The 51048-nt window shown below is 43.7% G+C and overlaps 1 protein-coding gene across 1 annotated transcript; it reads right to left on the bottom strand.

The window, feature by feature from the left end:
- Positions 1-3001: 3001 nt before the first annotated feature.
- On the bottom strand, positions 3002-32421 carry LOC311248286 (pyruvate carboxylase, mitochondrial-like; the record flags this gene model as incomplete). The annotated part of the gene is made up of 5 exons (XM_084339194.1): positions 3002-3075; positions 4719-4893; positions 22762-22941; positions 23809-24070; positions 32360-32421. Coding segments are annotated over 5 exons (753 nt in total), but the record flags the coding sequence as incomplete, so codon positions are not given.
- Positions 32422-51048: the final 18627 nt, after the last annotated feature.

Raw genomic sequence — 51048 nt, 5'->3', positions numbered from 1 at the left:
AACCTACCTCTCTCTCTCTACATACCTCTCTTTCTACCTACCTACCTACCTACCTACCTCCCTCTCTCTACCTACCTCTCTCTCTCTCTCTACATACCTCTCTTTCTACCTACCTCTCTCTCTACATACCTCTCTTTCTACCTACCTCTCTCTCTACATACCTCTATTTCTACCTACATCTCTCTCTCTACATACCTCTCTCTCTCTACATACCTCTCTTTCTACCTACCTCTCTCTCTACATACCTCTCTTTCTACCTACCTCTCTCTCTACATACCTCTATTTCTACCTACCTCCCTCTCTCTACATACCCCTCTCTCTCTCTCTACCTACCTCTCTCTCTCTACATACCTCTCTTTCTACCTACCTCGCTCTCTACATACCCCTCTCTCTCTCTCTACCTGAATGTGTATGCATGTGAATGAATGTTGGTGGTGGTCGGAGGGGCCGTAGGCGTTGATTATTCGCCACGCTTCCGTGAGTCTGCCTCAGGGCAGCTCTGGCTGCAATTGTAGCTTACCACCACCGGTATGACTGTGTATGAACGAATAATGGACTCTGTGAAGCGCTCTGAGTCAGAGCAACAGTCAGTCAGAGAAGAGCGCTATATAAATCCAATCCATTATTATTATTATTATTATTATTGCCCTCCCTCCCTCCCTCCCTCTGTCTCTTTTCCTCCCTCCCTCTTCCTCATCTCCCCTGCCCTCCCTCCCTCTTCCTCGTCTCCCCTGCCCTCCCTCCCTCCCTCCCTCTTCCTCGGAGGGGGGGTCACGGTGGCGGCGAGTGGCAGAACCCTGGCGTCTGAGTGCGTTCTGAAAAGTTCTGACGGAGAGGAGATACAGTCGAGCGCTGAGAGTTTGAAAAGAATAAAAATAAAAAATAAATACATGCTGCAGCTCGACACTGTGACGGCGGAGACAGTCGAATGACAAGTTTGTCACTTTGAAATAGAAAAATGTTAAGAAAGGTTTCCGTCACTCGGAAAGGTACGACGGTTAAAGAAGAGATATTGATGTGGTATGTCCCTTTCACAGGACGTTTGAACTTTTGCCTCGGTAGAAGTTAGGAAGATTCAATATCAGCTACCCTAACCGTCGCCTCCAGAGTTCCCGCTCTTTTTATTTATTTTCTTATTCCGCTCCCTACATTTACAACCGCCAGCGGGTGCAATCGCTCCTCGAAAAATAGGACAAGAAGACAGAATGAAATAACATTACGTGGCTTTGCTTTTTCTCTGTGTTAGAAGTAGAGGTTTTAGACCAGGGGTTCACAATACATTTTCTGCCCGGTCCACTTTCTAGGATTCAAACGACTCGGCGGGCCAACCCCGACCCCCGACCCCCTCCCTCATTCAAAATGCAGACATACTGTAGGCTACGTGAGAAGAACGGAGTTTATTTTGAACAGCTTTGTCATTTCAGTTGCATGAAATTCCTTTCAGTTGCATGAAATGCAAGTCCAATTGTGACATTCAATCACCATTTTAGTTTTTTTTGTTATATGAAGGAGCATCAAATTTGCGCAATTATAGCCTACTGCTGGAAACACTTTAACACGGGCCTAGACTTTCATGAAATAAAACATGTCCATGGCAGAGAAGTTTTCGAAAGTTGAGCTGATATGATGTCGTGGCGAGGCAGAGGCACTGGTTCATTCATATCCTGTTTCATAATAAAAGTTCTCCGCCCTATGAATTTCATAATAAAAGCGGCCGCTATTGTCATAGAATAAACGTACATAGTATATATTAAAAAGAAATCCGCGTTTGATTAAATAGAACTTTGCCGGGCCAAATTCAAATGCCTCGTGGGCCTGATGTGGCCCGCGGGCCGCCTATTGGGAACCCCTGTTTTAGACTATAGGTAAGCGTTTGCACTCCTTTATTATCTGCTCCAGGTTCTCAGAGCAGCCGACACAAGTTTAACCTTGAGACTAGCTTTTCAAAACAAAAGTGAATGCTGTTGATTATGGGTCCACAAAGAGAATATTGTTGGTGGAGCTTCTATAGTGATATGAATAATACAAGATTAGAACGCTCCATCATAGTGAAATATCACGGCTGATGAAATATGGCGGCTGATGAGATAAAATTAGCAACAGACTACCTCAGACGAAGAACCATATACTGTAAGTCTGTTTTATGTTTTCAGAGGAACAATGTAAAAAATTATGTAAAAATGGTAAGTTAGAGTGTAGTGTTAATTCATAGTTAAAGACAGTCGATGTTGAGTACTTTCTTGTGATAGTAGTTTCTTGTCACAGGTAGTTTCTTGTCACAACTACAAATACATGGGCTGTTCAAAACAGAATTATATGGTTCTTCAGTGCAATGGTTAGAATTCAGGATAAGGATGAACTTTAAATAGATTTACAAACAACTAAAAATAGACCCCTAACCACCCAGGTAATTTAGGTTTTTCTTCTTTACACCACCGAAAGCCATTTGGACCATTTAGAAGCAGCTTTTATGGACAATCTGGTAAAAATGAATGGTAAAAAAAGGTGTGATTGACAGGACGTCCTTCACAGTCTCATTGGCTGTTATCAGTGACACTGACGTTTCTTTAAAAAGGGCAGACCGGTGGGAGTCACTGCTTTTACTGATTCTCTCACATCCTGCTGTCTGTCATGAGTTACTGACAACCTTTTCAAAAGGGAGGATTGTGTTTAAGAAGAAAGGAACAACCAGAGCAAGAAATATATAAATAAAAGAGTGAACAAGATGGAAGATGAACCCTGCAACTCTCCCCAAGGTGAAAAAGGTGCTTTTTCATCTTTCAACTTTCAAAAGTTACATGAAGGAAAGCCCCGAAAATGATACATTTAAGTTGTGAAATGAAAAGCAGTTGCAAACTGAAGGTAGAAACCTACCTGACTGACGGGGAAAGACTTTGCGTTACAGGTTTGCATGTGTTCAACAGACAAGCTAACGGCGTCGGACCAGGAGAGTGAATGTGACATTTACACTACCAGGGAGTAAAATGATAAAATAGGTTACCTCAAACTCCTCTGCAATTTTGGGTCCGTCCAGGAAAAGTCTGGTGTTGAGGCAATCCACTGGGCCAAAGTTAGCTGGAAGAAAGGAAGGAAGGGAGGGAGGGAGGGAGGGAGGGAGGGAGGACAGAGATGGAAGGACAGAACAAAAGATGGGATGAAAGAAAGAAAGATAGGTAATATAGGTAATATATTATGAAAATGATCTGCAATAATGTACAATAATGATGATGATGCTGATGATGATTAACAAAACTAATGATTTGACATGGGAAATCTTTTTCAGCAATTATTTATTTAATGACGATTCACAGATCCCCCCCCCCCCCCCATCAGTGGTTACTTTTTATTATTATTTTTTATTTTCTGATGATGATGATGATGATGATGATGATGATGGTGATGAAACACTGTTGATATGTGTATTGCTCTTTGATAACTGTACACGTGTACTGCATGTGTGTATACATGTCTTCTAATATGGTATCCCACTAGTAAATGTCTTGACCGTCGAGATAATGATGTTCTGATTGTTAATTAATATTTAATTTTCATGATGTTACACAATCATAACATCTGCAATGCTCTTTGATATTTCTGTGTGTGTGTGTGTGTCTGTGCATGTGTGTGTATTATTTGTATACATCAATCTGTGCTCAAACCCCTCAAGTGAATTCCTTGACTTGGAACATAAACAAAACCTCATATTCCCAGTGTTTTTATGGGCTTCACTGTCCTTAGGGTGCGGCATAGAAAGCTATTGAAACTTTCAATTTCAAAGTAAACAGATTCAAATAGGGCGAAAACATTCAATCTAAATAATATATATATAAGATATATATAACCTAGATCTTTGAATGTCCTAGGTCTCTAGTTTGTGGTTAGTTTCACAATGCTGTGATTGTACTAGAGGTCACACTTGGTCAGTTTATACAGTGAGGTCAAGTTTAAAAAATGTGACTCACTACAATAAAATAATAATACATTTATTTTATATAGCACCTTACATATGGCATCTCGAGGCACTTTACAGACATTGCATTACAGTACACAGTACAGTAACACATACTTTCACATGGTGGGGATACTACAGAGAAAGGGAGACAGCTTAGAGACGAAACAGAGAGAAAATACAAATAAATAATATATGTGTACAGATGTGTAAATGTAAGTGATGCAGGGGTTGGAGGGTCAGGAGTGATGGTATGCAAGGTTGAACAGGTGGGTTTTGGGGTGAGACTTAAATGTGACCCAGTCTAGCGAAAAGTCTGTTTCATCTGTTTTCTAGAACACTCAAGGGGAGAAATGGCCTCGCAAAGATTTTCATACTTGAGCTAGTTTAGGGGCTGGGCATGGACAACTACCCTCATCGGTAGCGTCACTCCACAGTGCACCCAAAGTTGGTTTTGGCATTTATTTGAGGGCTTGTACGGACTGGAGGAAATGTTCCAAAAATTCTGAACTTACCCTTTAACATGTGTGCGATGTAATGTTTTATTACTGAGGCTATAATATTACTAGAGTTGCATGCTGATGCCATCACAGGTAAACACGTTCCCAGAAAGAGGAGGGTGAAAGGGTAGAAGTGAAGGTTCTGATTAAACAGTCTAAATGCAACGCCAAGTAGCCTTTCTTACTATATTAAAATGATCAATGCAACTATGAATTTGTGTGTTTGTGCGTGCGTGTGTGTGCGTGTGCGTGTGTGTGTGCATGCTCACAAGTGAATTCCTTGAACTCCTGGAAAACCTTGGGGTACATGGCCGCTGACATCACATCCTCTGGAGTGATGTCATCACCGTATGTGGCACGGAGCCCCTCCTCCAAGGCCTGGAAGTCCAGCGGGGGGAGGGATGCCCCGGGGCGACCCTCGGTGCGGGGGAGGGACTTTATGACCTGCGGGGGGGGGGGGGAGAGGGAGACAGAGGTCGGTCACGGTCGGTTTGCACACAAGGGTCTGAGGGTTGACGCACATGGGAGGTTGTGGTTAAATGGCGGAGAGTTGACCAGTCTGAAGAGTCAGGTTCAGCTCCTAGTTACTGACTCGGATTCAAAATGGAGTTTTTGGACACCAAGAATCCTTCGTTTCAATGTAAAACCATAAACTGGGTGAACTTTACAGTAATTGATTCTAGCGTTTAGATCACAGCAACTGGGCAACAACACATGGATGGAGGGAGAAGCAGCCATGTTACCAAAATGGCTGACACGCTGCAACCTTTACTGTTACAAGTTGAATAGTGGATCTCTGCTAGACTAGAGTCAGGAGTCTAGTTGTGGATGTCCCTCGGCCTAGGCTACAGGGGTTCTCTGCAGAAGTTCTATTCGCCTATCTCCCTCTTTTCTTGATCCTCCAATCACAACTGTTGCTTCCGTGGACAAACTTTAAGATAGGTCAGCTGTATCAATGCCCATGTATCAGTAGGGATGGGAATCGAAAACCGGTTCCGGTTGGGAACCGGTTCCTAATTGGCCGATGCCTGGAACCGTGTGGCTCCCGTGACTTTCGATTCCCTTATCGCTGCCAGGTTTTTCCTAGTTGCGCAATAATGTTAGCGTTAGCATGTAGCCATGGCAGACTCTATTTGATTCATTAAGGGCTCGAAATTGCCTGGGTTTTGGTAATATGCTCCCGAAATGCTCCCGCTGTTTGGCTACTTCTATGTGCAGTGAAAACTACTTGAATGCTTTAGAACCTAGTCATTGATTTAGTTTAGGGTGAGCTAAAATTAGCCGCGGAGCTATCGCTAGCTAACGTGAGCTAACGCTATTTAATCAAGCTCACAAAGAGAGATAAACAGCTGACAGCGGAGAGTACAGGTACAAATACAATAAAACAGCGGGTGGGGACTGTTGTGTAAACCTTGTACTCTTTAGTTCACATATAATAAGAGCCGGAGTGTTTGTTTACTAAGTCTCTACTCTGAGTCTGTCAGACAGGAAGTACCATGGTGCAACATACAAATGTGTCCGTGTAGCAACACAAGCCAATACCTTACAGGACAGGGGCCCGGGGAGGGAGCTCTGTGTGTGTGTGTGTGTGTGTGTGTGTGTGTGTGTGTGTGTGTGTGTGTGTGTGTGTGTGTGTGTGTGTGTGTGTGTGAGACAGAAGTCAGAGGAATAACGACCTGTTATTCAATAGATTAAATTAGTTTAAGAATAAAAAAATAAATACATTTTAAGAGAATCTCAAATACATTATTTTATTTAAGTGTAGGCTATAGTTAATGTTTTTTTTACAGTTTTTGTATTTTTCTGACATGGTAAATGGCTGCTTTTTTATATAGCGCTTTTATCCAAAGCGCTTTACAATTTGTTCCTTACATTTTACCCAATCACTCACACATTCACACAACGACGGCGGAGGCAACCATGCAAGGTGCCAACCTGCTCATCGGGAGCAGTTAGGGGTTAAGTGTCTTGCTCAAGGACACATCGACACGCTGCCCGGGAGGAGCGGGAATCGAACCGGGAACCTCCGGATTGCCAGACGACTGCTCTACCTCCCGAGCCACTGTCGCCCCTGACATGGGGGCTCAACAATAAATGACAATCAGAAATGTCAAGTTGCATGTTGTTATTCTAACCAGCTTAGTTCTGTTGCATTTCCAATTTATTTATTTAAATTATAAATTGATCAGGCATCGATAAGAGAATCGATAAAGAATCGAATCGATAAGCAGAATCGATAATGGAATCGTATCGATAAAATCCTATCAATTCCCATCCCTATGTATCAGTCTCACAGACTATTGACCAATCCCGAGCTCCACCCTCTCTTAGCTCGACTGAGGAAAGCAACGCTTGTGGAGGGTCAAGAAAAGAGGGCAGGCTTGGGATATGTCAATTGGGTGCATGTGGGAGAAATAATCGCTGCCAATTCTGAAACGCTGACAGTGTGGATCACACAGAGTTAAACACTAAAAAACAAGCCTCAGACTGCACACTGCTGGAGGTATAGAAGCACTTCAGTAGATCAAATACTGAACCAGGAGGGAGAGAGAGAGAGACAGGGGGATGGGAGAGGGGAGGAGAGAGAGAGGGATAGGAGAGAGAGGGGGAGAGAGGTATAGGAGAGGGGAGGAGAGAGTGAGAGAGCGAGAGAGAGGGGGAGAGAGGGATAGAAGAGGGGAGGAGAGAGAGTGGAGGATAGAGAGGGAGAGAGCGAGGGGAGAGGGGAGGAGAGAGGGATAAGAGATTGGGAGGAGAGAAAGTGAGTGAGAGAGAGAGCGATAGGAGAGGGGAGAAGAGTGAGAGAGAGAGAGAAAGGGATAGGAGAGGGTAGGAGAGAGAGGGATAGGAGATGGGAGGAAAGAGAGAGGGATAGGAGAGGGGAGGAGAGTGAGTGAGAGAGAGAGGGATGGGAGGGGAGGAAAGAGAGAGAGAGAGGGTGAGTGAGAGAGAGAGGGATGGGAGAAGGGAGGAGAGAGAGAGAGAGATGGGTCACTTCAGCAGATGCTGAGATATACTGCAACTTCCAATATCACTTCTTCAGATCTGTGAAAGTTTTAGAATTTTCATTTCCTTTTCATGTACTTTAAAACTCATTCCGTAGTACATTTCCTGTGTAGTACGAGTGTCGCAATATGGCCTTACACCATTTCCTATTGGATGACTGAGCCATGGCCTCCTTCTATAGATTTCATATCAAAGTCTATGTGATATGGACATTGCGTTCTTTAATATTGCAATATTAATATGAATGCAATATATTGCTCAGCTCTAGAGAGCGGGGCGAGGAGAGAGGGAGGGAGGGGAGAAAAAGAGAGGAGGGGAAGAGGGAGGAGGCAGGGAGAGGGAGGGAGAGAGAGAGCTGTTATATTGAATCCAAATGTATTTGTGTATGTACGAGAGAGAAAGTGTGAGAGATAGTGTGAGAGAGAGAGAAAGAGAGAGAGTGTGTGTGAGAGAGAGAGAACAGGAGGTCAGAGACGGTATATTGTATAAAGACTGTATTAACCCCAGTTTGTCTCTCCCCCGTCTCCATCTCTCTCTAGCACAGCACCATCTGGTGCTCTTGAACGAGGAGGGGAAGAAACATCAAGGTAACAACACACACACACACACACACACACACACACACACACACACACACACACACACACACACACACACACACACACACACACACACACACACACACACACACACACACACACACACACACACACACACACACACACACACACACACACACACACACACACACACACACACACACACACACACACACACACACACACACACACACACACACACACACACACACACACACACACACACACACACACACACACACACACACACACACACTTTATAGTGTTCTACTCTCACCGCAGCAGCCGGCAGACCCCTCACTATCAAGACCATGTCCGTTAGATCTGGTGTCTTCCAGATCATCAGGGCAGCAGGAGGATCCAGGTGTGCCAGGTGTCTGATGGCAGCTATTGCCCCGTGTACATACACTCCTCCTCTGGAGGTCAGCAGCCTTTCAGGGAGGCCTCATCCCTGCCAGAGAGCGTACGTGCAGCACCTTCATACAGGTATCATACCTTCTTCCCCACAGTCTCAAACTCCACACTCAAGCTACACTACAGTGAGCTCCTCCAAGCTCAGCTCAGCATGCAGAGTCCTCCTGCTCCCCAGGCCTGAGTCCAGGCAGCCACCGGAGAAGCTCTGCAGCAGAGTCCTCCTGCTCCCCAGGCCTGAGTCCAGGCAGCCACCGGAGAAGCTCTGCAGCAGAGTCCTCCTGCTCCCCAGGCCTGAGTCCAGGCAGCCACCGGAGAAGCTCTGCAGCAGAGTCCTCCTGCTCCCCAGGCCTGAGTCCAGGCAGCCACCGGAGAAGCTCTGCAGCAGAGTCCTCCTGCTCCCCAGGCCTGAGTCCAGGCAGCCACCGGAGAAGCTCTGCAGCAGAGTCCTCCTGCTCCCCAGGCCTGAGTCCAGGCAGCCACCGGAGAAGCTCTGCAGCAGAGTCCTCCTGCTCCCCAGGCCGGAGTCCAGGCAGCCACCGGAGAAGCTCTGCAGCAGAGTCCTCCGGCCCGTAGAGGGCAGTATACAAGTCCACCACATGCTGCCCCATCGCAGCCGGGTCCGTGGTCAGTCACCCTCCCCTCAGGAAGGCCGAAGGCAGACCATCTCGTCTCTTTTGGGCCGCTGGTTATTCCAAGTTAAATCAATTCAAGTTGTGGGATCCATATCTTTTTATGCTAACAAAACAAGCTCTAACGCCTCCTGCCGACTTGTTGGGGGCACTTACAAGCACAATTCGTAAGTCGCTTCGGATGAAAGTGTCAACTAAATCGCTAAATGTACCTCTAGCCCCGTTCACTCTTTCCTGCAAAAACACAGCCAGCTCTGTCCTCTCATCCCGCAACAGACCACAGGTCTTGTGGGTAAGATCCCCACGTCCAACGCCTCTCATCTCCTGCTCCAGAGCACTGAGCGGCCTCCCTGGTGGTGCCGTCTGTAGAGTGAGAGCTGCCCTGCTGACAGACGCCTCCTCCTCCCCCCTGGTGGTGCCGTCTGTAGAGTGAGAGCTGCCCTGCTGACAGACGCCTCCTCCTCCCTGGTGGTGCCGTCTGTAGAGTGAGAGCTGCCCTGCTGACAGACGCCTCCTCCTCCTCCCTGGTGGTGCCGTCTGTAGAGTGAGAGCTGCCCTGCTGACAGACGCCTCCTCCTCCCTGGTGGTGCCGTCTGTAGAGTGAGAGCTGCCCTGCTGACAGACGCCTCCTCCTCCTCCCTGGTGGTGCCGTCTGTAGAGTGAGAGCTGCCCTGCTGACAGACGCCTCCTCCTCCTCCCTGGTGGTGCCGTCTGTAGAGTGAGAGCTGCCCTGCTGACAGACGCCTCCTCCTCCCTGGTGGTGCCGTCTGTAGAGTGAGAGCTGCCCTGCTGACAGACGCCTCCTCCTCCTCCCTGGTGGTGCCGTCTGTAGAGTGAGAGCTGCCCTGCTGACAGACGCCTCCTCCTCCTCCCTGGTGGTGCCGTCTGTAGAGTGAGAGCTGCCCTGCTGACAGACGCCTCCTCCTCCTCCCTGGTGGTGCCGTCTGTAGAGTGAGAGCTGCCCTGCTGACAGACGCCTCCTCCTCCTCCCTGGTGGTGCCGTCTGTAGAGTGAGAGCTGCCCTGCTGACAGACGCCTCCTCCTCCCTGGTGGTGCCGTCTGTAGAGTGAGAGCTGCCCTGCTGACAGACGCCTCCTCCTCCTCCCTGGTGGTGCCGTCTGTAGAGTGAGAGCTGCCCTGCTGACAGACGCCTCCTCCTCCTCCCTGGTGGTGCCGTCTGTAGAGTGAGAGCTGCCCTGCTGACAGACGCCTCCCACCGCCGGCTTAAAGACTCAAACTCGCTTTTTCAGGCTCTCCATCGCTTCCTAAAAACAAAAGCCTTGCAAAAAAAAGCCCCCCTTGCAGCAGTGACATTAAAATGCCAATAGCGTTCAGCAGTGTTGTTGTAGCACTCGGAGTCCTGGACTGATTTTCAGGACTCGTGACTCGGACTCGAGCATTGACTGCATTCGGACACGGAAGGTGCAGACGAGGACTCGGACTTGTTAATTGACAATACAGTTATTATTATTATTATTATTATTATTATTATTATTATTTATTATTATTATTATTATTATTATTATTATTATTTTCTTTGTAATAGGGCCTAATCATTTGGCATACGATATTGATGGCTGTATTAACAAATCAAATCAAATCAAATTTATTTATAGGGCCCGACAACACACGTTAATGTCCCCATGGGCCGTACAGGTCTTCTTTAAACAAGTCAAGAAGACAACATAACAATAAGTCAAGAACAGAACAAGAACACCATAAGGTCCAAAAATTTTTTAGATGAATGCAAATAAATGAAAGAATGCAAACACTCCCAGACATACCCCACGCGAAGGTAAGGGAAAAACTCACTAAAACCTAACAATAGGGAAAAAAGCTCCACAGGCAGTGTGGAGGAGAGAAACCTTAGAAGGGCCATTCAAGGGGGGATCTCCCTTCTTAGATGTTGGTGATAGTAGTGTTGCAGACGGACAGTTGGTAAGCATGCACTCATGTGTGTGGTGAAACACAGATGAGTGCATGCAATAGCAACTGTAAATTTTGAAAAATTAAAGATAGAGCTAATAGCGATAGCAACTGAACATTTTGAAAGATTAAAGATAGAGTTGATAGCGGATCTATTTGAGGCACAGGGGCGGCGCAAAGAGGGTCACGTCCTCCCCGTCTTAGTCACGGGACATTCAACACTCCGGTCGTTGCTCAGGGACAGCCGGAGACAGGGAGATAGGGGGTGGCGCAGAGAGGGTCGCGAACTCCCCGACATCATCGCGGGACATCCGGCACTCCGGTCACCACTACGAGACCTCCGGAGACAGGGGGGCACGCAGAGGGGGTCGCAATCTCACCGTAACATTATTTAATTCCGTGCGAGGGCAGAGTGTGTGTGTTTGGAGGGTTGACCTATTTAGGTGATAAGAATAAAAGCTTTATGTGTTTGGAATGACATATGCAATTATAGTGTGTATAAGTGTGTGTGTGTGTGTGTTTGTGTGAAGCTTGGTTGATGAAACATGCCTGTTAATATATGGATATGAGGAATGTGTGTGTGCGTGTGTGTGTGTGTGTCATTTATATGAAAAATCAGGACCCAAGACTCCGAGTCCACACTGAAGAGATCAGGACACGCTTCCGTCTAAGAGGAGCGGCTTGAGTGTGTGGGTTTACACACGCCTTTAATGTGAGGACGTTTTGGAAGGAAAAAAATATCATTAAAATGTGCCTGGTGTTCCAGCCTTAGTGTGTGTGTATTGTTGTTGTACCTGTATATGCTATGCCATGTATGCATGTGTGTATGTATGTGTGTATGTATGTGTATTGTTGTTGTACCTGTATGCTATGCCATGTGTGTATGTGTATATGTGTGTGTGTCTTCACTACAGAAAGGAAAGACGTCAACATTTCCAAGGTTCTACATTGTCTTTTCTTTAGAACTGTTTTCTCACCTCTCGCTATTGGCTTATACGTGCAGGGAGGAAAATATTCTCAGCAACTTATTTGTGTGTGTGTACAGTATGTGTGTGTGTGTGTGTTACAGTATATGTGTGTGTGTGTTACAGTATATGCTAACTGTATGCCTCACAATCACCCATTCACTCCCACACACACACCAATGGTGACGGCAGCCGTGCAAGACACCAAGCAACTTATTCGGGAGCAGTTAAGAGGTTCAGTGCCTTGCTCTTCCAAGGACACTTCCATGCAAAGTCGTGAGGAGCCAGGGATCGAACTGGGAACCGTCAGATTACCAGATGACCGATCTCTACCTCCTGAGCCTCTGCCTTCCCTTTACCTTACATGTGATGTGTGTGTGTGTATATTATACATGGAGTGGTCTGCTATATGCAGGGTCTTGGCCGGTGTGTGTGTGTGTGTGTGTGTGTGTGTGTGTGTGTGTGTGTGTGTGTGTGTGTGTGTACAGTATATTACATGGAGTGGTATGCTATATGCAGGGTCTTGGCCAGCGTGTGTGTGTGTGTGTGTGTGCGTGTGTCAAAGGCCTGTGAGAGTCAAAGCGATGATGCGATTGCCGTGGTAACTGACTAATTAACAATCCCAAAGCTTCATTTAACAAACTCTGGTTGAAGCTCTTCATTTTAATTGGCTAACATGTGGAGATAACTGTAACCTTTGTACATAGAGTATAGAGACACGTCATGGTACAGTATGTCTACCCACATAACAGAGAGACAGAGAGAGAGAGAGAGAGACAGGGACAGACAGAGACGGGGAGAGAGAGAGAACCCAACAGCTATACGGTGAACTAGAAAAGTGTGTGTTGTGTCTCTGTATGGAACAGGAAGGATGGCGTCTCCCCCCTCCTTCATTCTCTCCACCACAGCGAGGGAGTCTCTAGGGGGTCGTTTTAAGGGGGAGCGAAGGCGCATGGCACCTTCTTCCTTGTTAGCAGATATTGTGACATCCATCACCACCGTTAAAGGGGAACGCCGCCTGCTCTAGGATCCAACATACGTCACTCCTGGGGCCCGGGACGGCTCAGTCAATATGTGTGCACTACTCGCTCATAAAGAGAGAGAGAGAGAGAGAGAGAGAGAGAGAGAGAGAGAGAGAGAGACAGAGACAGAGAGAGTGATAGAGAGAGAGAGGGGAGAGAGAGAGGAGAGAGAGAGAGAGAGGAGAGAGAGGAGAGAGAGAGAGAGAGATTTCCAGCTTATACCTCTATGCTGGAATATTGGAATATGGAATCTTCCAACCACTACAGAAACATGTTAGTACACAAGTTCAGACCTCTGTTACTCTATTTCATTAGCACTAAAAGTGATTTTCCTTTTTTTCATTAGTAACTTCAGAATGTTATCTTTCAAAAGAGACCAGGCTCATGCATGTGCTATAAGTATAAAGCTAAGCTTTGCAAAAAAAAAGTATGCAGTCCTCAAGTTCAAGTAAAAAAAAAAATGCCACTTTTCTGGGTGCCTGTTAAGAGGCACCTCCTCACCCCCTATACCAACGCCAGGGCCCTCAGATCGGCAAGGGTCTCCTAACCACCCGTAGGTCTAACTTCAAGTCTAGGGGGGGGGGGGGGGTGCTTTTGCGGTCGCAGCCCCTGACCTCTGGAACAGCATCCCCATGGCCATTAAATCTGCCTCCTCCATCGAGTATTTTAAATCAAAACTCAAAACCCACCTATATCGCCTGGCCTTCCCTGACTCACTTTGACTCTTGACTTACTTGTTGACGTGTTGTTCTGTTTTTCCTTTGTCTATCCGTTGATTGTTTTTTTAATTTTAATTTTTTCTGTTTATTTTATACTTTTCTTTGTTCTTAGCTTAGCTATGTGAAGCACTTTGGTTGACAAGCGTCATGTTTAAACGTGCTATATAAATAAATGTTATTGATTGATTGAGACAGACAGAGACGGTCACAAAAGGAAAAAACCACAGAGCCTAAAGAATTAGACATAAAGACACCAGAGAAAAAGACAAATCAAATCCTACCATTGATAATCGAGAGATAGAGAGAGAGGAAGAGAGAGAGAGAGGAAGAGAGAGAGAGAGAGAGAGAGAGAGAGAGAGAGAGAGAGAGAGAGAGAGAGAGAGAGAGAGAGAGAGAGAGAGAGAGAGAGAGAGAGAGAGAGAGAGAGAGAGAGAGAGAGAGAGAGAGAGAGAGAGAGAGAGAGAGAGAGAGAGAGAGAGAGAGAGAGAGAGAGAGAGAGAGAGAGAGAGAGAGAGAGAGAGAGAGAGAGAGAGAGGGGCAGGGATTATATAGGCTGTTGTTTTATTAATAGTAATTCTCTCCAAGTGTTTTTTCTTCTTCTTTCGACTCACAGCATCCCAGAGGGCATAGTGACACATATAGGGGATGAGCACATGAGCGTGCACACACACACACACACACACACACACACACACACACACACACACACACACACACACACACACACACACACTCCCCCCCTACACACACACACCCCTACACCCCCCTCTAAACAAGCACACATACCCCCCCCTAAACCCACATAACCCCCCTACACACACACACACACGCACACACCACCCTAGTATACACACACCGCCCTACACACATACCCCCTACACACACACATACACCCCTACACAAACACACATACCCCCCTACACACATAACCCCCCTACACACACACATACCACCCCCTACACACAAACATACCCCCCTACACACACACATACCCCTGTTACACACACATACCACCCCCTACACACACACACACACACATACCCCCTACACACACATACCCCCCCTACACAAACACACATACCCCCGTTACACACACATACCACCCCTTACACACAAACATACCCCCCTACACACACACACACACACATACCCCCTACACACACATACCCCCCCTACACAAACACACATACCCCCCTACACAAACACACACACCCATATACCACCAGCCCCCCTCACACACACACAATCACACATATAGTATATCCAAAACTGCCGCATTCTCATGTACTGCCATATGTCAGTGTTCTGAAATAAACAGCTACAGTAGAGAAACGCTGATGAAGAACCAAATAACCTCCTGTTAGCTTTTCAGAGGAGTCTAGCCATCAACACTGAGGAAGGAACATAATCGTTCCGAAACATGTTTGTTTCAGGCTGCCATTAAATATACCAAAATCTGTGAGTGCTGGTCCAAGCGTATTGCTTTCTTTTTCTATTATACTCGACGGGATTTCAGCACCCAGTGTTATAATTTTGACTTTTGCTATCTTGACTTTTAGCTTTTCAGAGGAACAATGGACCTCAATGTCTTCTTAACTCACGACAATTCTGGCATTCCTGAATGGTTTCTTATCTGGGATTCGTTCTTAGCTAAGAAAAGGATTTAAGATGGTGGAAAAAGCAGTCCTAGATAGGTGTTCTTAACTCATTGGCCACCAAAAACGAGTATTCTCGTGTTTCGTGGCCAAAAACGAGTTTTCTTGTTTTTAGATCCTTTGATCTTTTTCCTTTGATCCCCATTCTAAACACTCGCTCGGAGCTGCCTGTGTCTCCCTGGCACCGCTGCCTACGTTAAAATTGCAATGATGATTGAATCCCGCAAGGTGGCAGTATCGCCTACCTTTTGAACTAGGTATGGTCTCTCTGTCTTTCTCTCTCTGCTTTTTTTTGCTTCAGGAACTCCTCCCCCTCAGAGGGAATCAGGACATAGCAATCGGTCAGAGATTTGATGTCTCAAACCTATTGTTTCCTGTATGATAGTATGCCCAATATACACAAGTAATTGCAATCGCGATGGGACAACTGGGATTTATTCATTTTGGAGTACCTTCTGACTAAGGTAAGTTCTATTTTAGGTAACCTGCTGGTATTTTTTTCATATCGTCGTATTTTACCAAACCTAAAACATGCTTTTGGTAACGATCGCAGTTTCGAGGTAAAACGAACCCCCCCCTTGATGATTTTGTGAAGAAATATATATATATGGTATATATACCTTTGTCATATCTCACGATCTAGAAAGAAAGACTGGATTGTTTTGGAAAGGGCGGTGTTTAGCATGGAATAGCGCACAAACTAGAAATGAACTGGTTAGTCAGTGTTGGACTATAAACAATGCCTGTCAAATGAGCCATACTATTGTCTCCATAGCTATAATACAGAACACACGATGGGTCTGCAAACATCGCAGAAATGGTCAATAACGCTGGCGCCATTGAGTAGAGATGGGAAAACAGTGTGGCGGTCAATGAGTTAAGGGCTTAATTTGTGAGAAATTCTACAGACATCCTATCATTTAAATAATAATAATAATAATAAATACAAGAATATTTGTATCATTAACAATTACATTTTACATAGTCATGATTCAAACGAGGCATCGCAATGTCCTAAAATAAATAAAAGCACTACACAAACACTACAAGTGACAGTGAATGAATAAATAAATAAATAAAAACTAAACTCAATTGCACAGATATAGCTATAGTGGAATATAATCTACATTCTGCTCTCATTCCTTTCATGTAGGCTATAATTTTGCCATTTTGTATTAATAGTCAATACATATATATTTAATTTGTTACCTTGCTTAGTGTGCACATTGGCTGACTGGCTGACTGACTGACTGACTGACTGACTGACTGACTGACTGACTGGCTGGCTGGCTGGCTGGCTGGCTTGCTGCTGTGGCGGCCTTACTGTAGCTATGTTTCACCCGTTACAAAGGGCCCCGACTGACATGCAATACAATTGAAACGGCTTGAACATTACAATCCCCCTTTCACTTCTCACTCTTTCAGCACCATGGACAGCTCATGCCAGGCATGTGGAGTGAAAAGGAGAGCGCTGTCCATTGTCCTGAAAGAGCAACAAGTGCAATCCATTGTAAACACCATGGACAGCTCACATCAAGCCTGCTGAGTAAAAAAGAAAGCGACAATGAAACAACCAATAGTGATGTATTCAGTTTCTCCATTGCGGCTAATTCTGTCCCAATTTAGCCTGATGACTCATGTAAGCTTTGCTAAACTGGAAGTTAAATTCTACCCTAAAGCTATGAAATATTATGGCTGTCTGGTTAGCCAGTCTATTATTCAACGGCAGAACTACCTCTCTCCTTTCATGACTGGTGTCTCACGTCCAAGCCCACATACAGTACCCATCTCTCTCTCTCTCCATTCATGACTGGTGTCTCACGTCCAAGCCCACATACAGTACCCATCTCTCTCTCTCTCCATTCATGACTGGTGTCTCACGTCCAAGCCCACATACAGTACCCATCTCTCTCTCTCTCCATTCATGACTGGTGTCTCACGTCCAAGCCCACATACAGTACCCATCTCTCTCTCTCTCCATTCATGACTGGTGTCTCACACCCAAACCCACATACAGTACCCATCTCTCTCTCTCCATTCATGACTGGTGTCTGACGCCCCCAAAGGCCACATACAGTACCCATCGCCCTCTCTCTCTCCATTCATGACTGGTGTCTGAAGCCCCAAAGCCCACATACAGTACCCATCGCTCTCTCTCTCTCCATTCATGACTGGTGTCTGAAGCCCCAAAGCCCACATACAGTACCCATCGCTCTCTCTCTCCATTCATGACTGGTGTCTGACGCCCCAAAGCCCACATACAGTACCCATCGCTCTCTCTGCAGTGGACACTGCCTTCCACATGTTGAGAAGAGTGGATGTCATGAGACAGAACCAAGCCAACATTTGCCGCCTCAATGCAGTTTTTTGAGATCTGATCATTAATATCTGACGTGACCAAGCTGTTATCGGTCTCCTGTCACTGGATTGTGTCCACATTACGATTTCCTGCCATGTGTGTCTTTCTTTGCCTGTGTGTGCGTGTGAGCATGTATGTGCATGTGCATGTGTCTGTATGTGTGTCTTTCTTTGCCTGTGTGTCCATGTGTGTGTGTCGATTGATGCCTGCACGGCCCGATGTCTCAACACAGTGTATTTTCCAATATTCCAGGATGGGGTGCTCCGTTTGAACAGGATTAACATTGTAGCCATGGCCATGTTCACAAACTCATCTTTAGCGGCGTAAAAAGTGTCGGCCTAGAAACAAGCGGACAGCTGGGCTGGTCACATGACTACTTTAGAATTTCTTTATTCCAATAACTTGAAATCAACGCCCACCCTCCATGGCCTTTCCTAAACTATAGATAACATTATATCTAGTAATACATTTTAATTCAAATAATTTAAGGATTTTTTTTAGAAAGGTGCAGAATAAAAGTATTGCTTTTCCACCTTAAAATAATTTGATAAGTGAACTTATCATTAACTCATTGGCTGCCAGCTGTAAACGATGGGAGTTAGTCACCTTGTTTGTAGAGCTAAATCTATATTCTATATTATAGCCATGGATACAATACTATAGTCATTTGACATTGAGTTTCTTCCGGTCAAGATGCAAAAAAGAGATAATTTTTCCATCCATACGTTCCCGTGTTATACCGTGGTGAATATAAGTATGGTTTCAGATTATTTGATTGTCAGTAACGGCATTCGCATTGGACACTAAAAACGGTTATCAGCCCGATCGGTAGGAAAGCATTGCAGGATCAAGCTAAAATTGACGTCAAATCGCCCTTACCTGTGGCCGGGAGTAATCCAAAAAGAATATTCCAATTGTTTGATCGCCATCTGGTATATCCAATGTCCATTTGCTCGACGGCATAATCCACCATAACATATGGATCGGGCATATTTGACGGGCTTCAATGTAACCGGGAGAACCGCTCCACTCGGCCGACAAGGAAAAGTGAAACCGGAGACCTGGGGCCGTCCCACAGAGAAAGATACAAGGGTAGAAAGGTTGCTCCATGCCGCCGTCTAGCCTGATGCGGCCGGTATTGCACCTAGGCATTCTCAATGCGATTCCCAATGTTAACCCAGAGTCAGTGGGCCAGTAATGAATAGAAATATTGAATAAAATAAATAACGATCAAATAATGAGTATACTCGTTGTTGGCGTTCAACGTTTGGCGGCCAATAACGAGTATAATCGTTGTTGGCGGGGAATGAGTTAAAAGACATGTTGCGGGTCCAAAATGAATGTTGTTGTTTACATGTATATCCAGGCATGGACCCCCTCCCTACTTCCCATTTCTCCACGTGGAACACACCCGATTGGATAAATGATGTGCTGGTGCTCTAGTGTGACATCTAGTGGCCGAATCGTATATATAGCACCTTTAAACATCTAACATCTATGCATCTGCTTTAAAAAATATTCTATAATTGTTTGTTAAATAACCCCCCCCCCCCCACCTCTCCCTCTCCGCTAACTCATTCACTGAGAGCTCAGAACTGATGTGTCAAATCAACTGAGCCAGTGTTTCTTAATTGCCCTTAGTTGGCTTTCGTCCCTTGAATATTTTTGGTGGATAAAACAATAAAGTTACTGTGATGTAGGAATGTGCAACCCCCCCCCCCATCTCTCCCCTCCTCCTTTCCTTTTTTTTATCTACTTTTTCTCCTCCTTTTTTCTGTGATTTTTCTCCCCATCCCAATTTACCTCTCGTGCCAATTCTCCCTCCCCTCCCCTGATCGTTGCTCGCATATGCCCCCCACTGGCCGGTTGTAGGGAGGATAGAAGCCTTGCATCACATGTCCCCTCCGATACATGTGGAGGCAGCCCGTCACATCTTTTCACCTGCCAGCGTGGACTCTCATTTGGCGAGGAGTAACGTGTAGGAGGCTCACACTGCCCCTGCCATTTTCCTGACTTTGCTGTGCAGGCGCCCCAACCGACCTGTAGGAGTCGCTGTTCACCACGACCAGACTACCACCCTTCGACTTCCCACACGCTAACTCTGCCAATTGAGTTAGTATGACGGCCGGCCCAAGCCGGACGGAGGCAACGCCGACAGCCGGATTCGAACCCGGTGTCTCTTGCGTTGGCGACGAGCGCAATGTCCGCTGCGCCACCCAGCCGCGCTCCCCTCCTCCTTTCCTGTACCGAGAGCACGCCTTCCAAGAATATGATTTATAGATATCATTTATCCGTTTGAAAGTTGTCATGTGTTGTGTGGTGGAAATTCGCCGGAGGCCAGGAATTTGAAAGGAAGGCAGAAAGTCAAAATGGAGAAGGGAGAAGGGGTTGGAGAGAGGAGGGGTGAGACAGGAAGGGGGGACGAGGGGGAGACACAAATGGGTATTTGACACACAAAAGGAAGGGTGTTGAGACAAATGGGACAGTGTGTTGACGGGGGAAGACCAGACGGCTGTCCACCACGGCTGTCATGGTATGACATTTACAAATGCAGTTGCTGATAAGAGATACTGAGGAAAGACGCAAATCACAAGGATTTCTTTCTTCTTTCTTTCTGTTTAATTTCCCCCAGACAATATTTCCACTGTTCCAAATAAATAAATAAAGAATGTATTGACTATAGCAAATTCACATTTAGGCTATTTATCATTCTTATGTATGAGGAATTCGATAGATAATAGACTTTAGAAATGAAATCTTGAACATGGGCCAATTTGAATTTGAGACGTGAGCATTTTTTTAAAGAATAGTTTCCAATGCTCATAATAAGTCATAATAATCATGCGCAAGACTTCTTCTGCTCTATAAAGCTGATTTCGTTCTCAGACCATCACACACATAGATGAGATTAGATTAAACTTTATTGTCAGATAACAACTACAGTAAATCTTATCGGCAGCCTACATATTAGTCTACAGGCTGCGTGAAAAGAGCACACATGGCACTGGTTTAGCAGGAGAGGGAAGGTTCTGGTGTTAAAGAGCCAAGCAGGGCTTTTCTTCTGGATAAGGATGTTACTTAATATGCAACCATCAGCACTCCAGACCCCCAGCTGGGGAACCATGTTTGAAAACCACTGAAATAAAGGGTTTGAAGTATGTGTTATTGTGTGTGTGTTGCGTGCGTATATGTCCGTCTGTGTTTGTGTGTGTGTGTAAACATATATATATATATATATATATACACACACACACACACATACTGTATATTATTTATATAACATTATACAACGGCATGCAAATTTCTCGATTCTGATTGGCTGAAACAGTCATTTTACACGTCTTTATTGGCAACAATTCCACGCTGCTGGCCCAGGACCCGCCCACAACCGAACCACATCACATCACTCCGCCGGATCACAAGAAGGTGGACAATAATCTTTACAAATGGATATGTTGATAGCGACTAAACGACTAAATATCAAGCGATTCTGTCACAGCGAATGTCTTAGTCGTTTAAACAATGTTGGATGATGTAATTGATGGGTCTTGAATCATTCTGTAACAAAAGAAAAATCGCGGATTGATTGATTGATTTTCAATTTTTTTTTCAATTTCTTTTTCCTTTCGACTGTCAGCGCTCGCTCTAGTCTCCACCCACCGCCACACACCCCCCCCCCACACACACACACACACACACGCACACACACGCACACACACACACACACACACTCTGCCTGCAACACGGGGGATAGTCAGAGAGCTGGGTGCTGCGCTGTTCTAAGTGAGCATGGCCTATTGAGTTGATTGATTGATTGATTGCTAATTTTATTACTGTACGCTTGGTTTCCAACTGGTTAAGTTTAGGCCCTCTACAGTAGGTTTAAAAAAATAAATAAAAGAATAGGGCGAAGAAAACGTTTTTTTCCTATAGGGCAAAGAACACTTTTTAATTTGTTTTACCTACTTTATATAGAAGCATCTAAGAATGAAGTTCTATGGAAAGTAGGTCTGCATTCCCTTAACAATTGTGTGTATTGAGCCGTACTGTATTGTACCCATTCTGCATCTGGTAATAAAATTTTCAATCAATCATTCCAATAATACACAGTTGGATGTGTTAGTTGGTTGGATGCACTTCAAGCTGCTTCCACATGAGGCAACTTCTCTCAATCATTCCAATAATACACAGTTGGATGTGTTAGTTGGTTGGATGCACTTCCGATCTGCTTCCACATGGAGGCAACTTGTCTTTTTTGTAGTTGTGGGAACTACTTTTTCTGGCGGATGGTTTTTTCAATAAATCTTCGATTAATGTGTGTTTATTGTATAGAAATAAGGTTGGATGAATCTGGCAGTTGTATAAAAGCTTTACACCACTTGCAGTCGTGATTTGTGAACAATAAACCATGCCTAGGGGGGTCTAACGACCCTTGGCTGCGCCTCTGGCCTAACGACCACCCCTAGGCATGGTTTATTGTTCACAAACCACTCCTGCGCGTGATGTAATGCTTAAATATGTGCAGGCGTCTGTGTGAGCCTGTGTGTGCGTGTGAGCATGTGTGTGTGTATGAGCGTACGCGTGTGTGTGAGCATGTGTAGGTGTGAGTGAGTGTGTGAGCATGTGTGTGAACATGTATGTGTGTGTGTGAGCATGTGTGTGTGTGTGTGTGTGTATGTGAGCGTACGTATGTGTGTGTGAGCATGTGTAGGTGTGAGTGAGTGTGAGCATGTGTGTGAACATGTATGTGTGTGTGTGAGCATGTGTGTGTGTGTGTGTGTGTGTGTGTATGTGAGCGTACGTATGTGTGTGTGAGCACATGTATGTGTGAGTGACTGTGTGTGCGTGTGTGTGTGAGTATGTGTGTGTGTGTGTGTGTGTGTGTGTGTGAGTGACTGTATGTGTGTGTGTGTGTGTGCGTGCGTGTGTGTGTGTGTGTGTATGAGAGTGACTATGTGTGCGTGCGTGCGTGCGTGCGTGCGTGCGTGTGTGTGTGCGTGTGTGTGTGTGTGTCTCACCTTGCTCCTGAAGGGCTCGGGGAAGCCTCCGTGAGGGATCCCGATGTGCCCCTGGAGGAACTCCACCACGGACAGGGGGAAGGACAGCTCGTCCGCCCTCTCCTCCACCTCCGCCCGGCTCAGGCTGTTCTGCACCATGAACTGGGCCAAGTCCCCCACGATCTTAGACGACGGAGTGACCTGGGGGGGGAGAAGAAAGGATGAGAGATCAAAGTGGATAAACATCAAAGACGGTTTGTGAGACCATAGTACTGAAGCATGTGGCGTTGGGAGAGGTGGAGTGATCTAGGGCACAGGTTCTCTCTTTTCATGTCAAGGACCCCGACATTGATACACAACAGGCCATGGACCCCCGTCTCATTAGATTCTGTCTCAGGGACCCCCATCTGAGAAGATATTTGTTGAACTTGTTAGATGTTCTTAGTCCAGAATTCCATAACTGTCTGTACTGTACAGGTGGGGAGATAACAGTGGAGAGATTGAAATATATGATTAGAGAAGCCACTCTTATACATTCTCTCATTGGCTTAACCCCTTAAGCCAGAGCGGTCCGGTACGAGATTGATATCACGCCATAAATAGATTAATACAGAACGTATTAATTCATGTTGCGTTTCTTTTTCAAATGTAGCCAAGAGTAAAGACTCTAACCCTGTCAAAACAGCAGTCAGAGTGTATATTTTCAGCACTACGTTTGTTTACCAATGATTTCAAGTGTTATATGAATACATATGAGTTTAGTCGGGCGGAATGGACTCAAAGAGGACTTGGTCCGGTAAAACATTGGCAGGTAGATGACGCAACATTTAGTTTTACTAATCGTTATGGTTATTTCATCATCTGAAGAAACTTGAGAAGTTTGAATGGCTTTTCTAAATGACGTGTGTAAAACTGCCAGTTTTATTTCGAAATCTTGGAAACGGAGATAACCTAGACTCTTTATTTTGACATCGGTAGACGTGACAGAGAGTGTAAATAGCGCGCAAGGATTGTGGGAAATGTAGTAAACTGGCACGAGAAATGTAGGAAATTGGTATACGTCTTAACATCTAGAAAAAGTCCCCATGTTTCTGGGAACCCCTTGGAGCTTCCGTAAGGACCCCTGGAGCCTCCATAAGGACCCCTGGAGCCTCCATAAGGACCCTTGGAGCCTCCGTAAGGACCCCTGGAGCCTCCATAAGGACCCCTGGAGCCTCCATAAGGACCCCTGGAGCCTCCGTAAGGACCCCTGGAGCCTCCGTAAGGACCCCTGGCAGCCTCCGTAAGGACCCCTGGGGGTTCCCCAGGCCCCTGGGTGAGAAGCGCTGATCTAAAATAAACAAGAGAGTAAAGAGGCGGTGAGAGTGGTGCAAATTAACCTTTGGTTAGAGACCAGGTTTGGTTTTGCACCAGGGAACTAAGCCAAGTACTGTGAGTAAGTGAGTCAGTAAACCTTGATGTAGAGTGCCTTTCATTAGTTCCACAATTAAGGAAAGTGCATCAAAGATCAAAGTGTAATTGCATGATAAAAAATATAATTTTGCTAAAACACAAAACCTAACAGAAAATGAAAATAGCTATGAATAAAGGATTTTTAGTAACCGCTAAAATGAGAATGGGTCACTCTGAGGCTTACTGTAAGGCCCACATTAAATTGACATTAGCAACTTCAGAGGCCAGAATGTGGGACATATAAACACATTTACTATCCAATAGCATTGTGAAATGTAAATGTGAAAAAAATAAAAATAAAAAGAAAGCATTTACAGACTTTTTATTAAATAGCTAAAAGTAATGTTGCAATTTTGCAACCGAGGGCCACACAGGGTTTTACAGGAAAGCAAATGGACTGCATTTATATAGCACACACACACACACACACACACACACACACACACACACACACACACACACACACACACACACACACACACACACACACACACACACACACACACACACACACACACACACACACACACACACACACACACACACACACACACACACACACACACACACACACACACACACACACACACACACACACACACACACACACACACACACACACACACACACACACACACACACACTTCTGGCTCGAGGACTGGCTGGGATCAAACCGGCGAACCTTCAGATTACCAGAACGAACGCTCTACCTCCTGAGCCGCTGTCGCCCAGTGCAGCCATGTAAGGGGAGGTGCTTCTAGAGCAGGGGTGGGCAATTATTTTCCCCAGGGGGCCGAATGAGCAACTGAAAATATGTTGGAGGGCCGGGCCAAAATTCCAAACTCAATTATGCATAATATACATTTTATTTCTATATAAAAAGCAGTAAATGGCATTGTTTTGACCCCTGGTAAGAGTGTATGTTATTATTTGGCAATTAAAAGGTGAGGTTAGCTTTCAAAAATATCATTTATTCAAATAGAATTTATTTCCAAAATGATAAACAAAGTGTGAAACATTAATAACAAAGGGCATTTTGAGTTTCATATACTATTGAAACAAGGATTTTCTTAGCTTTCTAAAGACATCACATCATCTTATACTGTAGCAAAAATAAACAAGACATGTCACTGAACTGTGTAAAGAAAGGTGTCCCAGTTTTGTAGCCTTTTTTACTTTACATGCCTATATTAAACATTTAATGTTTTCAGAATTGTGCAAAAAAAAGAAAAAAAAATATCAAGTGTCCCATTTCACTTGTTATATTTCCACATTTTAGTGTTCTTCAGTTCTTTTTTTTTCATTCAGTGTGAGAAATCCAGTCTCTGTTGAGCTTTAACAAGTCCATCAAAGTCAGGTTGCATGTCTGAGGTGGAGATGCGAAGCACAGCTGCCAGATGTTCATCAGTGAGAGAGGATCTGTACCTGGACTTGGTAAACGTCATGACTGAGAATGTCTGTTCACATATGTAGGTGGATCCAAAGAGAACCAACATCTTCTGAGCATGTCTCCTCATGTTTGGAAAGTTCTCCTCCTTGAGAGCAGAGTAGAACTCTAGCAGTGATGCTGACTTAAAGTGCTCTTTCAGTAGTGAATCAGACTGCAGGTCAATGAGTTCAAGCTGAACAACTATCAACACTGCAGGTAAAGGGAGAGGAAACCAGCTGCATTTCATCCTCAACCTTTTTGAAATCTTGAAAACGCCTTGAAAATTCATCATGCAGTGCTCCCAACATGGATGAGTACCTGTGCCGGTGATCAGCTGATGGTTTGACTTCTTTCAGGGTTTTCTGAATTGTTGTTTCTGGATTGTTGCTGCCTAGTTGCCTTGAAATTAATTGCAACTTTGTCATGAAGGCTTTCACATGGCTATGCATTTCATGAGCAAAAATGCCCTTGCCCTGCAGTTGTGTGTTCAGTAGGGATGGGTACCGTTCACATTTGAACCGATACGGTACCGGTACCTGTGAATCGATACCGGTACCCAACGGTACCTTTTTTCTGTACTTTAGTCTCTAAAAATGTAATCTACCTACCTCAGTTGTGAAAAAAAAAATCCAAACTTCAAATAACCACACTTTCGACCGTTTTCAGCTTGCCCCGACTGCTTTGTTGTTGAATCAAGTCAAATCCTAGGTAAGCGTATATTGTGCGTGTGAACGTTGACATGAAAAAAAAAAAGTTAATCTTTTTTTATTTAAAAAAATAATATTATCATCATGTAATCTTTCGCGGGCCGGTCAAAATCATCCCGCGGGCCGTACAATGCCCAGGTCTGTTCTAGAGTGTAGGGTCAGAGGTCAGAGGACCTAGGAACCTAAGTCTCCCATTCATTGCCGATGGAGCGGCTCCAGACCTCATGCCTGTTGACATCACAAGCTCAAGTCTTACTTCTCTTCTGGCTCCATGACAGAGCAGCTCGTGTTCTGTTCACACATATCCATTGCACTTTCCTTTTTTTGAAATTATCTTTTTATTGATTTTCACCATGGTCCATACAAACAATATCTTGATTTTGCCTTCTGCTGTACAAATTGCATCAATTGTTAATAATTATTACTTAACTTAAAAGTTGCAGTGCAGAAGTATCATTACATGCGTGAGGACCCATACAGTCAATAACATCCTATACTTTTTTTTTTCTAGACAAACAAAAACGATAACAAAAAATAATAAATAACAAAACGCAACAAGACAAAATTATATGTTAGGGTACCTCTCCAATACATCTGCATTTACCATAAAGTAAACAAATAATCCATTGCACTTTCCAATACCATATTTGAATTCCCAATGCGGATGTTGCTCCCCTTTAACTCATTGACGGGCCCCGTTCTAGCACTGCCACGCTTTAAAAGATAGGAGTGCGTCACCTTGTTTGTAGAGCTATAACTATATTCTATATTATAGCTATGGATACAATACTATGGCCCATTTGACATCACCTATCTATCGTTCAATATGTGAAAAAGAATACATTTCTTCATCCATACGTTCCCGTGTTATACCGTGGTGAATATAAGTATGGTTATAGCGTGGTCTGGGGTAATTCCCAAAGGGCTGAGTAATAGGCTTATACGTCAATTCTACTATCTATAAACGTTGCCGTTTCTTGCCTGTACATGCTATTATTCCCAAATCAAATCTATATCATAAGTATTATGTTATGTTTCATCATGAATGCATGAAAGGGGGGGGGGGGGGGTCGTTTCTGATAATTTGATTACCAGTAACGGCATTCGTATTGAACACTAAACCGCTTATCAGCCCGATCGGTATAAAAGCATTGCACGATCGAGCACAAATGTACGTCAGATAGTCCTTACCTGTGATCGGGAGTATTTCAAAAATAATATTCCAATGGACCTGTCTCAAAACCCTGCCCTCTTTTCTTGATCCTCCAATCACAGCTGTCGCTTACCTCTGACTTCCTCGTACAAACAAAGTTTGTACGAGGAAGTCCGAGGTGAGCGACAGCTGTGATTGGAGGATCAAGAAAAGGGGCAGGGTTTGAGATAGGTCTATTGTTTGATCGCCATCTGGTACATCCGATGTCCATTTGATCCACGACATAACCCACCACAACACATTTGACACACTTCAATGGAACCGGGAGAACCGCTAGACTGGCCCGACAAAGAAAAGTGAGCCCGGTGACATTTGACCGTTGCACAGGCCAAGATACAAGGTTTCAAAGGGTGCTCGATACCGCTGTCTAGCTGGATGCGGCCGGTATTGCACTTTGGCGATCTCAGACTCATTCCCCTATGGTAACACCAAGGTCCCTGGATGAATAATGAATAAAAAAATATTGAAAAAAAAGGAAAAATCAAATCAAATCAAATAACGAGTATACTTGTTGTTGGCGTTCAAGCGTGGGCTCCCAATAACGAGTAAACTCGTTGTTGGCGGGGAATGAGTTAAGAGAGTTAGTGAGAGAATGAGAAAAGGGCGAGGGTTTAAAATAAGATACGTATAAATCGTTTCTTTCATTGCTCAATTGTTTGAGATGGAGCCACGTCATAAATTACCTTAAAAAGAGAGTGATGGAGAATAAGGAAGAGAACCAGAGAGAGGAATACGAGTGATGATGCCACTCAACAAATATCAATCCTGTCTTTCGTTGCCAAGAGAGATATAATAGGATAGGATATACTGCCGTTCCACTATTATTATTATTATTATTATTATTATTATTATTATTATTATTATTATTATTATTATTATTATTATTATGTTCTACTCTATTATTATTACTATTTCTATTATTATCTTTTTTCCTGCCTGTACCTCCCCTCCCTCATGCTGCTACGACGCCTGGATTTCCCCAAAGGAGATTCATAAAGGAGCACTTCACTCGACTACAGGGTTCCAATTAAATACAGGAAAAGACACCTGAACAGATATAAAACATCCATCATTCCTCTATGTGTACGTCAATTAAAATGTATGTGTCTGATAAGAAGATAGGGATATATAAATGAAAATGTATGTGTCTGATATGGATATATTATTAGAAGTTTGAATAATTGGTTGATTTAAACATAGATAATGTATGAAAAAGCTAAATTGTATATTATGCTGTATTGTATTATGAATTGATTAGGAGTATGTATTGTTTTAAATGTGTCTGTATTCCATGTGAGTGTATAATGTAAGTCTCTAACTGTATTTTATGTGTTATGGAACCCAGGTAGAATAGCACTGCTGTGGCTAATGGGGATCCAAATAAACTTAAACTTATCAGGGACTTGTTGTACACAATTTGTAAGTCACTTTGGATAAAAGCATCAGCTAAAAGACAAAATCTCCTGAACTTTATTTGATAACACCTGTACTTAGCTGTGCTACACACTTTATGTGACTGCACTATAATTTAATGTATTTTTTTTATGTAGCAGCCTTTATGTCGGAAGACAAGTTTCCCCAGGGATGAATGAAGTAATCTTGAAGAACATTTAAAAAAGAACATGGAGTATGGAGTGATGTAGAGAAGGATGACGAGAGGATGAGTTGTAATCCTATATAAGTCTTATGTCCCTTGCAGGCCATCTGGAAAAATAGCAGGGTAGCAGGTGTGAATCAATCCTTCCTTTAAAGGAACATGCCAACATTATGGTCAGACAAGAATATAGATACCAATTTCCTCTCTGTGTGTTCAGTAGAAACCTATCCACAATTAATGGAAGCGGATATGGACCACTAGCCTAGCTTAAAACTCCGGGAGAGGTGTTTATGTCCAGGCTAGTGGTCCGTATCCGCTTCCATTGATTTGTGCTAAGCGAGGCTAGCTTGCAGCCAGATAGCTTTCTACTGAACTCACAGAGAGGAGATTGGTATCGATCTTCTTTTCTGACTCTGGAGAAGATGGTCAGCACATTTCCCATAATGTTGGCCTGTTCCTTTAAGGGCAGAGAGAGGGTGGAGGAGGAGAAGAAGGAAGGACAGCATAGAGAGGATGAGACACGGCTGAGAGGGAGACTCATAGAAACCCCTTTGTTTCATTGTCATGCTTCTGGTGAGACGTTTCTGGGCCAATTTCGACTGTGACACGTCACCAATCATCCCAGCGGATGGAGGGAGGGATGGAGGCGAAATATGGGGGAGCAGAAGGGAGAGAGGAGGAGGTAGGAGCAACAATAAGATGGACGTCGATCCATCCTTTCCAGTGGTGGAAAGTAACTAAGAGAGAGACAAGAAGATAGATACCAGTGTCTGGCTGCACGTTAGCCTAGCTTAGCACAATGAATGGCCGGTTAGCCGTCAGGAGAGGTGTTAGTTGGACAATGCCTAGGCTAAGCGGCCATGTCTGCTTCCATTCATTGTGCTAAGCTAGGCTAACGTGCAGCCAGATAGCTTTCTACTGAACACACAGAGAGAAAACTGGTATCTATCTTCTTGTCTCTCTCTGGAGAAGACGGTAAGCTAATTTCCCAAAATGTTGGCGTGTTCCTTTAAGTACAATTTTAAGCTACTCGTACCTTACATGAGTGATTTTCATTTTAGGGAACTTTATACTTTTACTCCACTACATTTCAATGGGAATATTGTACTTTTTACTCCACTACATTTATCTGAACCCATCAGTTACTAGTTACTTTGAAAAAAAAAAAATTTGCATAGAAAACGTGGCAAACATTTATGAAGATTATATACTTTCACATTTGAAGCCTGTCAACTTCAAGAGGACATAATCAGAGCAGCATAACTGGATCACATACCACTTTAACATAACCTTTAATCAGAGCAGCATAACTGGACCACATACCACTTTAACATAACCTTTAATCAGAGCAGCATAACTGGACCACATACCACTTTAACATAACCTTTAATCAGAGCAGCATGACTGGACCACATACCACTTTAACATAACCTTTAATCAGAGCAGCATGACTGGACCACATACCACTTTAACATAACCTTTAATCAGAGCAGCATGACTGGACCACATACCACTTTAACATAACCTTTAATCAGAGCAGCATGATTGGACCACATACCACTTTAACATAACTTTTAGAGGTCAATGGATCGAGGTTTGAAACTCTCCCAAGCACTGGAATACACACACATTATGTAGAATGCATACTTTTACTTTAGATACTTAAGTACATTCAATAACAAATACTTCTCTACTTTTACTTAAGTATAATTTGAATGTAGGACTTTTACCAGAGTACTCATTTATCTGGGTATTTCTACTTTGACTTAAGTAAAGGAACTGTGTACTTCTTCCACCACTGATCCTTTCATTGTTAAGGGATTTCGGTGCGAACACTCTAAATGTAAGCGATGAAACACCAGCAATGATCTGGTAGAACAGGGTGACAGAGAGTGAGAGGAGGGCGGGACAGAGGGGATGAGGGAGAGAGGAAGAGGAGGAGATAGAGTCAAGAATAGATGGATGTCAATCCATTATTCCTCTGTTAACATCTTTCGGTGGGACAGTTCTGGAGCGATCCAACAATGACACATCCCAGATGATCTGGGAGGATGGAGTGACCCAAAGTACGAGGAGGAGGAGGAGGAGGAGGAGGAGGAGGAGGAGGAGGAGGAGGAGGAGGAGGAGAGAGAGACGGCAGGAGGGGGAGAGGAAGGAGGAGATAATAAAAGATTGGACGTCAATCCATTCTTTCGTTGTTAACGTGTTTCTAAATCTAAACGATGACGATCAGCAATGATCTGGTAGAATAGGTTGAGAGAGAGAGAGAGAGAAGAGAGAGAGAGGAGGAGGATGAAGGGAAAGATGGAAGAAGGAAGAGAGAGAGCAGAAGGAAGGGGCGGAGAGAAAGATAAACAGATGTGAATCAACACCGTCTTTCATTACTCTCGTGTTTTGCAGATATGATATCCCGGCGTGGCCCTCTGCGGAGGCGCTTTTATGTTCAGACGTGAACAGGCATAAATCGTCTGTAAAGCGCTTGCCCTGAATTATGACACTGTTTGTTTTCTATTCAGAGATCCAGATGAATTATTACAGAGGTAACAGATTGTCTTCCCGCGATCCACCGCTGGTTTGTTTGTTATTGATGGTTTCTGTGGGAACAGCTTGTTGGATTTGTGTGCAGTGTTCGCTAATATCAACTACCGACAGGAAATCAAATGCGATTCATTCTAGAATGCTGGTTCATGTCTGTTTTTGTCTACAAAAACAATAACAACAACAACAACAACAGTTTCGAGCTTCAAACATAAACAAGTCTAAATTGACCCCCATGCATCTCCTGTTGCACACGTTAGCTTGTGGCAAGTGAGCTTGGACCAAAGCTGTTCCCGTGGTAACGCTATAATGGTAAATGGTAAATGGCTGCTTTTTTATATAGCGCTTTTATCCAAAGCGCTTTACAATTTGTTACTCACATTTCCCCATTCACTCACACACATTCACACACCGATGGCGGAGGCAACCATGCAAGGTGCCAACCTGCTCATCGGGAGCAATTAGGGGTTAAGTGTCTTGCTCAAGGACACATCGACACGCTGCCCAGGAGGAGCGGGCATCGAACCGGGAACCTCCGGATTGCCAGACGACTGCTCTACCTCCTGAGCCACTGTCGCCCCATATTCCACTGAAAGGATCTATAGAACGCTCTCTAATAGAACATATAGAATGACCAAATGTTGTAGTTTCCATGACAACGTGGGGAATGTTTGGCGACCTACGGCTCCTCTGGGACCAGTGTTCCCGTCGCAGCGAGGCTGGTGCTGTTGAACGCTGCTGCCATGGCACCGCCACGAGTTATTTACTTGTTTACCACGGCCGAACCAAGACTCGACGTCATCGTTTATAACCTCGGGAACCACAAACAACATCCACAATGGAGTAGATTATGACATGAGGCTTGGTACCATGCCTTGGTAATGATGCCGTGGCAACAGAAACAAGGTATTTTATTTTAAGTTTATTTGAACATCACAGTAAGGCCAATAATCATTAATATACTTTATATAAAACCTTCTTTTCCCCTAGAATAGTATTTTTGTTGTTTTATTTCCTTAAGAATACCCCATTTATATTCCTAACTTGCATCAATCTGATAGAAATTACTATAATCAATCATAAAGATTTATATCAGCTTAAAAAGAGAATGACCTAGAAAGATATAGGAGAATTCTTTCAATTAATCACATATATTCACTCTTTTACTATTTATAGTTGAGTGTCATTATGCTAATAGAAACTCATTAGCATTGTGGTGATAAGTGGACTCTTTTGTTTCCTCCTACGAGTCAGAACGAGCTATTCTGACGCAAATATCAAAGATATGAATTATTCTCCCACACTAATTAATAGACTCGATTAGATATGCTTTTGACACAAGAGAGAGAGAGAGAGAGAGAGAGAGAGAGAGAGAGAGAGAGAGAGAGAGAGAGAGAGAGAGAGAGAAAGGGGAGGCTGAGAGAGACAGATCATGGGCCTCATTCATGAAATGTTCTTATGCACAAATGTGTTCTTACACACTATAGGAATTTATTAGCTCTTAATTTAGTCTGACAAATAAGAGGCAAAGTCTAATGTAAAGTCAAACCTGGCCGTCACGATTCCTCAAACAAAATTCAGAAATAGGTTGAAATTTAGATATTGGAAATGTTCAGTGCTTTGAAATCTTCTCTATCTGTCTCCTTATTTACAAAACTGAATACTTTTTTGAGTACATACAAGTCAAAATATGCATGATTGTATTGCCATTGTCCACATAGAACAGATAACAACAACATTAAACTGAGAAAAAGTATGGCATATAGCACCTGTTCAAGTACCCAAACACGCTTCTCCAATGTATATTGATCACGCTGTATTATAGTACACACAGATGAATGCAAGGAAGCAGCACGAGAATTGCTATTCTGGACTAGTATGGAACTGTACATCATCCACAAGCACAAGGAATGAACCCCACGTTTTCTTGAACCTGGATGAAGAACCTCTCAGAGTACATCTTATCTTTTCTAGTTTGATAAAGTATAGTATGTCTCTAATCCAGTGAAGGTGAGTGGGGGAGCAGCGGACCTCCATTTCAACAGAATCGGCCACCTGGCCAGTAGAGTGGTAAATGCCACAACGTGTGCTTTGTGCTTTGAAAGTGATAAAGTAGGTGGAGAATATCCAAAAAGCGCTGTCAATACATTTGGTTCAAGATTTGTCTCAATACTTTCCGAGATATGTGGGTAATATATTCCAGAGTATATGTGGCTAGAGCCGAATGACATCTATCACATATAGGATCGATATCCTCATATATTTTGGCTAATCTGACTTTCGTCAGGTGTACTCGATGAACAATTTTGCATTGTATCAGCCGGTGTCTTGCACAAATAGAAGAAGAATGAACAAGACGCAGAATGTTATCCGAGTTCTCCTCCTCCAAGTCCTCCTCCCATTTACTTTTAACCTGTTCCACCCGACGGGACCGGTACCGGTCCCAAAATGGCATCTGGTCATAAATCAATATTTTGCAGTGTTACAAAAGAAAATTGCGATTTTAAAATCAAACGTATTCAAGTATTAACATCACTAACATGTCACAAAAGCATGTAGAATGTATATTATCATCAATACGTTAGTTTAGCAATAGGTTAAAAGTGCCATTAGATACAGTAGTTTTAAGTTTTCGATTTACTGAAGTCTATTGTGAGACGCGACCATTTTGGAAATTTTTAACCATGGGAATTGTAGCCTTTTTGTGGCCATTTTGTGGAGGGCATCTATAGCTGTCGATCAGCGTTGGAATTTTTCCGAACTACACTTCCTGGCAGATTCTATGGGGGTTCAAAGTTCAGCGTTCTGAATGAATTATATCAATAACTGTTATTATTCGGGATAATAAGCCACAAAAGGTAACGTTTTTGACAAATATTGAAACACAGTTCGTTTCTCCTCCCTATTGTTAGCATGTAGCAACAATTAGATCTGAAATTAGTTTCAAAATGGTTGCACTGTGGTGAAAATAAAAAAGTACAGTAAATTACAGTAGATATCATTATCTGTTCTTATGCACGCCTGGTGATACTAAATCCAAATTGAACTTGGGCATTTGAAAGATAATATAATGTATATATATATAAATGTGCGAATTGGCTATAATAAGGTAATTTATAAGCCTCCTATTCTATAATAATATTTCAAATAGCATTGGTCCGGATGGGAGAATTCAGTACTGTATCTACAGAACCTTCTGTTTAATCATCTTCCCTTTATTAATTTCCTTAGATTTTTTGTACACATGATCTCAAGAAGGTACTGAACGAGATCAGTGGCAGTTTTTTATGTTTGGTCATTATTAGCATGGTGTTATTCACTGTCAAAGATGCAAAGAAAAATCATAATTCATATTCTCCTTTGTTTCATCACAATTTAAGCAAGCCTAGTAATAGACACAATATTTCTGACACTGAATACATTCCCTGAGGTCCATAGATGTACCTAGATACCAAGAATATGCAAATGGTCCATGTAGAAGTGGAGCAATATTCCATTTACCTAGGTATATATTTTAGGCGGATTTTCACCACGGGTGGAACAGGTTAATAGTGTGTATTGGGGTGGGAGTGGGACGCAAGGAGCGAATGAGATTATACATAGTCGATATCATGCCCTTGGTGAAAGACATCGGGGTTAAAAAGGAGTCGATTGGGAAATATAGGGTTAATGCTACAAACATAGCTACGAATCTGTAGATACCGAAATAAATGTCGGCTATGGATTGAATATTTCTCTGATAATTGCTGAAAAGAGGCGAAAACATTATCTATATACCTGTACAGGTCACCTAGTGTGTTAACCCCGAGTGAAACCCATAAGAAGAATGCTCCATCCATCAGTGAGAGGTGAAATAAAGGGTTAGCTGCTATCGGGGCCAAGAGGGATTGAGTTTGAAACCCAAAGTGGCGTCTGAATTGATTCCAAATTCTGAATGTAGTTTTAACAATAATATTTTTGGAGTAGGGGGCCATTGAAAAACGAATGGGGGCATGCACTGTATAAGACCGGTTAGTGAGGCAGGTTTGACGGATGAGGCTTCGATGTCAACCCACATAGGGCACACCAGAGGTTTGTCTGACTGTAACCAGTGCTGTATGATTCTGAGATTGGCTGCCCAATAGTAGGCTCTGAAGTTCGGTAAAGCCATGCCACCCAGAGGTCTAGGCCTTTGTAATAGAGCTTTACTAATTCTGGGAACTTTATTATTCCAAATGAATTTAGACACTAGGCTGTCAATTTTGTGAAAGAATGAGTGGGGAAGAAAGATAGGCAGGCACTGGACAAGATAAGAGAACCTTGGGAGAGAATTCATCTTAACACAATTATTACGTGCAGCAAGAGAGAGAGGTAATAATGACCAACATTCAATATCTTCCTGAAATTGAGTCAGTAGAGAGCCAAAATAAAATTTGAAGCCATGGGGGGCCATTTTAAATGGAAAGTTATGCAGTGGATAACTTCGAGCTTCTGCATTCAATGGAAGAAGTTCGCTTTTGTCTAAATTGAGTTTATAACCTGAAATATGGCCAAATCGGGTGAATATGTCAAGTGCAGCTGGATTAGATGTGGAGATGTCAGAAATGTATAGAAGCAGGTAATCTGCATACAGGGAGGTCCTCTGCTCAACACCCCCTCTGATTATACCTTTTATACGAGGGTCTGATCGAAGTGCGATGGCCAACGGTTCAACCCTGTCTCGTGGAGTGGTGTAAATGGAACTGTGCTGAGCACGTGTTGTTAGTCCTTACTGAGGCAGTGGGAGATGTGAAGTAATTTCACCCAGGCTACAAATTTATCCCCAAGTCCAAACTTTTTCAACGTATTGAAAAGATAGCCCCACTCCACACGGTCAAAAGCATTGGCCGCATCCAGTGAGACGACAGCCTCCAGACTAGTTGTGGAGGGAGGGCTATACAGAACATTAAAGAGACGCCTAATGTTGGAAAATTAATATCTATAAAAACCTGTTTGGTCTGGAGAGATGATAGTAGGACAGGTTCTAAGTGCATAGCTAAGAGCTTTGATAAAAGCTTTAAATCCACCGTCAACTGACTGACAGCCGCAACCTAACTTGAGTGTAGTTTTTTAGAGAAGAGACCCAGGACTTTTGATGGGCGTTCGAATAAAAAATAAAAAAAAACTACACTTCCCAGCTCACGCCAGCCCTCGTCAATCATCTGACTTCTTTTCCAGTTATTTTTTTCCTCTTTATTTTCAGGATCGTATCTCACGGGTGGAAAAAACCTGAACGTTATTGCCATAAATTAGAACGCAGTTAGTTTCTCTACCTTTCTGTCAACGTCTAGCAAATACGGCGTTGCAATCTGATGAAAAATGGTGGAGAAATGTACATTATAAAAAAAGTAACTATACTAACAGAAAATGTCATTCACGGTGATACTAAATCCAGATTGAACTAAGCCATTGGAAGGGGGAGATTTGGCCCGATCCATAGATGTGCAACTTGACTATAATAAGGTCATTTATAGGCCTGATATTCTATAATCATATTTCAAATTGCATGTGTCCGGATGGCAGAATTCAGTACTGTATCCACAAAACCTTCTGTTTAATCATCTACCCTTTATTAATTTGCTTAGACACGTGATCTCAAGAAGGTGCTGAATGAGCTCAGTGTACATTTTTCATGTCTGGTAAATGTTAGCATGGTGTTATTCACCGTCAAAGATATACAAAAATATATAAAAAATAAATGATATTCTCATTACAATTGACTCAAGCCTAGTCTGGGAATACATTCTGCGAGATCCATAGATGTCCCTAGATACAAAGAACATGCAAATGGACCTTGTAGAAGTGGAGCAATCTTCCATTTACTTAGGTATGTATGTTTAGGCGAATTTTCTGAAAACAGGGCTCGGGCCTAAGAGGTTAACATATTGCTTCCAACTTAAAAAACACTGATGCAAAGTGCTTTATGGACAGACTGAAAGGATTCCTAGTTTCGTTTGAAACCAGATACGTTGCGTAACAACCAGAGCGCTGTGTTTAAGTCTAGACTTTTACATCAGAGGGGAGAGAGAGATAAATACAGAGAGACACACAGAGAGACACATAATATTACACCATGAAAGATATTATGAAAGGAAGAACGAAAGAACAAAAGAGACAAACAGATACAGACAAAGACAAAGAAAGAAAGAAAGAAGATACAAACATGATATTACACCATAAATCCCCAGCCATATCCGTGATGCAAACACCCTGACATCTTTTAAATCAGCCCTCAAAACTCACCTTTTCAATCTTGCTTTTGACCTCTAATTCTGTCGGTTTTATTTTATTTTGTCATGTATTATTTTTGTTCTGTTTTGTTCTGTTTTTTTGTTTTGCCATAGTTTGTCTCTCCTGCCCATGTGAAGCGTCTTTGAGCACCTGGAAAAGCGCTATATAAAATAGATGTATTATTATTATTAAAGACAGAGAGGGGAGAGAGACTGACCGAGTGAGAGAGACAGAGAGAAACCAAGCTAGAGAGAAGCGAGAGAAACAGAGAGACAGAGCGAGAGAGAAACAGAGAGAGAGAGAAACAGAGAGAGAGAAACAGAGAGAGATAAACAGAGAGAGAGATAAACAGAGAGAGATAGCGAGAGAGAAACAGAGAAACAGAGCAAGAGAGAAACGGAGAGAGAGAAACAGAGAGTGAGATAAACAGAGAGAGAGAGAGAGAAAATGGAACAGAGATACAATGGTATAGGGTTATCTAGTGTGGATCAAGTTAACATCCTTTCAGAATAAGGGAATGCTGTACACCTGGTATTTCCATGGGGTCCACTAGCAGGATATCTAGATGGAAAAACACACACGTTCCATGGAACCCCTGGGAATTGGGTAATGGCGAGGCAGGCTAAGCTCTGGGGATGACTTTAGCCTTTCAACAACCCCAATCCGCACTGATATTGTACAATATGTGTGTGCGTTTGTGTGTGTGTACAGTATGTGTGTGTGTGGGGGGGGGGTCAGACAGCTCTATTCCAACATGCTTATAATGTACTGTAGATAGAAGCGAATAGCGCTGAGGTGGCTCTTTTACCGTGTACCCCGTAATGCATCAACTCCACACTGCACGGATGGAGGAGCTTTAATCAGAGCATTGCCTTCACTTCAACCTGGTATTTCCCAAAATAAATATCATGGTATTTCCATCTATTTGTGAAATACCACGAGTGTTAGGTAAATCAAGCTCCCGCCATTTTACGTATTTTCCAAATGCAACAGGCCTTTGGGGTGGTAACCACACATTTACACCGTTTATGAAGACGGGGGAGGGGCAGGGTTCAAAGTCGTGTTGTATTGGACACTTTATTTGGTGTCAAGTGCAGAGAGAAAACAGATGGAGTTTTTTGTTTTGTTTATCCAAACTTGATCAACATCTTCCCTTTTGCCCCTGGCTGTTTTGGACATAATCCAAACCTTATATTATCATATGTAGGTAAACTAATCATCCTTGCTGCTTGAAACACAAAAAAAAAAAAAGACCATCCTTATAGTCTGTGCTGTAATGTTCTATATGTCTTCTAGACAAATCTACAGCCAAGGTTAATGGTCATTATCCACCTGGTGTCATGCTACTGCTTATACCCCTTGTCTGTTCTAACATAAAGGGACTGTTTTTTCCCTCTAACTTTCTTTCCTTAAATATTCAGTGCAGAGAAAATTGTGTTTTTCCGTCTTGTTGCATTTTCTTTTGACAGAAGGTATGTTCATTTGCCCCAAAGTGTTAGAAGTGTTGATCAAAGCTCTATGATCTCTATCCCACTGGATGTCAGCAGGCAGGAACCATGTGGAATATCCAATCTGCTGAGACTGCATAGTCTACTTGGGTTGCCCTGGTCGCCTGTAGCTGTTCCGCAACCGTTCCTACTTCCGGGGTAGGCCTGATTGGCCCCAACAGGCACGTGACCCGCCGCGGCCACGCCCCGCGGCAGCCCCAGGAGCAAGCGCGCTACTGCTGGAGTTGGCTTCGCCTTTCACATCGCTGCCGTTGGCGAAAGCAGACAAATTAATGACTAATTCGGTCAGAAATAACGTAACTAATAACGTTAGTAAGCACTGCTTATATGCTTATTATGTCTGCGGGGTACAGTAAACGTTTCTCCCGGTACATTCTGAAGAGCACACCGCTGTATGTTGGAGAACCAGCGGTACATTCTGAAGAGCACACCGCTGTATGTTGGAGAACCAGCGGTCTTCCTCACTCGAGTGAGACTAAAGCCGTGCACAGCTCAGCCCTGTGAGACGCTTATGTCTGCGGGGTACAGTAAACGTTTCTCACGGTACATTCTGAAGAGCACACCGCTGTATGTTGGAGAACCAGCGGTCTTCCTCACTCGAGTGAGACTAAAGCCGTGCACTGCACGGTCTCTAACAGTGTAACAGTAAGAAGCATTTTGGATAAAAGTATTCTGTACTTCTGTATGACAACAATGTATGCCTTTCAAATGTTAAATGATTAAATGATACACAGCGAAATCTACGCTCTCGCCTCTCATCCTGCTTTCGCCAACGGCAGCGATGTGAAAGGCGAAGCGAACTCCAGCAGTAGCGCGCTTGCTCCTGGGGCTGCCGCGGGGCGTGGCCGCGGCGGGTCACGTGCCTGTCGGGGCCAATCAGGCCTACCCCGGAAGTAGGAACGGTTGCGGAACAGCTACAGGCGCCCTGGTCGGCCCCTCAGTCAGTCTAGTGGTCGTCAGTGTTTGTGGAGGATATCGGCTAGTTGGTCTGTAAACAAGTAGTGAAATTAGTTTGCTAAAAGTTAGTTAATTTTGCTGGTTCAACTGTGACAATGAATGTATCGTCTGCTGCTAGCACAGGTTAGCTACCGTTACTCTCCCTTGGCAGCCGTTCACGCTGGTCCCATGAATGTGTTTACATTTGAAGGCTTTGTGTGTTGTGATGCTCCTCTCGGCAGAGCCACGCCCCCTCGCCATGCTGGGCAGAGCCACGCCCCCTCACCATGCTGGGCAGAGAGCCACGCCCCCTCACCATGCTGGGCAGAGAGCCACGCCCCCTCACCAGGCTGGGCAGAGAGCCACGCCCCCTCACCATGTTGGGCAGAGAGCCACGCCCCCTCACCATGCTGGGCAGAGAGCCACGCCCCCTCACCAGGCTGGGCAGAGAGCCACGCCCCCTCACCAGGCTGGGCAGAGAGCCACGCCCCCTCGCCATGTTGGGCAGAGAGCCACGCCCCCTCACCAGGCTGGGCAGAGCCACGCCCCCTCACCATGCTGGGAGTCAGCTGTGCTCAGAGAGAGTGAACTAAAACATACCAGTATTATAACAGATCAATTGATGGATCTGAAGCAGTGAGCGCGACACCTCGGACATGAACACTCCACAATGGGCTTTTTCACGCTGAATTAGCATTATTGTACTGGTTCTTTAATGCCTGGGCCCTCATTTATCAACGTGACGTACGCACGGATATGTGCTTAATCCGTGCGTACGACCATTTCTAAGCAAAGTGTGGGATTTATCTATTTGAACTTGTGCTTGACTTTGTGCGTATATTTAAGCACAGGTCGGACCATGCGTAGTTGGCGCCCGGTGGTAGAATATTTTTACAACGCGGAAATAAGCACTGACTGCGCTCCGCATAACTCAACTCGTTATTATTTTGCGCATATATTGCAGAAATATGGGAACGTTTTGATTATAATTAAAAGGCTTTGCCATTGTTAAACGTAATAAGTGGAACCCCGAAGCTGTAAGCAGAATACAAGTCATATGAACACCCACGATATAAACGCATTGCAACGAGAACAGACAGAGGTTATTTGTTGAGTGTATGTGTATACAAAACCCTTGCAATAAATGTGTCTTAAATGAATGAAAAGCATACATGCTCTGGACACAGAGCATATATCGTGTGGGTGATATCATGACTTGTATTCTGTGTCAAAGCCTAAATCAAAACGTCCCCGTATTTCTGCAATCAATGCGCAAAATAATAACGAGTTGAGTTCTAACAAAGAATGTATTACATGCTGGTAGGCTGATAGAGTAAACTATGATATGAATATGAATATGATATGATATAAAGGTATACTGGTCCGTCCGCGAGGATATCGAGGACTCGAGTTGGGGGACCCTGATGTAAACAAGACTTTCTCTGGTCTGCATCCCCTTAACAATTGTGTGTATTGAGCCGTACTGTATTGTACCCATTCTGCAATCTGTTAAATAAAGTTTTCATTCATTCATTCATTCATTCAGCCATTAAATGCAATTTGAGAATATAGGCTAAAGCGACGGCCTATAGCCTATACATATTATTTAATGTTTTTATAAGCGTAAAGATACAACAGCTAGATTAATGATCAAGTTAGTTTACTGTATGCAGGCTTCGCAGGGCTGTGTGTTATTATATGCGCAAGTTACTGTTGCATAATGTAGGCTATGGGCTGGCTGCTATTATATGTACTTCATATAGGCTGCCTAATACCAACAACAAAATAGATTGTATCATATGCCTCTACACACATTATATTATACACATCATATTATATCTTGGTTCGGCAGCGCCTCTGTGAACAATCTCTCAGAGTTTGCTCCATCAGTAATCAGTAATGTGAACGGGATTCCACTTGGTCAATGTACAGATAATCTGCGATGCGCATTTTGGCTGATAATGTGCCGGTGGCCGGAGTCTCATTCATATTCACTTAAATGCAGATCATAGTTATCCACTGAAGCCATATGACTCTGACCAGAACGGGCTCATGACGAGCGCACATAATAGGCATTAGAGCGCAGAGTTGTCTGTGAACTTGGCAACTTCATTGGATTTATTTATTCTCTAAAAATATCTATAATCATACGATTAAATATTGTTTCAAATAAAAAGCGACATACTATTATTTTGTGTCATGTTTCCAAATAAGATTGGCCACAACGGAATGCTTTCTACTTCAATTTGTTGATTAGAATAGATTACCTCGCTCCGTTGAAACTTCACTGAGCTCAGCACACAGACATGATAATAATAATAACAACAACAATAATAATAATAATAGCTTCATTTTACATAGCGCCTTTCAAGAGACCCATGCAAGGTCGCTTTACATAGATGGGGGGGCGGAATAACAAAGTAATAAAGATAGTGGACAGACTATGTAAATATGATGATGGGATTCAAGTTCGCGTTTTTATTGATCATAGGCATGCTGTCAGAGTATGGTGTCATAATCAAACATTCTAGAACATTTGTCGTCACAGATCATGTCATAATAGAACATAGGCTACATGGCATGGTCCATCATGATATTATGTAGACTGTTATTACTGTACCACCCATTGTGACAACAGCCTTGTGAGCTCCCGCACACAAACATGATGGAATTCAGTTTGTATTGATCACATAGGCAGGCTACATCATACATGGCAGTGAGATTCATTGTTCTTGTATATGCTCTCGTATTATTGTTTATATAGGCTACCCAATACTGACATCAAAATAGATTGTATGCCTCTAGAAATCATATGCAGCAGGTAGAAAATTGACGGAAAATCCGTCGCGATTTGGAATAAAATTGAGGAGAACTTTAATCCCTGGGTATTAATCAAACAAAACGGAAAAAGGCAGTCATATTCCAGCACGGTCTTTATTAGTGTTTGCGCTGCAATGGTTAATAGATATCATATCCGACATCACCGTACGTGTACACGTCTGTCAGCCTGTCTCATAACACGCTTCCCTCGGTTTAGTCCATTTTTCCACATTTCATGGGGGTGTTCCATTACCGTATATGGTTAACCGGGCGGTTTTGGTATGCAAATACGTGAAAGTGTGCACGAGCCTTAGCGTAGAAGCAAGGTGATATTTATCATGACAGGTGTGCGTAGGACCTGTGTACGCACGTGTGATAAATCCCGTTTTTTTGTGCGTGCACACATTCTAAATTGTGTGGAAATAGAACATTTTCTGAGGAAACTTGATAAATGAGGGCCCAGGTCTTTACTTTTTAATAACCATGTTACAACAGCACATGCTTTCCTCACAAAAACCTTTTTTTGTTATTTATTTATTTGTTTGCTTGTATTATATTATTTCAGTGTGTTATGGTATGTTTCATGGTATGTTTCATGGTATGTATGTAATAGGGTATGTCATTTAATTGCACTCTCCTATGTACCGTTTCAACTTAATAAAATAATTGTTCACCAAAAAAAAATTACAGAGAAAATCCTAAAAGCAGCATTTCTGTCTTTCTTAGCAGGCAGTAATTTGCCAAAAACGCCTCACGGTATTCATTACGGCTCCCCACACCAGGTATTCATTACGGCTCCCCACACCAGGTATTCATTACGGCTCCCCACACCAGGTATTCATTACGGCTCCCCACACCAGGTAATCATTACGGCTCCCCACACCAGGTAATCATTACGGCTCCCCACACCAGGGCCCTCATTCATCAACGTGTTCTACGCACAGATCTGTGCTTACCCTGTGCGTACGATCATTTCTAAGCAAAGAGTGGGATTCATCAATTTCGATTTGAACTTGACTCCGTGCTTACGTCTACGCACAGGTCAGACCATGCGTACCTGGCGCCCAGTGGTAGAATATCGTTACTACGCATAAGCACTCCTCAGTCCTGCATTAGTTTCAAGGCGGAAATAAGCTTCCGTGCATTAGTGTTCAACTTCTGTATGACCCGTAATTCATTATAGTTCATTGTAAAATAGCGACAGTAGTGTAATTATAACGGGCTCACACGCGAACAAGAGGTTGGCCTGCTTGTTTGGCACGGGGGGGCAGACGCAAAACACCAACCTCCAAACGCGATTAGATATTGTTTCAAATAAAAAGCAAATTATTTTGTGTGTCATGTTTCCAAATAAGATTGGTCACGAAATGCTTTCTACTTCAATTTGTTGGTTAGAATAGATGACCTCCGTTGAAACTTCACTGAGACTAACAGTCTATTTGTGAGCTCCCGCACAGATGTGATGATAATAATAATAATAACAATAATAATAATAGCTTCATTTTATATAGCGCCTTTCAAGAGACCCAAGGTCGCTTTACATAGATAGGGGGGGGGGGATAACAAAGTAACAAACATAGTGGACAGACACACAACATATATGATGATGGAATTCATTCAAGATCCTCTCCACCCTCGGGTCTTTGCCACCGCGGCACGGTCCATCGTGATATTGGAGATGGATCGAGCAATAGACTGTTACTGTAGCTGTCAAAGCTCCATCACAAATGCAGTTATGTGAATAGAAAGGGATTCCACTCAGTCAATGTTGCGATGCGCATTTGCCTGATACATGTTATTGCTGGATGCCGGGAGGAAGGCGATGCTGAATGTTTTCAATTCATTAAATAAAACGGATACTTTTTGCAAGGGTTTACTGACTGTCATACAAATAATCAACCAACTACATACTGTAACTTTTCAGTGCACGTTCTTATTTACATTGTGACAACAGCCTTGTGAGTTCCCGCAGTGACCCGCACACAGACATGATGGAATTCAAGTTCATGTTTGTATTGATCACATATAGGCAGGCTACACATGGCGTATCTGCTACATCATACATGGCAGTAAGATTCATTGTTCTTGTATATGCTCTCATATTATTGTTTATGTAGGCTACCCAATACTGACATCAAAATAGATTGTAGTATGCCTCTAGAAATCATATGCAGCAGGTAGAAAATTTACGGGAGATCCATCGCGATTTGGAATCAAATTGAGGAGAACTTTAATCCCTGGGTATTAATCAAACAACACGGGAAAAGGCAGTCATATTCCAGCACGGTCTTTATTAGCCGACAACAAAATAGATGCCTCTAAAAATCATATAGCCAATCGAACACAACTAATAAAGGCATTCATATTACAGCACGGTTATAATGACACACAACCAACGCCAAACAGTGGTCAACGAACGGTCTTTATTAGTATTTTGAGCTGTCCAGGCAGAATTGCAGCAATGGTCTTAGGGAGCCGTTGATATCTGACATCACCGTTTACAAATCCGCCTTTTATTTATCCCATAATACGCGATAGTGTCTTCTTGGTTCGACAGCAGTGAATTCTCCGTGGAGTTTCTCAGAGTTCCGCTCGGGTCAGTCCATTATTTCACATCCCATGGGGGGTGTTTCCTCACTTTCATGACCATATATGGATAATCATGCACGAGCATTGACGGTAGAACAAAGTTCTACGGAGGAGCATAGAGCCTGCGTACGCACGTGTGATGAATCCCGACTTCCCTGTGCGTACACTGGTTCTACATTCCGTGCTTACGTGTGGAAATAGAACATGTTCTACGCACACATTGATGAATGAGGGCCCAGGTATTCATTACGGCTCCCCACACCAGGTATTCATTACGGCTCCCCACACCAGGTATTCATTACGGCTCCCCACACCAGGTAATCATTACGGCTCCCCACACCAGGTATTCATTACGGCTCCCCACACCAGGTAATCATTACGGCTCCCCACACCAGGTAATCATTACGGCTCCCCACACCAGGTATTCATTACGGCTCCCCACACCAGGTATTCATTACGGCTCCCCACACCAGGTAATCATTACGGCTCCCCACACCAGGTATTCATTACGGCTCCCCACACCAGGTAATCATTACGGCTCCCCACACCAGGTAATCATTACGGCTCCCCACACCAGGTATTCATTACGGCTCCCCACACCAGGTAATCATTACGGCTCCCCACACCAGGTATTCATTACGGCTCCCCACACCAGGTAATCATTACGGCTCCCCACACCAGGTATTCATTACGGCTCCCCACACCAGGTAATCATTACGGCTCCCCACACCAGGTAATCATTACGGCTCCCCACACCAGGTATTCATTACGGCTCCCCACACCAGTCGCCAACTGGCTGAAATTCAGAGCTTTGTGAGAAAAGCAATCTTTTCCCACGGCAAAACAACACAAACGCTTGCTCGTTAAGTGGCCACAGCTGTGAAACCCTACCTGAGTCTCATTTCCACCGTGATGGGGGGAGATAATCACACTCCACTTTAACACTCAGAAAGAGATGATGAGGATGTAGGAGTCCGGTGTACTGCGTTTGCTGTGGGGCAGGCGGTTGAATAATGCAGTAGTTGTCTTTGTAAGACAGTTGTATGAAGTGAAAGGGTTCCGAATTCTGGACCACTAGCACTGTTCCTTACTCACCGACGATGCTGTTGGTTGGTAAAGTCAAAGTAGTGTGATGGGAAAATATTAACGTGTCATATAGTTCTGTGTTAAAATACATATTCTATGTCGATAGCCTTGACTAGTTAATATAGGTTAACTTAACTACAGTAGCTACAGCTCAAAGACACTAGGGCGACAGTCTTAACAGTGTTCTTATAACAACAGCCAAAAGGGCCAGGAGATATGAGACGACCACGGGTTTTTCCTCTCCAGTTCGTGTGTGAAGACATAACGCCATAGAGCCATTCTTTGTTTTCATTTTCTCACTAGGGCATTTTTGTTTACCTTTCTTGTCATATCTGGGCATGTTATGTACGTCATGTCAATTATGTATTTATTGTAAGTCTGACCAAAGCTCTTTCTCACCGTCTGGTCAGACGTTCGTGTGTCTGATTGTAAACTGAGCTCTGTGGCCACAGAAATAAACTATGTTCTATATTTTTATATATACAAATTGACTCGTCTTAATTTCTACAGTTTCACTGTCTGGCTCATTTGAAATATTCCACAACAGTAGGTTTCAGCTAGGGATGTCCGATATTATCGGCCTACCGATATTATCGGCCGATATTGGCATTAGATGTGATATCGGAAAATATCGGTATCGTTTTAAAAAATAATTTATTATTTTTTTTTACATTTCTATAACCTTTATTTACCCAGGAAAGCAAGTAAGAACAAATTCTGATTTTATTTATTGTCAAAAGTATGCATAATGTGTGTTAATTCCACAACAAGAGATATGTAATGTTAATTACCTGAAATTATTCAGTTTTTTGGGGGGGGGGGGGGGGGGAAACCCTGCATATATCGATATCGGTTGATATCGGTATCGGAAATTAAGAGTTGGACAATATCGGTATAGGTAAAAAAGCCACTATCGAGCATCCCTAGTTTCAGCCTTTCTTGTTTTTGTCCCTCTCACTTTTTACAGTCCGAAAACTAACATTATATAACGTTAATTAATATGCAAGACTTTTTCTGTGACGTGTGCGTTGGTGCAATGACATGTCGAGAGGAGTATGGCTAATGGGAAAAAAGTATGGTTAAAATGGAAATCGTCATGGGTATGATTTGAGCTCCGCGCATGAGTTCTTCACATGCACTGACTATGTGGTGACCAGGTTGGCTGTCTATAGCCTCCTGCATTATTGTATATTCATGGTTATGGACTTTGTGCTGAGGGGCTGTCTATAGCCTAACCTACTACAGGGACAATTGAGGCATTTGGATTGACAATAATTATACACTACTTATGATTTTGCCACGTATCAATAGTTAGGGGTTGCCATGGTAATATGTTTCATTAGCCAGGCTTCTTCATAGCTTGTACATCGCCTATTAGTAGCCTGGTGTTGGTTTGTTAAGGAACAGGGTGTCTGTTTTGTCAATGTGGCTCCAGAGTTGGCCGAGTCAGAGTACAAACTGGTATAGATGCTCTTTCCTTAACGACTTAACGTTTGAAGTCTCTCCTCTTAATCATTAAGGAAGCTAATAAAAGTCATTAAAGAAATCATTATTCTGTGTGATAGTTCACCATTCCGTCTCTAATGAGAACAGGCATGAGAGGATCACTCTTCTTAGACCCCTTCCTTCCTCCTGTGGTTTCCTCCCTCCTCACAGGAGACCCATAGCTGTCACCTCTCCTTTCCTCCTGCCAAGTGGACTCACTGAATTACACAGGAGAAGAAAATCTCATTCTCAACCTCACGGGAGACATACGGGAGACGTACAGTATGCAAAGGCTTTTTTTACCCTTTCTTCTATATTTAGCCCGGGGAGAGAAAGATAAGAAGATCAGTTCTGGGTTACGTGGCGTTAAAGGATTCCCCCCCCCCCCCCCTCCCTCCCTCGTTTCTTGTGCAAAAGCCAGCGTGAAGCTCTCCTCTCTCTCTCTCTCTCTCTCTCTCTCTCTCTCTCTCTCTCTCTCTCTCTCTCTCTCTCTCTCTCTCTCTCTCTCTCTCTCTCTCTCTCTCTCTCTCTCTCTCTCTCTCTCATCTCTCCTCTCTCTCAAACACAGTATAGACAGAAATATGGTCAAGAAATCTACTCAGAATCAAAGGTTATCCTTCTTTGTCTCTGTATCCTCTTCTCTCCACCTTTCCATCCCTCCTTTTCTCTTTGTGTTATTTCACTCTTTCCCTCCTTCTCTCTCTCTTCCCCCCTCTCCCTCTCCCTCTCCCTCCCTCCCTCTCTCTCTCTCTCTCCCTCCCTCCCTCCCTCCCTCCCTCCCTCCCTCCCTCTAGTGTTATCTCAGACTAAACATCTACAGTGCACAGTGTGTGTCTCACTAGACCTTAGAGGCTATTACAGTTGATACACTGTAGGACCCCAAACACCCGAATTTAACCCCCCCCCCCCCCTCTCTCTTCATACTCTCTCTATACCTCTATCTCTCTCATTCTATTAATATTCTGTCTCTATACCCCCTCTCTCTATTCTTACTCTCTCTCTCTCTCTTTATATTCATACTCTCTCTTTATATTCATACTCTGTCTCTATACCCCCTCTCCTCTCACACACACACACACACACACACACACACACACACACACACACACACACACACACACACACACACACACACACACACACACACCCACACCCACACACACACACACAAGCTAGCCCAACTAGTCTCTATACACTGGCTTGCTAGCCCAACTAGTCTCTATACACTGGCTTGCTAGCCCAACTAGTCTCTATACACTGGCTAGCCCAACTAGTCTCTATACACTGGCTAGCCCAACTAGTCTCTATACACTGCTTGCTAGCCCAACTAGTCTCTATACACTGGCTTGCTAGCCCAACTAGTCTCTATACACTGGCTAGCCCAACTAGTCTCTATACACTGGCTAGCCCAACTAGTCTCTATACACTGGCTAGCCAACTAGTCTCTATACACTGGCTTGCTAGCCCAACTAGTCTCTATACACTGGCTTGCTAGCCCAACTAGTCTCTATACACTGGCTAGCCCAACTAGTCTCTATACACTGGCTTGCTAGCCCAACTAGTCTCTATACACTGGCTTGCTAGCCCAACTAGTCTCTATACACTGGCTTGCTAGCCCAACTAGTCTCTATACACTGGCTTGCTAGCCCAACTAGTCTCTATACACTGGCTTGCTAGCCCAACTAGTCTCTATACACTGGCTTGCTAGCCCAACTAGTCTCTATACACTGGCTTGCTAGAGCCAACTAGTCGCTATACACTGGCTTGCTAGCCCAACTAGTCTCATATACACTGGCTTGGCTAGCCCGAACTAGTCTCTATACACTGGCTTGCTAGCCCAACTAGTCTCTATACACTGGCTTGCTAGCCCAACTAGTCTCTATACACTGGCTTGCTAGCCCAACTAGTCTCACACATTCACTAAACTTTTTCCTCTGCAGAAGAACATGAAACTCAATATTACAGATGTGTCTGATTAAATTAGTCTACTGTTATTGTCCTTCTCTCCCTCCCCTCCTCCTGCCCTCTTCCCCTCCTCCTCTCCTCCTTCTCTCTTCCCCTCTTCCTCCTTATCTCCCCCCCATCCTCCTTCTCTCTTGCCCTGCTCTTCCCCTCCTCCTCCTTCTCTCTTCCCCTCCCTCCTCCTTCTTCTCTCCCTCCCATCATCCTTCTCTTTTGCCCTGCTCTTCCCCTCCTCCTCCTTCTCTCCCTCCCCTCCTCCTTCTCTCCCTCCCATCCTCCTTCTCTCTTCCCCTCCTCCTCCTTCTTCTCTCCCTCCTCCCATCATCCTTCTCTTTTGCCCTGCTCTCTTCCCTCCTCATTCTCTCCCTCCCCTCCTCCTTCTCGTTTGCCCTGCTCTTTCTCTCCATCCGTCTTTCTCTTGTTCCATCTCTCTGCCGTCAGTAGTAACAGATAGCTCTATTTAAACCTGCTTCTATCAAAACCCCAGGAAACCTTGCAAGCTAAAAACCTGCCTCGGCTCCTGCACATGTGTGCAAGTGCATCAGTCTGTGTGTGTGTGTGTGTGTGTGTGTGTGTGTGTGTGCATGTGTGTGTGCGCGCACTCCGTGTGTGTGTCAGTATTATCTGTACGTACATGTACACGTCTGTGCATGTGTGTATTTCCGTGCACGTGTCCAAACATGGTCCTAATGGGCAACAAGGCTGAGATAAATATCAAATCACCCACAACTGTGTGT

Source organism: Notolepis coatsorum, assembly GCF_963971535.1.
Source record: "Notolepis coatsorum genome assembly, contig: SCAFFOLD_580, whole genome shotgun sequence".
Lineage (NCBI taxonomy): Eukaryota > Metazoa > Chordata > Actinopteri > Aulopiformes > Paralepididae > Notolepis > Notolepis coatsorum.
The sequence above is the reverse complement of the archived record's forward strand: the minus strand, read 5'-3'. Positions and strand labels throughout refer to the sequence as shown.